Raw genomic sequence first — 72089 nt, 5'->3', positions numbered from 1 at the left:
TTCCTGATACACGATGATTGGTTACCGTACTTATTTATTCTACTAATGTCACCATCGAGTCTTCTAAAACGAAACCTTTCATCGTAGAATATAGTGGCCTCAAACAAAGCACCTCCTGGCTTTGTCTTAATTTGTAGTTGGTAATGTGCTTGGGACTTCATTTTCTCTCCTCTAGCTTCAAGAATACTTTCAGATATTTGAACCCTTGATGCATGATTAATTGCTTCCAAATCTAACACTTCGCATTTATCTCGAACTCTCCTTAACTTCTCATTTAAGCTTCGAACAAGGAATTCACTCAAAATAACAATTACATTGTCTGAGGTATTAACGGCTCTGTGTTCCACGCATGTACACCAGTGTGGGGCGATTCCTGCATCCTTGCAAGTTCTCTGCTTTGAAATCTCCTTAAATAAACTTATTCCTCTATTTTTATACCCCTTTCGGTGGAGAATCCTGTCCTCAAAGTTTAAGACGTCTTTCAGTGTTTCATATACATCAAACGGGGTAGTAAGACGTTTTGTGTTTAGTTCCAAATTTTTCGAGTATAAAGGATACTTTTGTTTAAACCACTTGGGAAAAACCAAATGCATCATTGGCAGTCTTTCTTCCATCATTCCTTCGTAAGTATTTCGATAGTTTCCAAGACGTATTCCATGGTCACTAAAGACGATGAGAAGGGTATTATTTAAGAGCAGATCCTCATGTAATCCTTTTATGAAGTTGAGGATAGGGAGGTCCGCATATTGAGCATAAGAAAATTCGTCATGTGTTAATTTAGTGACAAAGGAAAAAGCAAAATACGGTGAATTTTGTTGCAATCGAACAAAATTAGCTGCATAATCTAATACCATACCAGTTTCTAGTCGATCCATCATACACAAGTTATCTGTGTTCCAAACAGATTCCTCTTCTTTCATAGCCATGAAGAAATGACGATTATAATAGTCTGATGGATATGAATGAAATCCAGCCATCAGGTAATCAAAAGTTCCACTCCTATCCTCAATATACAGACTTCTGTACCCTTTAGCAGAAAACTGCTTCCAGATAAAGTTATGCTCATCAAATGGAACGTGTCTGAAGGATTCATTGTAGGGAATTTCTTCAACAAACTTTCCGAGAGTGAGTGCAACAATGTTCGGAAATGTGTTATCACCCACTTTGTTATACATGGTCAGTTCTGATGCTCCTAGAACATCAAGGAGGTACGAACGAGTACGTTTTAGAGATCTTATAGACTGTAACCTGGATATTGAATCCACTCCTAACAAGACCACATTCAATTTTTCCTTGATTGTTGGATTTTGGGAATGTTGTTTAAACAGTTTGTTACATCGTCTTTCTACATCAGGTTTTTGTACAACAAATTGATGAAAGTTTCTATAAATTACTTTGTTGGTTTTGTCATAACATTGCACACGGATAAATTCGTCGGTGATATTCACAGATGTATTAAACTGTGCACTTTCCGACCCATAGTGAAAGAAGTTATGATTAGGAACTACAGCTGGTCTAACAATAGGTTGGTAAGTACAGCATACAAAAGTAGAAGATACATTAGAGAGTCTAACAGCCGTCCAATTAATTTCAAGTCTGTGTCCATTTTCAAATGTAAAAGATGTTCTGTTCTTACACTTAAGTTCTGATTCGCCAATTTTATATCTGACACCAGGATTGTACACATCTAAATTTGGAATCTTACAAACACTTATAAAGTCTCTTGTTTTGTCCTGGCGTTGGGAAAATATGTGAGTCATTCTTATTTTCAGTGTTTCCGGTATGTTGTCGTACATTGATACATAGATGAGAATGACCAGGCAGAACAGCAGAGATATATCTAAACATAATCGTTTTCTGAAAGAATAAAAAGATATGTTATAAACTTGAAATGCCTGAACTAGAGTAAAAAGATTCATGTTAACTCAGACATGAATGTATATACGTATAATTCGAATAACCTGTCATTTTCTCAACACTTCAACTCATTTCTTAACATAAGGTCGAAGGCATTCATAAGTGCTGAATTTTGACCAATTTTCATATACATGTATATTTATTTCTTGGTATGAAAATTGAGGAATTCCATTCTTTCTTCAAATGAAAGGGACAGTGTTTAAAATTTCAACTGGTCATTATTTATTCACTGATTGTATCAGTAGAGAAGCCTATATAAACATGTATTAATTGACGAAAAAATTCTAGATTACCCCTTTCTATTCGATTCAATTCTTAGAGTTCCAAAATTGGAACTTTAAACTGTCTAAAACATCTATTATTTTGAAATAAAAAAAGAATTGTCAATTTCTTCCAAAGCATCATTATTAAAAGTAATTTTGAAAATGGTTGAAATACCAGATTTTAAATAAAGCATACTGATTTCATACAAAAAAATCAAGTATATGGATTTATGAAAATGTAATGTCAATCTACTTTGGTAAACTAAACAGCCATTGAGATATTATTATAAATTATAAATAAACTTAGTAAACTTCGGTAATTCAACTTAACAGGACTATATCGAAAAATGTCGAGACATCCAGGTTGTCAGGACGTCAATGCTGAGTTCCCACACCCGAGATAACATAGGAAAATAATGATATCTGAGCTTTATTTGGTTTATGCATGTGTATTTCAAACACAGGATAAAAGTCTGCCATTCAGTTAACTGAAAGGTAACTTTAAGTTAAACGAAAAATGACTGAATGGCAGAGCTCTGCCATTCAAGCACCTTTCTAGACCTTTCAGTGACCATTCAGTTGATTGAAATGTGCAGTTTCATTCTGTGAAAAAAATATGCACCTCGTAGTATACGTTGTATTTTCAGTAATTTCTTTTGAAAAGCAAATACCATGGACGCTGTCACAACAGGACATTAAATATACATTATATATGATATAACACTAATAAATGTGATATCATCATCTGTTTAGTGTATCGATACATAAATAAACTGTATTAATGTCCAAAACAGCATTAAATTTGCAATTAGGATTGTAATGCCCCTCTGTTTACATATTAATAACATTGTCTTGTATCTATTGACATGTATTCATACTCCCCAGGGCAATATTTACCCGGTATATGTTGACTTGAGGTCGACGTTACGCTCTGCTAAACATTGACCTTTGTAAGATGGCTGCTCACCATGCACCGCTGTTTACAATTTACACTTTTTCGAAATGCTTCCATATTGATTTGACTTATGTATCATTGTTTTAAAAAAGATTTCTTTTTATTTTTGGCTTATATTATCCAGAGCGAGAGAGGGAGAAAGAAAGAAAGAAAGAGAGAATTGTTTCTATGTCTGTCTACCGATTTATGAAGTTGGGTCCGAGTGCCTATTTCTTTACGTCAATGATTTAAGTAGGGTAACATATTTTAAAAAAATTTCATGATACAAAGACTAAATCTTTCATATTGAAATGAATAAATTCTCTTTGCACATGTGTTGTCATGTCCGGCAACAAGTGTCTTTTCGAAAGAACTCATATTTTTAATAATATATTATTTCGCATGTTAACACAACATAAATTATTTGCATTCTGGTACAACTATCTGGCATATTAACGTTACACGTAACAAAATGACTCGCGGCTTGTTTGCAGATGTATGCTGTAAGAGATAAATATACATCAGACTGCTTATAAGGGAAAAAGCATTATCCTTTTTGATAATATTAGATGCGTGTATATTTGCACATGACAATTTGAGATAAATAACCAAGATATGGATCAATTGATAAGATATTTAATGCCCAAGAATTTAATAAATTAATTCACAATGACTTGGTCTTTTGAACATAGCAATAGGAATAAACGATGGGCAAACATACTACTGGTAACTTGGGGTTTAATGGCACAAATTTCTGAATATTACAGCCATGCATGATGAGCAGCCATCTTACAAAGGTCAAAGTTTAGCAGAGAGTAACATTCACCATATGTCAGCATATACTGGGTAAATATTGCTCTGGGGATTGTAAGTACATTTCAATATATACAGGACAAAGTTATAAATATATAAACAGATGTATATTAAGTATATTACCATCCTTACTGCAAATATCCCTCTCATTAGATTTTTCAGAATACGGAATATTAGCTACTTAGACAAAAATTACTATCAAATGATTTTGTTTAATATTTAAGAGTAAATACCTTATTGCCTTTAAGAGAGAAACATTGTTTAATTAGTATTAGCCTTAAAAAAATAGTGTATTCAAGATATTTTATTCCAAACAAAAAAAATAAAATTAGTAAATGTCCAATCCAATCATATTTTTTTCTGAAAAAGTCCTGTAAATAATATTTCTACAGATTATTCCTTTAATTTATTTTCTACTTAGAAACCCCAATATAATAAAATATTTTTGAGTAAATAACTACATGTATTTCAAAAAATTTTATAAGTCTGTATAAAATTATTATGCAGTTTCATAATTCATATTTCAATTTTGGTAATGTATGTATAAAAAAATTCACAAATTATTTTATATGAATTAGTTTAATGTTCTGAACTACTTAAAAGTTTCATAATGACGTGTCAATGAATCTTATTCATCTGATTTGAATCTGTAGAAATCAGTTAAATCCTAAAAACTAGTCAAGATATGTGGGGTTTTTTTTCAGATCGAAGATTACTTATTCAAATCTTTGGAAAATACACTTAACAACATACGACTGATTTACACATGTACATTAAGGTTTTTTTAGTTGTTGATGAAAGTAAGAAGATCTGGTTCCTTCATTGAAACTTGTCTCTAATGAATTTCTCAGACAAATTTCAATATACGGCCCAATGATTAAATTTGCATATTTGCTAACAAGGTCATTATAATGACGATAGAATTAGCGAAATGCTGTCTTTAAACAAGGTTGTTGAAATCCCTGTAACATCAACTTGTATGTCGGTAGCTTGTCTTGGTTTAAAAATTGATCGTACACAGACCAAGCTCTTGAGCATCGAATACGTTTGGAGACGTAAACACCGTATGCAGGTGACAGATGAATATAACTACAAAAATAAGGAAAGTTAACGATGGATATGTTGAAGTCATCCCAATTGTCATACAGTTTAGTTGTTACTTGCCCCTTAGCTTCTATAGCCAGTAAAGCATACAAATATGAAACGGAAGTTGCAAACTCTGTGGTGTCTTTTATTTCAAGTTCACTGGGATATATCGAGTCGATATATGAGTGGAAGTAACCATTGTGAATTGATAATACGTCGTCGATATATTTGAATGTTGAGTTGATTAACCGATCGTACATTCGCTTTCATAGCAATTCTTAGACCTCTGTCTAGGTGTCTCCTGCAGAGCATAGCGGCACTTAGGGATCACTTAATCTGGCGTCTGTCTGTCTATTGCAGTCTTATATTATACGTCTGTCACACCCTATATCTCGAGAACTGTAAGAGGTATGGATTTGATATTTTGCACATATATTGCTTGGCACTATGGCTTTTGTTAATTACCATGGTTCTTGATCTCGTGACCCTTGACCTTGACCTTCAACCTACTTTTCAAAATAATTCATAGTGTTGATACACAGCATATTTTTGACATTTAAGAGGTACGTCTATGTTATCTAGCATGTGCACTGTTTGTCATAAGACACTATAAAAAATACCAGTATTACAATCCACTTGACCTTTGACCTACTTTGTAAAAATACCCCGGGTCATTTAATTTATAACGTAACTTATGACTTAGAATGTGAGAGGCAGGATTTTGATAATATGCATTTATATTTTTGTTTTTGAGCTCATGATACTGTACTTTGAAAATGTATAATATAATGTATAATACTATGAAAATACACAAAGATTGGTATTCCACAATTGATCATGTACACTGATATTTGTGATATTTGCAGTAAAGAAGAACTGAAATCTTTTTTGAAGGATTGTTGGAAACACGTATAAAAAATGATAAACTTAAGGTTATTTCTAATAATTTCAATATAATTATTCACTTCAGAATTAGTGAACCTTATTTTCTTCGATTATCATATTCTATCGCAGTCTTATGTTATCCATTTTTTCCAGTTTTTTACCATTTTTTCTTTGTAATCAAATGCACGAACTATCATGCTAATAGTAATTAAGAAGCTGACCACTCTAAGATTAGTTTACATCTTTAATGAAGCTACAAAGCAGGCGACACGTGTCCCTTGAAACACTTTAGCTTATACTAAATTTGACTACGGAATGTTCCGTCTACCTAATCAATATAAAGGGCTCTCAGCGGGTGTGACCGGTCGCCGCGGGATGCTTACTCCTCTCGGGCATCTGATCCAACCTCTGGAATTTCTGAGGGTCCATGTTTTATGCCCTGTTCACAGATTTGTATTATTTGTGGTTATTCTGTGATCGATCGCTATTCGTTATCTTTTTTCATATATAAGATACTTTTTAAAATATAACATAAACACAAAGTTAGGTTTCGTCTATCGCCGCGCGTAATAATGTTACTTATGCTTTTTTACCTTACTTTTCGGTACTAAATTTCAGTTCGTCCGCAAATCTTTACAATATCTGACGTGCTTCATTATCTTCATGCTTTTTTATTATCTTTAATGTTGATTTGCTATAAAGGTGTCACGTTGAATTTTTGATCTTTTTTAATTATTGCTTTTCATTATCTGCATATTTCATTGAATTTTACAAAACTCATTTCATATTAATATTATACTGATGTGTGAAGATGTTGTATAATGTCGGATTCAATAGTTAGTTAACCGATCGTACTCTGGCTTTCTTATTCCTCTACTGAAAAAAATGATAACCTGATAATAATAATAAAAAAAAAGATGAGAACGTCAGACATTTGTACTTAAAAGCAGGGAAATATTGAAGACAACGAAAATACCTTCAAAAATGGAAAGTGGAAATCAAAAGATAGATAGACGTGAGAAAGATGAAACTGCATGGATGGTTGGCTAATCTTTTAAGCCACTGACTATTGAAACTGACACTACTCTAGGAAAAATTCGCACAGCGAGATATATGTGGAAATAAACTATAGAACGGTTTAAGTAATTTCAATTAAAAAAAAATCAAGCAAATGCTCTAGCTATCACGAGTTGGTCGTTAGATAAAAGAAAACATGTACATGTGAGTGAGAGAATAAATATATTTAATATGTGGATGGAGTGAAAATGGGCAACGAATTAGGAATATCAAAAACGCGTAGGTAATATTGACCTACTATAGACGAAATCAAATGTTATTTGTATCCGAATATTTTTTAAAATGTATTTTATATATTTGAAATTTTTAGACAACAGCCAAAATGGATAAAGTATTATTCTATAAAATTTTGTTGATATTTTCCACTTATAAAAGATTTTATAGCAATCGTGAAATTACTTTTGGATCAAACGTCGTATATTCATCGGTGTCCGCTACTGTAGAAAAAACAACCCTTTTTACGACCTTTTAATTTGAGATAATTATATTTCCCTATATATATATATATATATATATATATATATATATATATATATATGTATATGTATATATATATATATATATATATATATATATATATATATATATATATATATATATATATATATATATATATATATATATATATATATATATATATATATATATATATATATATATATATATATATATATATATATGAGGCAATGCATTTTAAGATATTCCGTTCCTCGGGTTCTGTAAATCTGCAGTTAAGGTCGTTTAATGCAATTGCAAATTAAACGCATTTAATTGATTTCCGAAAAACACAGGGGGTAGGTCTTTTGACACTTTCCCCCGATTGCCTCGAGTATAAAAGAGGGGCGCACGTGGCGAATTCCTCCTCTCACTCAATAGCTACTCCAGCGTTCTGCACTCGTAATAATTGTTGAATTACTTAAAGCCTCCTCGAACGGTTACATCAAACAACCTTAACCATGCCACCCATAAGATCCAAGAAATCCCAGTCCAGTGCCAATTCTACCAGGGCAAGTAATAGGAACAGAGGAGCCAGACAGCAGAAGGGCAGAGGGGGGAGAAGAAATTTAGCTGTTGTCCGCCAAGCCCAGACTGACACCATGACAGATTCCCGGGCCAGAGAGGAAGTTATTTCAGCCTCCATGGGAATGGCCGAGGAGCCTGGACATGAGCTGCTCGTTAATAAGGATAGGCAATTAGATTTCACTAATTCTTGGCCTGCCCCGGAGGAAGCTGCCGTGACATCGGCAGATAATTTCGGGGCGATGCCAAACATGGAGGTTTGCGCTGGGGACGATATAGGTGCCCATGTGCCACTTTCCTTAAAACAAAAAATTTGGGCTGGGAATTATATCAATTTAGCCCTGTTGACAAAGGGCAGTGCAGAACTGCAGCAGTTTGCTGCTGGGAGTAATTTTGTGTTAAATGAAAAGGGTGAGCTTGAGGCTAAGCCTAAAGTCTTAAACGAAAAAATTACAACCATCGATAGATGGACGGATGCATTTCTTATATATTTACATATTTACATTCAAAGACACCCAGGGAGGGCAGCCGAATTGGTGTAGTATATGTTTGTTATTCGCGATGCGGCGAGGAAATTTCCTGGCATGGGCTGGAGGAATTATGACGAGCAATTTAGAGTGCGTCAAGCAATTTCTTACCGAAATTGGTCAAAATTGAATTCGGATTTATGGTTACGCTTGATCGCTGTCCCGCCCAGGCCAGAATCTAGCCTCGCTGCAGCGCACGCGCCAACCCAAACTGGTGTCTGCTTTAGTTACAATAGGGGTCGTTGCAACACAGCCAATTGCAGATATGCGCATTTATGTTCTATTTGTAAGGGAAAACATCCGAAATCTAGTTGTTCTAAAAATGACACTTTTCGTATCTCAAAGGCTTCAAACAGCACTGCTGCAACCAATAAAACTCAGAAACTTTAAATTAGCAAACTCCCCTATAAACAGTTCAGCTTTAAAAAAATCCCTTACAAATTATCCGAATTTGGAAATAGCGAAAGAACTCATGAATGGTTTTCAATTTGGTTTTCGATTGCATTATCATGGTCCTCGAGAAAAAACAGAGGCACCTAATTTGCCCTCATTTTATAAACATGCAGATGTTGCTAGAGATAATATCAAAAAAGAAATTGATAAAGGACGGATGGCCGGTCCATTTAAATCGCGGCCTATGTCAAATTTGCGAGTTTCGCCACTGGGAGTAGTGCCCAAGAAAGCGGAAGGGGAATTCAGGGTAATTCACCACCTCTCCTACCCTACCCATAACTCTGTCAATGACTTTATTGACGAAGCGCTTTGTTCTGTCAATTACACAAAATTTGGCGAGGCCATTAGCATGGTTCAACGTCTAGGGCGCGGATCATTCTTAGCCAAATCCGATATCAAAAGTGCTTTTAGATTAATGCCCATTTGGCCTGGTGATTTTGAGTTTCTGGGTTTCAAAGTCGATGGCTGTTACTATTTTGACAAATGCTTACCCTTTGGGTGTTCGATATCCTGTTCTACATTTGAGAAATTTTCTTCATTTTTGGAGTGGCTAGTGCGCGAGCGCGCCACCTCTAGAGAAGTCTTACATTATTTAGACGATTTCTTATTCGGTGGTCACACGGCAGACGAGTGTCAAATGAACGTGGATACCTTCATACATGTGTGCAAAGAATTAGGGGTTCCAATAGCATGGGAAAAAAGCGAGGGTCCACAACAAGTTATTACTTTTCTTGGGCTAGAAATTGATACCCAAAAAAAGCAGGTCAGGTTACCGGAAGAAAAAGTTTACGAAATCAGCATGATTATCGAAGGCATATTGAAGAAATCGAAAACCAACTTGAAATCAATTCAATCTTTGATAGGATATTTAAATTTTGCCTGCAGAGCAATTCCTCCTGGTCGCACTTTCTGCAGGCGGCTGTCAAATGCAACGCGTGGGTTATCTCAACCCTATCATCATTTAAGAATAACAAAAGAGATAAAAGCGGATTTGCTTGTATGGCTGGAATTTTTTGACAAATTTAATGGTTTTGTGGTATTTCAAGAAAAGTTTTGGGTGTCTAATATAGATTTAGAACTTTTTACAGATAGCTCGGCGCGTCGAGGAAACGGCCTGGGAATTTATTTTAGCGGTGCATGGACTTACGGCGTATGGCCAGAGTTTTGGTTCAATAAGGGCTATACAAATGATATCACTGTGTTAAAATTTTTCCCCTTGCTTGTTTCAGTATTTTTATGGGGGGAAAAGCTGCGCAACAAAAAAGTTTTATTTAGATCTGATAATCAATCAGTGGTACATATTGTAAATTCGATGACATCAAAATCAGATTTAGTAATGATTTTGTTACGCAAATTCGTTCTAAAATGCTTGCAGTTGAACACTTCATTTAAAGCACAGCACGTCTTGGGTGTTCAGAACTCACTGACGGACAGTTTGTCACGTTTACAATTTCAGCGATTTCACAAGTTGGCTCCGGACGCAGACAGTCATCAGACACCATTTCCAACGGCACTATGGACTATTTTCGAGACGAAATCACTCGATTATTAGATGCAAGCATTTCAGCAAACACCAGGGCTGTATACTTACAAGCTTTAAAGAATTTTAAAGATTTCAGAATACTGACAAAACTAAGTGATAAATGGCCAGTCCCGTCAAACCATATTCTGTTATATATAGCATATCATTCGAGCAAAGGCTCAGCAGCTTCAACAGTTTCATCTTATATTTCGGGTATTAGCTATGTGCACAAACTGAGACAATGGACCGATCCTGCTGATTTATTTATAGTTAGAAAGTCGTTAGAAGGGTTGCGAAGATTAAATAGAACAAAAGACCACAGGGCACCTATTTCGGAAGAACTTCTCGCTAAAATCTGTGGCGCTCTACAGCAGGTGTGTTATTCGGAATATGAAACATTTTTGTTTAGATCAGTTTTTACCTTGGCTTTTTACGGCCTATTTAGGGTGGGGGAATTAGTATATACCTCGGAGCATTGCGTCCATGTACCATTAACTTTTAAGGATATAAACTTTTGGACGTCCAAAAGCGTCCCTTGTGTCTCTATCTCTGTAAGATTCTCTAAAACCGATCAAACAGGAAAGGGAATCTGTATTTTATTACCATCTATTCAGCAAAGAAACATTTGCCCAGTTTATAACTTGAAAAAATTTCTTGCAGTACGACCACATGTTGAGGGTTCATTATTCATGCATAGTAATAAATCTCCGCTAACTAGATTTCAGTTTAACGCAGTCCTGAGAAAAACCCTTTCGACAATTAATCACCCAATTTCCGCTTACAAATCACATTCTTTTAGAATTGGAGGTGCAACGTGCCTTGCGTTAAAAGGGGTATCGCATGACAAAATCCAACTACTAGGGCGCTGGAAATCAAGCGCATTCCTGAAGTATATCAGAATAGATATGATATAAGCGTTGTTGATGAATTGTATTTACCATATTATTTATTAATTCTTTAGAGCACCTTGCATGGATTGTGGGATCTTCGATTGTTTACTGGGCGTGTAGATGGCCAGCTACAAATCTGACTACTAACTTACGTTTGGATAATTTAGGCGTTCAGGTAACCTGGATTGGCAAAAGGGGCATGAAATGGGGGGAGCTTATTGATTGTATCGAGAAAAAATTAGCAAAATGTCCTCCTCCCACATATTTAATAATCCACCTAGGGGGGAATGATATCACATCAATTAAGAGCGAGGAATTGTGTACCAGGATAGAGCACGACATATGTTTAATGAAAAACAGATTTCCAAGTTGCAAAATAATATGGTCTGATATACTCCCACGCCGAAATTGGATAGGGGGTCGTGACATATGCTCCGTCGAACGGAAACGGAAAAGAGTTAATAGAGCTGGTCGTAGGGCGGTCGCATCAGTTAACGGCAGAGTTATTGATCACTCTGATATAGAATTTTCGGAGGAGGGGCTTTACCGCGCTGACGGAGTGCATATGTCGGATGTGGGAAATGCAATTATAACAAACACTTTGCAATCAGCCATAGAAGCTTTTATCTCTTCTTAAAGTTTATTTGTTGGGTGGCAGAGATGTATAAACATCTCTGAGTGGCGGATATGTCAGACAAGCAGAGACATTAGTCATCATTATATTATTGTTTATGTTTGATTATCTATTTTACATGCTTGGTAGAGCATGTGGTGGCTCGCTAAGGCTACCCTAGGAGCCAATACAAGCTTGCTATGGAGTGCACTGGGAGCTTGTGTGAGGGATCTGTTTGGTATAACAGTAACCTCGTACCCCGTTCGGTATAACGGGTGGTTTTATTTTGCCCTACTCGGTATAGTGGGCTTACCTGTTCGGTATAACAGGTAGTAGCCTCGCTAAGGAATCCCCTAGGAGGCAATTACATTGATATCCCAGCTGACTCGCTAAGGGGTACCCTAGGAGTCGATTAATACATATTGTTACGCCTTGCTATGGATTACCCTAGAAGGCGAGGTGCCATAACGCCCGTTACCAATTTAGGTGTGTGGCACCCAATGATTGTTAAATGCTTGTCTGACATTTGTCATTGAAACAATTATTAAAGCTGCGGCCTTTTATCATCCAAAAAACATGTTTTGTTATTTTTTCGGAAAAATATTCTATTAAGTAATTTAGAATGCTCAAAAAATGTCACTAAGTTCACAAAGTTATGTATATTTACCCATTGGCAAGTTATATTCTTCAAAACTCATCATTATAGTTAATAAAATATACCGAAATTTATCTCTATTTTTTGTATGATGACGCAAAATTTTAGTTCTTCTATTAACTTCAGTTTTATAAAGTAAATAATGAAAATTGGAAGAAGAAGAAATCTATCAAAGATCCAATATCATCTCATGCTAATAAGCATTGATTTCTAAGGCAAGATTTGACGAAATTCGATTTCTCTAAAAAGACTAATTTGCACTTTTATGAGATGCAAAGATACACTATCTACAAGACCATTTCTAAACATTAAAGGACCTTGAATCATATTAAGAAGTATTTAATGAAAATTGTTGCGCGCGCGCACACACTCAGAGAGAGAGAGAGAGAGAGAGAGAGAGAGAGAGAATTTCAAGCTTCATTTGGAGACTTATTCAATTAAACAATAATTTGAAGTTATTGTTCCTGACTGAGGAGCGGACATCCTTATTTGACTCTTCATATAAAGAAATTACCCTTAATGTACAAGTGTTTATATTAAGGGTCGGTTCATTAAAGTAAGCAAAAATGTTAATCTAATACTTATGTGCTACCAATTATAACAGCTTATCAATTTTATCAACCCTTTGTATAGCGACATATATACTATACATGTATAAATCAGTTTCTTCTTAAAAGAATTCATTTTTTCTTCTTTTCTGAATTTTGATACAATTTACGCGCAAATTATTCTTATGTGAAGAATATTAAATTCAATTTTTTTTTGAAATCCGATTACACAAATCAGGAAATTAAAAAATTATTAATAGTCTAAACAGAATCAGAAAAAACAAAGAAAAATGCTTTAAAAAAGCAAAGATTTAAAAATAGCCGAACAAACGAAAAAAAAAAGTTTTGATACTGATAAATGTATACTCAGTTTCTTGCCACTATAATCTTGTTTACAAAAATTACCATTGTTACGCTATTAAAGGAAAAAAATAAAAACACAGATCTTTTTTGAAAAAAAAAAAGAAATTCTCAAAAGAAAATAAGACCTACCTCGTAGACATATTTATTTTGAACTCTTGGTTTTTGTATATGCAGACAGATAAAATATATCTCATTAATATGCTGTAAAAAATCAACCCAAGTAACCGTTTTACGTGTAAGTGTAACGAGTTCATTTGCATAAAATGTCAACGTATTCATAGTCATAATTTGACACTTGTTATAACCAAGAAAATGAACAAAACAAATAGTTGTTCCCCAAATGATATTTTTAGTTATGTGTAGATGGGCGTGGCCATAATGGTATTAGGGACATAGCTCCCAAGTTGTCATTATGATTACGACCATCTGGTTTCTGCATCTAATTAACAACAATTTATGGGTAAATCAAGTGTACCATAGTTTACCATAACTGATGATATCTAATTTTAGTTTTCTACATGTGCATGAGGTACAAACTTAATGCACTGATATAACCAACAGACATAATGTCTGAGGGCTTGAGAAAATGAAGTAAAATAGGGAATTAAAAAATATAGGCTGAATATAAGGTGTACTATTCATTTGCATTGACATTCGTTTGAATATTCATTAATCAAGAATCATTTTCCAACAGATTTTTCAATTATGTTTAGCTTTAGTTTTGAACAAACAACTAGTACAGATAATTATTTGATTTAAAATATGAAGCATGATTGTTGAATTTAATTAAATTTTAAATATTTAAAATATATAGACAGATAACCATTTTAGCAAAAGGAAGCACACCTAACTATAATTCAAGACAATACAAATAATACAAAACGCCATTAACTCTAATTTTTATATGCGGAAATCATTACTATACACGAACAGTGAAGTAGAAATACAGTACAGTGAGTTCAAGTAATGCATGTTAAGTAACTCCACTTTCATCAAACATCCCCTGTTGACCGAACACACCCGCTGTGAGCCCTATGTCTTCATCAGATAAATGGAATATTCAGTGGTCAAATTTAATACAAAAACAAAGACTTAACGATTGGTTTGAAATATGGCAGTCAAAATACAACCAAATATTAGGTTGTATTTGCTAATAAGATCATTAGGACGACAATAGAATTTACGAAATGCTGACTTGAAGTGAGTTTGGTGACATCTTTCTAACATCAACCTAGATGTCAGTAGCCTGCTGGTTTAAAACTTGATCGTACTCAGAGGATGTTATAGATGATACAGGAATATAAATACATAAATGAGGAAAGTTGACGATGGAAAAGATGATGTAATCCCTTTTGTCATAAGGTTTAGTTTTTAGTTGGCCCTCCCTAACAAAAAATTACTATAATTAACAATAGTTTACTATAATTAACTATAGTAAATACTTCGATCCTTTAATTTACTATGAAACTTTACTCTAGAACTTTTTTTTGAAAATTTAGAGCCTTAATATTTCTTGAAATACATACCAAGGATGTTTTTTTTTTTTTTAAAGTTTTTTCAAAGTTTTTCACTGTGAATTTCAGATCACCATATTTTATTTTTTTAAATTCCTACAAGCATTTTTTTTTGTATATTAAAAGACATATTATATATATATATATATATATACATATATATATATATATATATATATATATATATATATATATATATATATATATATATATATATATATATATATATATATATATATATATATATATATATATATATATATATATATATATATATATATATATATATATATATATATATATATATATATATATATATATATATATATATATATATATATATATATATATATATATACAAGATATATGTCTTTTATTATAAAAAAAAATGCTTGTAGGAATTTAAAAAAATAAAATATGGTGATCTGAAATTCACAGTGAAAAACTTTGATTTACTATGGCGAAAACTTTGATTTACTACATGTATATTTAACTATAATTAACTATTGTAAACTTTTGTTAACTATAGTACTTTTTTGTTAGGGTCATCATCAATAGTCAGTAAAACATCTAACATAGTAACACAGATGTGGCAAACTCTGTTACAGTGTTGTCTATTCTTTCAAGTTTACAGGGAAGTATTGTATACATGAGAAAAAGAAATCTCTTGGTGTGGTCTTCAACTCGATATATCGACGAGTATTGTCAATTAACGATAGTTATTTCTGTTTCATATTTGGATATTTTACCAGAAAAAGACGTTAAAAACAAAGCTTTATGATAAAGGTGATGACTTTATTTTTCAACTTCCCTTACTTATGCAGCAATATACCTTTATCTCCTGCATATATATGGGGTGTATATCCCTCAGTTGATTCAATATATTCGATATATCGACGACGTATCGTCAATTAACAATGGCTATTTCCATTCATATGTCGACACGATATATCCCGGTGAGCTTGATAAAAGATACCACAGAGTCTGACACTGACACATCTGTTCCATATTTGAATATTTTATTAGAAAAAGACATTAATGGTAGTCTCACAACAAAGCTTTATGATAAACGTGATGATTTTCAATCGTCAACTTCCCTTACTTACGCAGCAATATACCCTAATCACCTGCATACGGGGTTTATATCTCTCAGTTGATTCGATACGCAAGAGCATGTTCTACGTATGAACAATTTCTAAAACGTGGTAAGTTATTGACAAACAATTTGATGAAACAAGAATATCAGCAGTCTCGTTTAAAGTCATCATTTCGTACGTTCTATGGTCGATACAATGACCTTGTCAGCAAATACAATCTTTCATTAAGTCAAATGCTTACTGACTTTTTTCATACTAATTGTTAGGTCATTATTTACACACTGAATTGTCGATGTTTTTTTTTTCGTTATTTCCAAATCATGACAAGGAGCACACGGCGGGTGTGACGGGTCGGCAGGGGATACTAACTCCTCCATGACACCAGATCCCACCTCTGATATCTGAAAGGTCCATGTTTGCTCTGCTCCTATTTTGTAATGTTTAATGGACTTTTGAGCTCGAATACTGTTCGTTATATACACATATTTCACACAAGAGCATGCTCTATAAATGAACAATTTCTAAAACGAGGTAAGTTATTGACAAACAAGTTGATGAAACAAGAATATCAACAGTCTCATTTAAAGTCATTATTTCGTACGTTCTATGGTCGATACAATGACCTTATCAGCAAATACAATCTACACGTATCATTAAGTCATATGCTGACTGACGTTTTTCATATTAATTGTTAGCTCATTATTTACACACTGAATTGTCGACGGAATTTTCCGTTATTTCCCGATCATGACAAGGAGGGTGTGACCGGTCGGCAGGGGATACTCACGCCTCTATGGCACCTGATCTCATCTCTGATGTGTTTGGAGGTCCCTGTTTGCTCCGCTCCAGATTTTTATTGTCTTAATGGACTTTGAGCTTCAATTCTGTTCGTTATCTCCATATTTCATTGAGTCGACATATGAATGGAAGTAACTATTGGTAATTAAAAAAAGTCTTTGAGATATCTGAATGTCAAGTTGAAGACGATAGCAAGTTTTTTTTGTTCTTCTCAATTAGTGCCCATCGGAATTTAAAAGGTTTGTTTAAGATCTGGTCTCTAATGGCAACACGGGTGTCGTTAATGAAAAACTCCAGCAACCTTTAAATATCAACCTCAGAGAACTTTTATGTAGAATAAGAGTGATTCTAATTTAATTGATGACCATTTAGATCTGAAAATGTTCGAGTTTTATTGAAAAAGCGATTATTTTATCTATAATGAATCTATAATGAAAAACGAAGATAATAAACAGCAATCTACAGTGGCTGCAAAGATATTGTTGACAACATACACGAACGATCATTTTACACCAACGATTCCGCACGATTAACGCACGATTAAACCTGTTATATGATCCTTCACGCACATGATTCTACATGTTACACGATCTTTCACGATTGCTAACGCACAACTCTTCGTGCAAAATCAATTAAAAATATTTAGGAGCGGATATTTTCAGAAAGAAATAAGACTTAATATAGTTATTTTAGATTACGAATAATTATTGATGCGATTCGTCGACTTTGGAAAACTGAAAAAAATATATAGAAATGTATATTTTTGAAACTAAAAAAGACTTAATTGTTATTTGAGATTATAACATATATATTATTTATGCAATTCTCTTACTTAGGAAATTGAATTTTTTTATCTTTTCGATACGTAAAGATGTAATTTATGATTTGCTGCATGTTCTATCAGATGATATAGGTGGACCATGAGTTTTGATTCTATTGGATTTTATGGTATACAGTAAGGGGTGATAAAATTTAAGAAAAAAAATGGCATAAAAATGAATTAAAACTATATCTATCTTTCCATTTGTGAATCTCTAAATCTTAAATTTTACAATTAATTCATTTGAAGAAATTATAAAAATACAGTAAGGGATAAACACTGATAAAAGTAGCCACGACAATCATGTTGTGTACATTCGCCAACTAAATACATGTATTTATGGAAGCATTGGGAGTTATTTATTTATTTATTGTAAATATTTACATTTTCGTTGTATTGATATTAAAACTATCTTGAGCACAGTTTGTAGTAAACATAATTAACATCAGAGAAAAAAAAATCGTTAAACATGATATTGTACGACCTACTATATTATTTATTACTTATTTACTAGCTCGTTTAATAGTTCGTTCAATTATGTAAATCGCGCGCTTCATTTCTTTTATTTCAAGTAAAAAAGAACAAACAAACGAAATGCTTCTTTAAAAAATTACATTCAGATAAAAACTTACAAAACGAAATTTGCATGTTTCTTACCGCACGATCACACAGGATTTAAACCGCAAACGATTAAACCTGATACACGCACGATCTCTCAAGTTACACGAACGATCATGCACGTTTCACGAACGATTCTACACGATTGGTTTGTCAACAATAACGTTGCAGCCACTGTAGCTCAAAAGTCCATTGAAACAATACAGATTGGAAGCAGAACAAACAATGACCTCTAAAAAACATTGAAGGTTGCACCAGGTGTCATGGAGGAGCAAGCATCTTCTGCCACACCCACCGTGCGCTCACTGCTACGATAGGGCAAACTAAAAAATCTGCAGTCAATTACATGTATGTGTAAGAATAATGGCCTAACAATGGCCTTACAATGAAGGGCATGTTGACGGACTTTCTTAGGGTTTTAAATACTTTTTTAAAACGTATCTTTTCTATATTATTTTATACAATCTTTACATTGTAGATATCCACAATATTATAATGAGCACGAAACATATATAAGTTTTACATAAAGTCTGAGAATGACTTATCGTGTCCTAAATATGTTTAGATATTCATTTTTATGCAAGTTTGAGAATGAGTTATCTTTCAAATTCTTGATTTTTGTTTTTAATATGCTGCTTTCTTTTTGAAAATATTCTTTTGAGGAGGTTCGTTTTTCAGCATTTTATCAATTTTTTGTCGAAACATTGAGTCTGCCAAATTTGCATTCTCTTCTAATTCTTGCAATAATTTGGACGCTAGGATGCCAATTCAACTATATTAATTAAAAAAGGGCTAAATTCCATAAATAATGCTTTACGTGAGGTACTATGTTTTGCGGAGGACGTTTTTCTAGAAGAAAATTATATTTTTTTTCTATTTCAAAACGTCTTCAGTACTGTTAAGTGTGGTTGCTTTGACTTCGATACATACCACAGTAAGAGTTGTTTTTGAATTGAAATATTGTTTGTTGGTCATGGATTACATATTAGACAGATATTTTTTATGAATTATATAATATAATTTAAACATCATAGAAAAAATCCAAATATTTGCAGATCTAGATATATAGAATAAAACTATATTTGATGCCATGATTCATTTGGATTAGAAATATTTGAAGAAAAACTTCAATTGAATAATTCATGGGTAAGTTGCAATTGTAGTGCAGAAAGGTCATATTAGATTCATCATAGCGCCGAAGGAAGCAAGTTACTCCCCAATTTTGTTTTAATTTTTAATTAACTTATGTTTGTCTGTTTGTTTGCTTGCTCATTGTTTAACGTCCCTCTAGAGAATTTTTAACTCGTATGGAGATGCCACCAATTGCCGGTGGGTGGACAGCTGCAAATTTTGACTTTTATTCGGCACTTAGGGTCATTGATCAGTGAGGGATCTTTTTCGTGCCAGCGCCTACTGCGACACCGGCCTTCGGTTTATACGGTCTCATCCGAAGGACAGGTCTCCACGTCTCATAGTGGGATTCGAACCCGCACCGTAAGGATCAACTCCTTACTCCGCTCTCTAAAGCAAACGCTCTAACCACTGCGCCACTCGGGCGAAAATTAACTTATTTAATATGTAGATTTTGAAAAATGTACATTGCAATAAAACACTCAAAAAGAAGAACAAAACTAAGTAATATAATAATTTCGATAACAGTTAATCATTAAACTTGATATTTAAAAACACAATCCAAATTTGCGGTCAGTACTCACTTCGCGGATTAATAAAAAAAAAAAAAAATACACCATACCTTTTTAACATGTTTTTTGCCTGAACTCTCTAAGTTGTCTGAATCTATAATGAAACTTTTCTCCTTTATAGCTTAATCATTGATAGAAAAAAAAAACCAACAGTTTGATATTAATCTACATTTATCTACAATCATAATGCATTGGTTCACTTGTTCCACAGACCATTAAACATGTTAAACTAATGTATATCGTGTGGAGTTTAATATAAAGTTTGAGATGTGCAAGTGCGTAAGTGTGTTAAAATTCTAGAGTTGAAACACTTCGGTTGTATTAAAACAGTACTTACAACCAAACACATATGTTCTGCTCATTTTTCCTCCAGTAACTACAGAGTCTCACTGTATTCAGCCAATCATTTAAATTTATGAGTAATAGCATAATTGTTACAGCTTGCGCTGTTGGGTACCTGAACAAGGAATAAGACCATCCCGTTCTAAGTCATCCACAATCTTCCAGAAACCCTTCTTTTAAGTGCATATTAAAATATAGATGAAGTGTCTAGGGTTTTTATAACACAGATTCGTCTTTGCATGGGAACCCTTTTCTAAAGGCGTAGGCGAACAATACATAGACAGAACGTTATAATCCATAGATTCCACTGCCAAAAAGTGGAAACGCCGGTCTCCCAAATCTTCAAAAGATTCGTTTCCAGTGGGGGTATTTTTGAGTTAATACACAGTTAAATACCTCATTCATAGCCATTTACAGAGGATGGCACTGTACGAAAATCGAGAATTATCACATGAAAGAATAGTTAATATTATCAGGTTCATGTCAAAATAATAAGAAAATATCTCTTTTTAGCGACAAAATTCATATCGTTATAAGGAGAAAATCTCGAAAATATGATAATTTGTTCCCTGTTTTTGAGATTCTATGTACATTGTAGCACTAACGATAGATTATCGTTATAACAAGGAAAGATCATGTTATATAACGAGAAAACAATCTTGTAAATACAAGAAATGATCTAGATAAAAGAAAAACATTTCTCCCATTTTACAATAACGAAATGATTTCTTAATGGTACAAGGTGATATAATGAGATCCTCGTTATAATGAGATCCTTCCTGGTACGGACCCTAAAATATACTTCTACATCTCAGAAACGAAATGGACAGTGCCGTTCACAATACGAAACGAAACGTACCATTCAAGAAACAAATCAGTAGCGTTCTAGAAACGTACCGCACCGCTCGAGAATTATAAATCGTAATTTTGCAAGCCAGGTCCCTATAGCGTAATTATGGAAGAACTAATACAGATGTTTTAGAGGAATTTCATAAAATATAGTGTCAATTTCTTATTTCCATGGAAACATTAAGGCTATTCTAATACCTTTTCCCTTACTTTTCTGCCTTTAAAGTCATACATGGCATATTTTCAAAACGTTCAGACTAACTAAAGTTAAAAAGATCTTTCTATTTGTTTTATGACTTTATATAAATATAGGACTTTCCTGTGAATAACAATCATTTTTCTGATCACAACGAGATTTTATATTCGTTATTATATATTCTTTATATTCTTGGCTATAAGTCTCCAATTGAGACTCCTCGACCTTCGAACAATCGTGGATATTATTGACATAACGTATGTTATATATAAGTTCTTCTCAATTATTTTTTGACAGGGATTTTTTATTTGTAATTCATAATAACATTACATGTTCAGGTTATTTTTTAAAGTGTGAAATACATGTACAGAAGGTCATCTTTAAATTAAAATAATGTTTGTTTGCCCTCTCCCGACTCAGGGTAAAGAATTTGGTCGGTAAGTAGGTGGGAATTTTTTCCTAAGAAAATTTACATATTGACGGGGGGAGGGGGGGGGGGGATTCAGTAATAAGTCAACCCATTTTAGCCAGTCGGTCGGGAGAGAGCAAACAAACATTTTATTTAAAAGATGGCCTGATTGATTTAAGATGCTTAGCGATGTTTTTTCATGATTTTATACGTCTTTAAAAAAGTCCATTACTGAGTATCATTTTTGCAAATCAAATTCAAGACATAAAGATCATAAGTATTTACAAACATATTTTTTCTCCTTTCTAATAAATATTATAAGAAGAGAGTTAGACTAATAATTTACAGACGCAATATTTTTTCAGTTCATAGTTATTCTTGATACAAGATGACTGGTTTCCATATATATTTATTCTGCTAATGTCGCCTTCTACTCTCCGAATATGCAGCCTTTCATCTTGAAAAATGGTTGCTTCAAATAAAGCATTCCCTGGGTTTGTCTTAATTTTAATCTGATAATGATTTTGAGTTTTTACTTTCCCTGATTTCTTACTCACATAATCCAGAACTCTGTCCGATATTCGTAATCGAGATGCACTTCTAATTTCTGATAAGCCTATAACTTCACATTTGTCTCGAGAATCTTTTAACTTATCGTTAATACTTTTGACAAGAAATTTAGCAACATTAATTATTATGGAATCTGAAGTGCTGACTTCCTTACGTTCTGCGCATGCACACCAGTGAGGAAGGATACCAGCTTCAGCACAAGTTCTCGACTCCGTAATCTCTCGAAATAAACTAACACCTCTGCTTTGATCTTTTCTTTTTAGTATATCGTCATCAAAATTTAAGACGTCTTTGAGAGTTTCATAGATATCAAACGGTGTTGAGAGGCGGTTGGCGTTTTTCCTCAGGTTATTCCAAAGAAAGGAGTACTTTTCTTTAAACCACGGAGGAAATCTTAAGAACATCATCGGTAGCCGTTCCTCCATCATACCAATGTACGTATCACGTACTTTCCCAAACCGCACTCCATGATCACTGAAAATAATCAATAATGTATTATTAAGCAGCTGACCTTCATCCAGATCTTTTATGAAATTAAAAAGAGGCAAATCTGCATATTGAGCATAATAAAAATCATCATGGGTCAATCTTGCTATGAAGGAAAATGCAAAGTATGGCTCGTGTTTGTGAAGGTGTGCAAAACCAAAAGTGTAATCTAATATATAAGCACTTTCCAATCGATTTCCTACACACAGTTCATCAGTATTCCATAATTCTCGTTCTTTATCCATAGCGACAGAGAAATGCCTATTAAAATAATCTGTGGGATATCGGTGAAACCCCTTTTTTGCATAATCAAAAGTACCCATGTTTGGAGCATCTTCGGCAAACAACGTTCGATAACCCTTCATAGAAAATTGTTTCCAAATGAAGTTGTATTTGTCAAACGGTTCATTCGAGCCAACTGATTCATTGTATGGCATCTCTTCGATAAACTTCCCCAATGTCATGGGTACAATATTCACAAAGGTATTATCGGCGACTTTGTTATACAATGTAAGTTCTACAGCACCAAGTACATCAAGCAGATAGGCCCTTGTTCGCTTAAGTGATCTTATAGACTGTAACCTGGAAACAGAGTCAATGCCTAAGAGGATCACATTCATTGTTTCCTTTACTGTTTTGTTGTGTAAGTGTTCCTTAAAAGCTTTGTTGCATCTCATCTCAACTTCCTCTTTTAATAAAACAAACTGATGAAAACTTTGAAATACAACTTCATGGCTGGAATTATAGCATTGGACTCGAATAAATTCATCTGCAACATCAATGGACTCAGTAAATCGGACACTCTCTTGTCCATACTCAAAGTAATTGTGATCAGTTACTACCGCCGGTCTACTTATAGGCTTGTAAGTACAATATGCAAATGTGGAAGATACATTTGAAAGTTTAACAGCAGTCCAATTCACTGAAAGTCTTTGACCATTCTCATATATAATTGACTCATATTTGCATTTGAGTTCTGTTTGTCCGATAATTGGCTTTATGGCAGGGTCATACGGATTCAGATAGGGTAATTTACAAACACCAGATCTGTCATACTCTTCATGAGAGGATGTTTTTCCAGATTGTTCTTTCTGTCGTTTACCATGTACGTTTCCATGTTTGGTTGCTGTGTTTTCAACACTGTGGAACAAATTGTGCATTTCTTCTGTGCTCATTTGTCTTTCTGGTTCGATATGTTTCACTTTTGCTTCAGTTCTTCTTAATTGATGATAAGGACTAAGATCCAGTTTATCCGTACGTGATTTATTTGAAGCAATCATTGTCAGTGGTAAAACTTGCAACTGTTTCAGTCTGTTTAACTGTATACACACGAAGACACATCCCAAACCCAAGATGGCCAAAAGAGAAGTCACATGATAATTTTTCGTTGGTATTCTAAAGAAACAATAAACGTAGTTCAGTGAAAATATATAAAAAACATATTTTAAAATCAGAAGCATAATAACAGATAAAAACAAGCACTTTGAAGTTTTGTATGAGTAATATACTAGTCCCCTACGAACAAGTGTAATCTGGCTCCCTATAAAAACAAGAAAACATTGATGTAACCATCAATTGTCGCCCGGGAAATAAATAAAGTAAACAATGGAAATGAGTCTTGATCATCAAACCGCTTCGATATGTGTGAAAAAGGCATGCGTCTAAATGATGGAGACGATAGTCGAGAATATTTTGAAAACTTATAGTCGGATGAAAATCGAACAAAAACGATACCCTTTTAAACTTTATCAACTCCTCAAGTAAATGGTGGCTGCATAAAATATAATTGAAACCAGACACATGCATCACCTATTTTCAAAAATGTCTTTCACTTAAAGAATATAAAACACGAACTGTGTAAAAGTATTTTTTACGTTTTTATGCGATAAGTAAAATTCGATGTTCTAAAAAAAGGGACCTGTCGTTTTTTCGATAGTAAATGATAAGCAACTTTATATATTAAATATGAAAAACATATATATTTTTACAGATTCACTTTATGGAAGTAAATATATTGTGTATCTCGTAATTTATAAAGGGAAAGAACATTCTGATTAACAATCTTTTTAATGTTTAGAAAACCTTTAATTCTGAATAACTTCTCCCACCTCAATCCCCATATACCAACACTTAAACTTATATGTATAGAGCAGCCCGGTCCTCCGGGCTGCAATTAAAAAAAGGCCACAAAAATCATTAAAGCGATTAATTGATTAATTGTATGTTGTTTTACGACACATTCGAGAATTTTCACTTATATAAAGATCGTCACCATATACCGGTGAAGGGCTTCAAATCTAAACCTATACTCGGCACTCAGTGACATTCACGAAGCGAGCGCCCTACCACTAGGCTACCTTTATCAAAGTGAAACGAAATGTAAACTTGATTTGTACCTCATCAAGCTAGACTCACAATTCGAAATCTGCAAGCGTGTAGAAAAAAAGTTCAGAAAACCAAGAGAAGCAAACTGACAGACAAATCTAGAAGGACGGACAGATGGACAGACGAGGAGGAAACATATAGCCCCCCTCCGATTTCACCTGAAGGTACTAAAAACGATGAAATTTCTTTCAGTCATATATTTATATATAAATATTCTAATTAACTTGCAAAACTTCTTGTATCTGCACACTGCCCTTGAGCAATCCTGACTGAGAAAAAACTTGTATTTTTATGAAACTCGATGAAATTTTACATTATGAAGAAATGAGAGAATGCACGTGATTGCTGAATCACTTGAGTTTCGAAAAATTAGGGGAGAGCGAAGGGTCCAGCTACTGACTGATTTTAGACATAATTTCTGATGCATATTTAATTAGCTGGATATGATATTTCATTTCTTGTCATGGATTGCTAACCACGAATTCATTGAATCATCCAGAAATGGTAGAATTTCTAATTTGAAAAAAAAAAAATACAAGATGTCTTACAGATATTTATAAGTTGCTCATATATATATATATATATATATATATATATATATATATATATATATATATATATATATATATATATATATATATATATATATATATATATATATATTAAAAGTAGGGATTCAATTTGAAACCTTTTAACCGCTTACTCGGTCGGAACAATAGTAATCAGTTAGAAAAGCTGTTAGTCGGGAAAAATGAGATATGTGCAATTCCTGAACATTCAACTTAAAAAATACAAATAAAACTTTCTGAAATGTAAGCATTTTCACTTGTCTGTTTAAGCTGATTCTCTCCGGATTGCCATCGTGGGGGTACATGTAATTGGTCAGGTTTCGAGATATAAATTGCTGTTTAAATACCATGTCTTACTCAGCCTGCCATGTGTTTCTTTCATAATTTTGATAAAATGATAGTCGAGTACTATATCCTTTAAAGTTATCTATAAAATTATGTTGTTAAACACACAATTTTAATTAAGCGATAGTTCACATTTCTGTCTGATTATAGTAACATGGGGACAATGCAGAATGAACTTTTTTCATGTATCTGCTACTTCAGACATGTTCCATGGAGTTCCTAATTTTTTCTATTAAAATTGAAAATAAATCATATAAAGTTTTCTGATCAAATATGTTACTAACACCTTTATAGTCTCCTTGTTTACATGAATAGAGATTACAATTATGATGAAACAATCAATGCTTTTTTATACGATTAACCGATTATTTGGTCGGAAGTCTTGTGGTTAACCGATTGGCAGTTCTGTATTCGATTGCCATCCCTATTAAAAAGTGTACTTAGTTCTATAATTATTGTTAAGAATGACATTGCTGTTGTGCATAATCATGAGGCAATTTTCAAATTTAATTATCACGTAATTTTTCGTCAACTTGAAGGCAAGAAAGATTGAATATTCAAACATAAATGTTTAATGAAGAAATATGAACAGTTAACAAGCTTAAAAGTCCATTGAAACAATACACATTGTGCGTAGAGCAAACACAGACCTCGAGAAACATCAGAGGCGGGATCAGTTTACTGCCTAAGTCTACATGAAATTCATTTTGTAAAAGCTATCAGGTATAATTCTATAATAATTATATAAAATTGCTTAAGACATCTAGAAACTAAGAGTAAAATAATTTAGATGTTTAACGTTAACATGTTCTTAGAATGTTAAGAAATGTCGAACTTTAATGGTATGTTCATTTACTAATTTCTCAAATTCTCCCTTCTAAAGCCTTAAAATCTAAATTCTCTGATTAAATAACTTGAGTCAAGTTCAATAATTATGCAATTTCGTTGATATAAGTAAGGACTTACCTTGCGAACATAATTCATGCACTAAGGCGATTCCTACAATAATAAGATAAACAATTTTGAATATATGCTCGTATATAATTCACCTTTTTTCGGTTAATAGGACAGATTTGCATAGTGATACAGGTATAAATAAATCAGAATACATGTATTCTGTGCTTCTGTACATATCAATTATAAACATTACCTGCATTTGGAACCACAATTTATTTTTCTTTCTTACAAGTTTCGTGACAATTTATCTTTACACCTAAAGAAAAAATATTCATAGCTTGAATATTTTTGAACATTTTATCTAACCATATTTAATAGCTTGAAATATATATATATATATATATATATATATATATATATATATATATATATATATATATATATATATATATATATATATATATATATATATATATATATATATATATATATATATATATATATATATATGTGTGTGTGTGTGTGTGTGTGTGTGTGTGTGTGTGTGTGTGTGTTTTAGAACCAGAGGCCAGGGCTATCCCTTTAATTAATCCTAATTAAAGTCTCCCTCCACTTATCTTACTTTACGTACATTGGTGGTTAGTTAGTTCACCCTACTCCTACATGTAACTAACTCCGCATTTTCTTTCGAGGGGTTGACAGGCAAATCCTTCATCCACGAAGTGGTTAGGGTGATATCTGAGAATGCAAGATAAAGAGAATGCAAACTCCTGTGTATTGTCAGAAATAGTACCTTTTAATTTTCTGAAGGCCTAATATACACATCTCAGCACATTTAAACATACTATCCACAGTATATCACCACTTTCTTCAAACTGACACTGTACAGAAAAAGATATCTTTCTAGAAATCTGTTCACCTTTGATTTAAATTTATAGTGAAATTAATGTGCAATTAATTCTTTTAATGTTGGTAGACGGTGTTGATAGTGTTAGTCTTTTAGTGGTGAGTCTCTTATAGAAACGTTAAATGTGGGAGCGAAAACAGTTCTACATGTAATTGGTTTTTGTTACATTTAGCTATGTTTTCGTTCCTCCGTGGCACCTGATCCCACCTCTCATGTTTTAGAGATCCGTGTTTGTTCTGCTCCTGGTTTGTGTTATTTAGATGGGTTTAATGGGATGTAATACTGTTCGTTATCTCCATAAATTTCATTTCAGAACTAAATGTAGTTAACCATGACTAATACACTACAATTTTTTTGTAAATAAAATGAAAATTAAGCATAAATAGTTGTATGAAATAGTCTTTAGATACATGTACGTAATTGCTGGAGGGGAAAAAAATAGTATAGGTAAAAGTTTTTGTTTTGTATACCTGAATAGTACGTATATACACGTATATGAGGGGACCTTAAAAACTAATCAATTTACTTGCTAAGTTCAAAAAAAAAAAAAAAAAAAAAAAAAAAAAAAAAAAATTCTCGGTCACCTGAAATATGTTAAATTTTCACATTTTGAAAATAAATATTTCTAGAGATTCTATTAATATTCTCTTTTAATATTTTTATATTTAATATGAATCACATTTGTAGATATGTCTTTTTCCCTTAATTCAATTTAGGGCTTTTTTGCAAGTGTGTTGAGATCGCTAAAATTAAGCTTGGCAAAAAATTTATTTCGCATTAGACGTTATCCTTATCTTTCTATACACCATAAAATCGCTAAAATTACTTCTCGCTAAAATTAAATACTGATTTTAAGGGCAAATTGCTAAATTTGTGTCTCGCTAAAAATTCCACTTATACGGTATACAACACAACAGACCATGATATTAAGATCATGTTGGGTGATATGAATGCTAACGCCGAAACAAATAAAAATTTATGCAACAAAGTAATGGGAGAACATGGATGTGAAGCCATGAATGAGAATGGAGGGAAATCCTACAATAATAAGACAAACAATGTTTTGTAACACCATATACGTAATTGGAGGAACAGTACGTTAACCTGGCACTTTCCAAACATGAGAGAAAAAAATCAATTGATCATATCATGCTAAATGGAAAATAGAGACGAACTTTGCTGGGTGTGAGGGTGAAGAGAGGTGCCGATGTTCTTAGCGATCACCACAAGGTAACAACATCTATCAATTAAACTAAAACTGCGTAGCATAGCAAGAAAGAAATTTGATATGAACAAACTCAAAGACAAAGAGGCATGAAAGGAATTCAACATCACGCTCAGGAAAAGTTTGACATATTACCCCATTTGGAACTAGAGAGTAGCATAACATCAATTGAAGAACAGTGGGGAGGGGGATTAGCAACATCTACACTGAAACTAGCGAAAAAGTGTATTGGATATAGGCAAAAATAAAAGGAGTAAAGACTGCATATGCCTGGAACATATATGATTATTGGCTCAAGAAGAAAAGTTAAAAGGAAAGTAAATGAGGCAAAATCTTTGAAACTTAAAGAGAGGTATCAACTAAAATACAGTGAAATACAGAAGGAAGTGAAAAAAGCTCTAGGCACAGATAGGAGAGCACACATAGATGCCCTAGCAATAAAAGAAGAAGAAACAGTTAACAGAGGAAATCAAGAAAACCTTTACAAAATATCAAAGGCAGCGAGTAACAGAAATACACATCCAAATCTACCTCTCAAAGTCAAAAGTGGAAAATTTACTGTCATCAGAGAAAGAGCTAGAGGAACGAATATTTTAAGGAAATCTTAAACAGACCACCTCCAAACAACTAAAAGGTCTGATATCAGTGATCCAGAACTGCAGACCTAAACATCAACATTAAACACCACAAATTCCAGAAATTGTCTCTGTAACACTTTTTTTCATCCAAAGTAAGATCATGGCCAAAATCATCATTAGAAGGATATTCTTAGTTGTAGATGTCAAGCTGCGAGAAAAAAAACAAGCAGGGTTCACACCAAAGCGAGGACGTATTGATCAAATATTTACACTGAGAAACATCAAAGAACACAGAATAGTAACAGCAATTAAATAATATTTTATTGATTTTGAAAAAGCTTTTGACAGCATTCATAGGGACAGTCTATGGAAAATGTAATGGCATCCCACAACATCTAATAGATATCATCAAGAGTTTTTATGTCAACTTCAGATGCAGGGTTGAAAACATCAAACAGGGGTCCTTAAAGGCTTTGTAATGTGATCAACAATCTTCATCGTAGCCATTGGCTGGTCATGAAGAATACAACCTCTGACATTCCAAGAGGCATCAGATGGATCAAAGTGGAAAATCACTATCCTTCCATGTACTAACACTTTTACGAGGGTTGTCCCAGAAAAACGCGAGCTTTATGAATATTTCAGAAACTATTCGACCAAAACTAACCAAAACTAACAATTTTTTGCATGTTGTTGGAAAATAATATTTTCGGTATTTTGACAAAATATTTAAGGCATGTTATTGAATATATAAAACAGCATTTAAAAGGTGTTAAATATCTGTCGGTGCAAGGCAATTTTTTTACTTTTAAAAGTAACCTTGTCAATGAAGTTTTCTTTATTACCAGGCTATACGAAAATATAATGTCATAAAATTTACTTCCATAAATACTATTTGGTCTGGTGTACTCTTGTATAAAAATCCATTAGTTTGATATGCCAAAAAATTTACTCAGATATTGTCAAAAATGGTGACGTTGGGCGATAATGTGGAGCACCAAATTATTAAGCAGTTCTTTGTTGAGCGGGATATGACCCCTGGCCATACGATAAAAGAGATGTTAATGATGAAAAAACAGAAACATAAGTCTCGGACACAGGGTTATCCCTAGATGACGAGGTTTGAAGATGACTTGACTGGTTATCCGATAGAGAGGCGTTTTGTAGACTAACAAAAATCACGACAAACCGAAAGCCAGGAGCTGGACGTCATAGACCTACGTAAAAGGTCAGCTAAACAATGCAAACTGTTAGGATTATTATCGGGATTGAGAAACTGTCTATTTATAAAGAATTAATTCCTCAATTTTGGTAACACTAGTATTTGAGATGTATAACTTGGTAAATAAAAGAAAATTAAATACAGTGCCGAATTTATGCTTAAACGAATTTTATCAGACGCACATTTCCAGAACAAATTCACAAACTCCACGAGCTACATTTTGACGTGGTCAGTGTTGAGCCGACAACTGATTTGTAAAATTCGTTTATCTGAGAGGGAAATGTTAATTACAGAGATATTTCATTGAAATTTTTATGCATTTCTTTATTTAAAAAATGTTGATCATGATGTATGCCAATTTTTAACTTTATAGTATTAGCGAAAAATAAGATATTGTAAATGTTCGCGTGTTACTGGGACAACCCTCGTACATACTTGGGTAGTAAAGTTACAACAGATGAAGGAGCATCGACAGAAGTCAAACAGAGACGATCTAAGACCAGAGCAGCATTTAAGAATCTACAAGCTGTTTTGGAGATCAAGTCAATATACCACCAGGACAAAACTAAAATCGTACAAAAGCTGATTCTACCTATTCTTTTAGATGGATAAGAGTGCAGGAGAATGACAGAGAGCAACCTGAGCAAGATGTCAGCATTCCATACAAAGTCCCTGAGAAGGATCCTAAGAATATTTTGGCCCAATATTATCTCAAATCAGGACCTTCTCAAGAGGTGCTCAGCAACAGGGCATGGCGACAATCATCATCAGAAGAGGTTGGAATAGGCTTGGTCATGTACTTACAAGAGACTCAGACAGCATTATAAGGATGCTCTCTTCTGGACACATTGAGGAAAAACAGAAGAGAGGAATGCCCTAAGCCTCTTGGTGGTGGACAGTGAAAGCCGAATGAAATTAAAAAAGAGAATCTGGGGCACACTCCAGAAGCTAGCCAGCGACAAACAAGGATGAAGAGCCCTTGTTACTGCCCTATACGCCAATGCGTCACAATCGGTCGGTCTGTGGTCAGTCAATCATATATTTCATATTTCATATATTACTATCATATAGTTATTTATAGAATTTTTGCTGCAATAATTTTTTAAATGAAATTACAATATTGAACATTTGTAAAATTTTTACAGATCTTTTCATTTAATAGCAACTGGTTCAATAAATAGTGGAGATAAATCCTGTCATCCGAGTCATGTTTTATATAAGAATTCAAAATAATAGTGAGTCAGGTGAGTTGTATAAGACCCTTCACATCCCTGTATACATGTAGACTCTTTAATACAATATATAATGGTGACATATAATTGATTTTATACCCTTTCTTATTATCATAAATTATACTTTATCTTTATGCTATACATTCAGTTCCACTAAGTATCTAGACATATAAGGTTATGTTGATCTATATTGATCTTAAGGACCAAAAAATTATCAGCCAGATACGTTCGAACGACAAAGTCATTGCCTCTCAATGTCCGCTCTCTCTGTTTCAATACACTTTCCTTGATGATACTACCTTGAGTTAAATAAAACCTGAACCCCATCTTCTTTATATGAATTAACAATTTCATGAGCATAACTTTTGTAATTTGTGGAGAAATTTAGAAAATCGTTTATTATTATATATATTTTTTGATTATTGTAATTTCAATGCGAGTACTAAACATTTAAAGACACGTATAATTTTATAGGTGTAATATTTGATAATAACTGATTCAGGAAAAGATAAAGAGAATTTAGGAAATCCTGTGATAAGATATGTATTAAAATTCAAATTGATAGTGAGTTAAAAATATTAAACTCTGTATATTATCCACGTCTAGATTCCTTGATTTAAAAAATGCTTGATTTAGTGCACTTTTTTACTATCAGGTGTTTTATCTTCATGCTAGCCTAGGTATTTTATTTATTAACTATGTAACTGAAGATGTAGGGAATATATCTATATTGGTCTTAAGGACAAAAAAAAAGTTAATGAACAGATACATTTATCCATTAGATGTACTTGTAATTTTAGAATTATACACAAAATGATCTAATATATTGCATTAGAGTATACTTCTTTTCACCCAGACATACGATGGAAAAAGTTCGATCGATTATTCTTCTGTTTTATGTATATATTGATGATAATATATCATAACTTTCCGAATCAATCATAGAGGTACATAAGGAGGATGAGACTTTTCAGCAACACTTTGAAGACAGTATGGAAGTAATATTTGCTTACTGGATGCCACATACAGATTTACATACAATTCTAAGTCCTTCTGTATTTTCTGTGTATTTCGCCAAATGTTAATTTGACAACCATTGCCACATTTTTTATGCAGTCCGAATGTATTGCTTTCATCCAGAAAGCTCATTCTGTAACAAAAGCAAAAACTTTTACCTGCATTGGAGACCATACTCCATGTATGATTGTGCTAATAGGGGAATATATGCAAATTAATGAATCTGCGTTTTCAGGGATGCATTCATTTCAGCCCAAGAATTTTTTTTTTTTGCCCGTCTTTCGACAGGCCATATTATGGTACGGACTTTCCTATCGTTCCTTCTTTTAAATGTCAGCTGTCTGGGTCATTTCTTTTACAATGTGATGCGTGGGACAATTAATCATGGTCAGTTGATACATCTTGGGGTAAAAACGTGCTGCGACCTGCAAAAGCAATCTTAAGACACACTACCTGGAAGTAAGAGCTAGCAGCGCTGCCTGCATCTTCGCTGGCCAAGGGTGACAATCCGCTCCTCTCCTCTCACTAAGAGTCACCCTTGGCTAGCGAAGATGCGCTGCCTGACGAATATAGGAGTAATCCTTTCATCAATATAGATGGATGTACATGTGCTCCATAACTTTAGTTCATCTCCAACTGAAGAAGAAGGAGCAAGTACATGTAGGTGTCAAACTTAAACAGAATCTGAGCATTTCAAGGGAAGCCATCCTTTACCTGTATCTGTAAAATCAGGACTTGAAAGCAGAACACATTTTCAGAATAACTCACACCGAAACTCAGAAACGGCTGATGTAATAAAATGAAGTTTCAGAAAAATAAATTATGACTCGCATAGATACTAATTGAATTAAAAGATTAATTCTTCCTAAGAACATAAAGAAGATTGATTGATTATTGTTAAACGCCGAGTCGGCAGTATTTCAGCCATATATCGGTGAACATGAAGAAGGTGAAAGATATGAAGACTTGGATTCATCACCAGAGAGATTAAGAACCCTTACATCCAAGGGCACAGGAGACCCATTGAATGGAGAGGGTGGTATGTTTGATCAATTATACCCTCATATTAGAAGGGTACTGAATTAGAAATTGTGTTGTCCATCTGTAGATGTATTGCTTTTAGTGCGTCTAAATCCTGAGGATATTCATCCTGATACTTTTAGTCATCGTATTTCATTGTTAGCTACTCATTGCTACTCGTGGGAGAAGGGTGATCCCCATAGATTTGGGGGTCATAAATCCCATAAGAATAATGCTGTATTGATGTATGATTTTAATTTCACCATTATATGACGAAAGTACATTTATTAACTGATGTAATCGCAGTTGTTCTTAGGTACATTTTACAGATGAGGGTCAAGTTTGAGAGGAACTGGTGGCTATATAGAAGATTGCAATCAGTATGTGCTTGACACTAGAAAAAAAAATATTTGTTTTTGTTGATTTCATTTTTGGTTTAAATGCTTTCTAAACTCATGAAATTTGTAATAATTTTGGAACTCTAGTTTTGGAATGACAGCCTATTTCTTTAATACATGTACTTCATACCAGGATATAGTCAGCACGAGATTATACTATGCATTAATGCAGAGTCTATATTTACTGTGATCTATCAATAAATTTCTTGTTAAAGGTAAAATCGATTAGAGATATATTCATATATCTGATTATAGCTTTATAAGAAGTACAGGTAAGAAAACTGGAGAATGCTGGGAAAGAAATACATGTAAGAAAACTGGAGAATACTGGGAAAGAAATACATGTAAGGAAACTGGAGAATGCTGGGAAAGAAATACACGCAGTATATAATGTGGGAAAAGTTTCTCTCTTCAGTGTTACAGATACTAGCATACATGTACGATCTGTCTGGTGCTAAGTGGATTACTGATGAGCTGTACATAACTTTCTTTTTATAAATTTCTTTCTTTAGCTCTCTCTGAAACGCAAAGAATCAAAGTTTTTCAGGATATTAGACACTCTTATACTAGTTCTTGCAGGTGGTACATGTACATGTACGTGTACATGTTGGTGCTGAAATCGTACATGAAAACAGTTTGATAATATAAACCAAGATGATAATCAGAGGGAGAGAGAGAGAGTGTGTGTGTGTATTCATAATTAATAAGTATAATTTATACCTTTTCAATGAAAAAGGTGAAGATAACGAACAGTGATTGACCCCCCCCCCCTCCCCAACAAAAAAAAAAAAATGAAAGAAAATACAAATTGTTGAACAGAGCATAAAACACTGACCCCCATCAGTTCAGGAGCCTATACGAAGAGTAAGCATCACCTCCAAGTAAGCATCACCTCCGCCAAGAGCCCTATGTATTGATCATGTAGACAGAACATTCTGTAGTCAGATTTATTGTAAAAACAAAGGCCTAACAATTGATTTAAAATTTATCGTAAAATACGACCCATTGATAGATTATATTTGCTAACAAGGTCATTATAATTAGAATATTAATTAATATAAATTATAATTAGAGTATATATTATATTAGAATTTACGAAATGCTGACTTTAAACAAGGTTGTTGAAATCCCTGTAACATCAGCTTACCTATCAGTAGCTTGTCTCGCTTTGTGCTCTTGAAGGTCGTGTGTTCCAATCAGGGCCGCGACTAACCTTTGTCGATAAAAAATAGGCAGCAAATGTTCCTTCTCCAAGCGCTCGGCACTTTGAAGTGAAAGTTGCGGGTCCTTTGGGTGAGACCTTAAAAACCGAGGCCCAGTGTCACGGTAGGCGTTGGCACGATAAAGAACCCTCAATGGCCCTGAGTGCCGAGTAAAGGTCTAAATTTGAAGCCCTTCACCGGGTATATGGTGACGTCCCTATATGAGGGAAAAATTCTCGAATGAGACGTAAAACAGCATACAATCAATCAATCAATCAACTAAGTGTCTAATATTCATACATGTCAAATTCCCAGGTTGTCAGTGTGTTACCTGACGTCAGCGGGCGGGGACTGAATGTAAATTTACATGGAATGCTTCGTGTATTTCATTTCTATTCGATAGCATTTTTGATTAAATTTTACATTTTTATTTTTCATACAAATGTAAATATAAAGAATCACCGTCTATTTTGGGAATGTCAGGGACATTCCCGACAGTTAGAAACGTGAGATAATATATACTTCGCCCGTTAATATTATGCAAATTATCCAATGTTTCCAACTGTCGTTAATTCCCTGACATATCCAACAAACTAAACAGTGTTTCCCAGGTTTAACAGTGATTACTGAGAGGAGGTATAAATATAAATTATTTATATAACGATCTAGAATTTGCATTTGCCTCCACATATAAATTTCAAACTTACAAATTTTATAATTAGGGATGTCAATTTAGTCAATAATTCATATTCGAATATTCAATGAAAGTATTCGAATATATTCGAACATTCGATAAAATTAATAAAATCCGTTTTATTTTAAATATACATCATCCTACTCTCATGAAAGGTTTAGCGTACAGTGTAGGTATACTTATATTGGAAGTAAAATTGTATGAAGACTTTTGTAGGTGTACAATAAGAAATTTATAATATGATACATTTTTTGTACAAAATGTGAAAGTATTAGTTCATTGAACTTTTCTTAAAACACATTTACAATAATTAACGGTTTTACCGCGTTATATATGCATGTATAATGCCTTTCATTTTATGATATTTGCCACTCATCCAGATTTGAAAAATACACCTGCCAATGAATACATGGCTCTGTACATTAGATGGGTATAAACATAAAGGTACTGAGTTTTATCAGTGTAAACTATAATATCCCACTCCATTTTGTATTATTGGTGGGGATTTTTTTATTTTCTATTGATACAAGGTACTTGTATACAAAAGGGATGTCGTCACTATCCGATCCTACATCTACTTACACACGTTTGAGAAGGAAAAAAATCTTTTGTAGCAATTATCTACTAATGTACTCATAAAAAATACTAGCATAAAGCTAACACCTGCTCTCTCGCTCTCTCTCTCTCAAATACGAAATCGACCAACTATCTAGCAACACTTGTTAAGATGATTCACAAAATATATAAATAAATCAGTGGAGGTAAAAAATATCGTAAGCATGATTGGATATATCAGCGCTAAATCCAATAAATAACAAATCATTTGAAATAATTAGTAGCACTTGACAGGGAACTATTAGTTTTGATTTGAAACCTCTAATTTACGCCACATGTGTTTGAAAGTGCAAATAGATACACAATAATAGTCCTTTGGTAGATGTAAAGATCATTAATATGTTACCTGTATTGGCTGTATGAGGACTATACAATTATTTATTGACTTTATCAGTGGCTTTAATGTAACATTCAGGCGCCTATGTTTTCACACATTGTAAACTTGCGATTTTCATCTTTGTGCTTCCGTGGGAATTGAAACATAGTTTTAAAATGTTGTTAATTAACAGAAGTTAATGCAGATGATTGTATCAAGGATGTAGGAGAGATATTTTAAATCGACAATCGAACTCGATATGGAACAACTTATCTATAGGTAATACTGCCCTACCCTTTCGGAACTCTTCAACATTATCCAATGGAATGTTTTCGATGACAACAAACATGGCTACTACTTAAAATACTATCCATCAGAAAAGTCATTTGATTATCATGGAACGTAAAATTACATGATTTACTAGGCCAGATTACGGTAAATATACATTATAGTTTCTATCTATTTGCGTTGAATCAAATAATTTAAATTTAGACTTTACTAAAAGACTAAAATATTTTTATCAGAGCTCTGCATTGTGCAATATTTTCGGATAAATGCATTTTCAACAGATTTAAAATATTATTTCATTTGTAAATTTCTGCATACACTGTACTTGACATACAATTGATTCAAACCACTAATTATATTTTGCTTTAGTTGCTCATGGAATGTCGAACGTACATAATAAATAATGATAAGCTAATATGTTGACGGTGCGACCGTTGAGGCGAGCGCAGTTGTATATTTCTGGATCTTCAAACGGCACGAGACATTTGGAACGTCTAGACTATGACACCACATGACGTGGTGTTAGCTGCATAAACCACAGGCCTCTGAGTTTCTATCACTAAGCCGTTATATGATTGATCAGAATGATATATATATATATATATACCCCCTCTATATACATGATATATAAATACAGGTATGGAACAACTTTTTAACCCCCTGTTGGATTCGGAGCAGAATTTTAGAGGAAAATGAAAGTGTGTGTAACTTAGCATGCAGAAGTATGCCCAGTTCTTGTATTCCACGTACCACTTCAAAAGTGAAAAAAATTTCTGCCACTGGCCATCGCCATGAGCTGACATCACGTAAACAACGGTTCTGCACTGATTAAATCACGCTAAATTAATAGCAATCATTTTCCTACCACAATAATATTTAGCAAAACTATTTCCTTTTAATTCTTTTGTTTTTTTCGAACTTGGTTGGCAGAAATTTTTGAAAAGAGGAAAGTAATGGTTGATTGCGTCTAAACTTCGATGCATTTGAAATTTTGAAGTGGTGGAACACAAGAACGATCAATTCTGGGCATAGTTCTGCATGCTAAAAGTTAGACACTTATTTTCCCCTAAAATCCGGCTCCAAATGGGCAAAGGGTTAAAAAGTTGTTGCATAGCTGGTGTATTTGTATATAGAAGGGCTATATATATCACTCTGATCAATCATATAACCGCTTATTGATAGAAATTCAGAGGCCTGTGCATAAGCGAAGAAAAAAAAGTGGATAATTTTAACAAAGAACATTTTAATGTACTATCTGTATATGTGAATTTTTAGTTGTTGTTACCGCAAGAACGAAGTTAGCATTGAGATGCATTTGCATTGCATTGTGGATCTCTAGGTAACTGTGGAAGAAATTCATTTGAATCAATTTGTAAAGTCTGAATTTTGTCCTCACCCAGGCATTGTAGTTTGAGCTTGCTGCACTCCCTATTATTTTTACTCACCGTTAGAATCTCTTTGGCTGATGAAGTCCATTTATCACACAGTGATAGGGATAAGCACACGCCCTGCGCCATAGTCGCATTAAATTAAATAATATGGTGCATTGCTGTTAAAAACGCTGCACCCTTATGGTGCTTATCATCATCAAACATACTTTTAAACTTTGAGCTTTTCCCCACTGGCTTGCAATCTATTTCGCTACAATGCTTTAACAATTGGCATCATATTTATGCTTGAAAAATTAAAGTAACTGCTGTCCAGCAAAGTGTAACAATGACTTAGATTTCTTCAGTATCTTACCAAAAAGTTAAATGTTTTCTGATTGGTTAATACCGTAAGTTGACATTAATGCGCACAAAATTGAAGATATGCATCTGAAAAAAATCCTTGTCCAGAGAAAGGCCAGACTTTTCTTAATTTTGCATTGAATTCCTCAATATCAAGTCAAAATTTTAACCTGCCATTTTCAATACATGTCCCCCTAAAAAATTCCATGTGGCGCATTGATTTTAGAAATGTCACATTGACACTGACTTGGAACGTGCCATTGTCGCATTTAGCCTTTTTGTTATCCCGATCACTGATCACAAATTCAATAATTTATCAAAAGATAGTAATAAGTTGACGGTATGACTGTTAGGGCGAGCGCAGATACCTATTCAGTTTCAATTTAGATCCGGCTCTTCAAACCGCACATGACATTTGGTATGTCTAGACTCTGATGTCACATGACGTATGTTAGTAGCATTACCATAACGAAGTCTGAAAAGTGCAAATTTTAATTAAAAATAAAGTTTAATCTAGCTGTTTGTCTACAATATCCATTAAATCAAGGTGAGTTTATTTTTTGTTGAACTTTGTTGTTACCACTAGAATGTAGTTTACAGCTAGATGCAATTCGCAAAGGATTGTGGGTCCACTGGTTACTGCAGAAAAAAATTTGTTTGGATCATTGTGCAAATTAGTCTAAATTTGCTTTTCATCTAGGCGTTGCTTTAAGAGCTCGCAGTTTTGAGCACCCCTTCGCACCGCTTGCTATTAAAATAAATGAAATGATAGTATAATCATCAATGAAACCATAGAAATAGACACTCATGTCATGGAGATAGTCTTTATGAGAGGTTATCATTTCCAACCTCTTACCTTCATCTGCAAAAATGTTCAAAAGCTTAATGAACTCAGTCAGTAGATGATTGAACAGTATTACTGTATTGATTTTCTTAGGTGGATTTTTCCAATGAAGTCTGATAAGACACTGCCTCAGGCATCTTAAATTGTGTTGTAATTCTTATGTGTGCTTTTCAATGAATAATAGAAAAGACTACACTGCAGAACTCCAATAAATCAGAATTTCTATCAACCAACATACAACATGAACCCTCTGTTAACTTACTTTTAGGGGCTAATGAGTCAATTTTTCAAAGATAACGTGGTTTTAAAAACTGGAATTTCAAATCCAAAAATTACACAAACAATAATATTGGAATTGATCAACCTTTGAAACATCAATCTAGACAATATTGTGCAAATATTGCAAATTTCTTGCACCTTCCTTAAATACCTGTTGGGTAAAATATGTGCATGAATACACATTATATGATTTTCTTTTTTGACTTCATAACACAAATCTGGAAATTGATACTGATTTTAAATTCTATATGGTTTATACATACTGTAATTCTTATGTATTAAGATATCAGTCTTCACAGTACCTCACTGTTCCTAGCAGGGTAGACACATTCCCTATATGTGTTTTATTGACATAGACCTGTGATTTACCCAATGTATATTGCTATTTAGTATTGATTTCAAGCTCTCCAATTTTTCGACCAAGTAGATTAAATTCTCCTGTAAATTTATTCCCATGCAGTCAAGACAAATTCTAGTGAAGGTTTGATCATTGGTAATTTTTTTCCATAACTTACTTACTATATAGTTGTTTATACATTATTTAACTATACCTAATCATTATATCAAAAATTGACCAAAACTATTTCCTGTTTTGTAAGGATATTCAGAGTGCAGCCATGAAAAGTAAGTAGCTGAAATGTTGGAGTTGGAGTTTGAGCTTTTATGCATTAATGCTTCATCTGCATGATTTTACTTAATTGAAATGCATTTATAGCCATAAAATATTTCATAATTTTTTTTTTTGAAATGCATGCTTATTATTTTTTTGTTGTTTGTTTTTTTATTCATTAAATATTTGTTATATATTTAATTCTACTATTCAAAATATATGTATATTTCCTTATAAAAGTATCTTAATATATATATGATATATTTACTTAATAAATTTTTAGAATAAATATTGCATGGGGAAAAGTTGTGACTATACAGTCAATAAAGATCACACTATTATCAATTAGAAAAAAAATGTTTACCTAATATTTAGTGTACATGTAACAAAGATACATTTATAATCTTAAAATAAGATGATGAACAAAAGTATTTCAACATATACATGTGAATTGCATGAATTACATGAAAGTCCCAGAAGCTTATTCAATCATTCCTGGAAGATTTTATTAAAGTTATGGGCTTATTTATATGATATGCATGTAATACTATTATTAGTCTATAGAAGCACCTCAAACAAAGCCTGATTGTATGCCACTAGAAAGAAAAAAATCACACATAAATATGTACAGGGATATAGGCTAGTGCAATGCTTTTAGTAAAATTTTTTTTACTTTACTTCCCTAAAGCCAAGACACTGTGACACTGTGAGTAAAATTAAGATTTTTTTTTGGGGGGGGGGGGGGGGGCAAGGAAACATTGCTTTTTCTCAACAGATCTTCAAATGTTATTGCATATTTTTAAAAATGTACATCACTTAATTGTAAGCAGTATGAAACAAGGGCAGTAGAAGAAAGGGGGTACAATCATATTTGGTAATGGATATGTGCAAGATCTACAGGTATGAGCTATATAATATATATATCATATCAATGCCAAAGTCCTTTCTTTCAGAGTTTAACAAGAACAGCATGGAACCGGACCCTGATGAAATTTTACACCCTGGGCTAGAGTCCCTGGACTGGTCTAAAGAACTTGAGGAAAAGGCTAAAGGTTTGTCAAGTTCAGAATAAGGCTTATATTTGTACATAAGTCTGTGAAAATCCATTAGTTATGAGGATTCGATCCTTACATAATCAGTGTTCTGCATATACATGTGTGTCTGTTCACTAAATATCATATTTTATCATGACATAATTATTTAACATTTAAAGAAAGCATATTAGTCTTCTTGGTAATTGTGCAGCGTAATGCATATGATGATCTCTAGAAGAGTTTACACATCTGAATAATTACCCTAAGAACTGCAAAGTCTCGTACTATCTATACATGTAAACATCACAGAATTGGGCCAAAATTCTTGCTCATTTAAAGAAAATGAAAAGAAAAAAAAAGATTGAAAATATTACTACAAATATATGATATATATACAAGTTTATTAGTTCATAAAAAAAACTTATTATTTCAAAGTTTCAGTTTAATCAACATTATAATAGACACTTGCATCACTTTGGTTTATATATAGAAGTGAAAAAAATTGTATTGGAACGATGCAATTTATGAGATCAGCAAACTATTAAATATAACCAGTAATGCATCTTTTAATTTAAATAATCAATACTAATGTGCAAGAAAAAGGGAACAGAAAAATGGGTAGTAAATAATTAATTCACATTTAAAATTTTCAAATAGTTTTAATTAAGGCACATAAATGCAGTATCAGTTAAATAAGTGTTACTTTACAATTTTACATGAAAGTTGCAAAGATTAAGATTATGACCATAAAATTTGGACCATAATGTATTAAGCAGAATTAAATTAGACATATATGTATTTGATAGCTAGCCTTAATAAACACCTAGATTAGATTCACCCAGTCCATTTCATACATGAATTCACCTTAGCTGTACTTCAGATACAAAATTAAGAAATTTTTAATTGGAATTAAGAGCCAGCAGCACACTTGTTGAAGTGGGGGAAGGAGGGGTGATTTCAGAAAAATAACATGTTAAATGATAACCATTTTTAAAAGATGCATTATTTTTTTCTAGGCCTTCATCTGATTTTCAGGATAACTTTCTTGAAAAAAGGACAGTTTAGCTGAGAGTGAACCTAAAAGTTTGCTAAAACTATCCTTTGAAAAATTGCATCATCAATTGAGCAATATTCAGTCAATCAATCATATAAATAAAATCATAATTGGCTATGTACAGACCTTTAAAAAAAACCCATATACTTAAATCTCCAACAATAAAAGAAAGTTTAGAAAATGCTTGAAAATGCGAAAAATGAGAAGTGAACACATAACCGAGGTAGAGACAACACTAGACATGGCATAGCTAATGACTGTATGATACATGCATGCTCTTAAAAAAAGGGTAAATCTGTCTTGGACAGTGTGTAGGAATTAATGATTACTTTCATGTTCATTTATACATGATTCAGAAAGACCCTACAATTGTCAAAATCATAAATGGGAAGAAAATGCACTGATTACCTAGGACCTTATATTATCCTTCTGCCTCCCAGCTAAAAAGATACTGGTCTATCTTTATGTTGAAATTCACAGATGAAGTCCGGTCATGCCAACTAAGCATAAAGAAGTATTGAACACTCCCCAGATATTCTTAAAAGAAAATGCTATAAGTTAAAAATATAACTGTGAAATATAAAACAAAAAAGTAATATGCATTGTACAGCTAGTATATAAAATTTATACCACTCAATGTGTTTTAGAATAATAATGGCACAAGTTTAGCCCATCATGATCATGAATATTGAGCAGTCCAAAAACTAGCTTAAGAATGTGCAGTAAAGCTTTCTTGGGGTTGTGTGGAATAACATGCCAATGGGGCATATGTACAAAAATCTGTGTTTGTACATTAAAAATTATTCATGTTCAGTAATTGTTCAGATAATATACCAAACAGTTGCTTTGAGTGCTTTTGCAACTCAAGTTCACAAACTGGCATCTGAATATGAAATTTTTAGATAAACTTCTTCATTTAGCGAAGTTTAGAACTATTAAAATTTGGCCAACCTGGAACCTTTTCAGACTACCAGTGTATCTAAAGTTTCATCCTATAGAAGACATTTGTATGAGAAAAGCTATATTTTGTACAACGTAATTGGGGCATGTCTTGGACTGCTTTTTGACAAGTTGCAGCACTTTTTTCCTCCCTGGTAGAATGAGGTCGCTGTCCCCCAGAAAAATCTTCTCTTTATTAAACTCTGCATTTGTCATCAACAGGATATTCTGTCCCTCCATCGTTTTGAGTTTAGGGCAGGCACAGGGTAGAACAAGGGTGAAGTTTTGCTTGAGGGCAGGTGTGCCCTTTTCTCCATAGATGTTATGTTTCGAGGTGACACTCAGCCAAGTCCACTTAAATGCCATTGGAAGTCCTACTGTATTGAGTTGATGGACTTTGTTGACAACAAATTTCATTGCTGAAAATATAAATATTTGTAGATCAGAACCTTGAAATTATAGAAGGTACGACATGCATTACAAAAAGTAAAACAGTAAAATAAGTATATTAAGTAAAAAAAAAAAGGGGGATAAAGAGGGCTCAAGAGGACTACTATATACGCTCAATTCAATAGAACTCTTAACTTTACGCCTTAAGCTTTGATCAAGTAATGCACATGTAAGTCTGAAGTTTTTTTTCTAAATACCATCCACATTCACCATTGGGAATGTCAGCTAGGAGTATTAACAGAAACTTTCCAAAAATTTTCCTTTCAGTCATGACCCAGTTTTTTGAATGTACAAAAAATCTATAGACCGAATTGAGTCTCTGCTTGTATGTGTCAGCACTCATGAGGTCATCCGAACTGACATATTGCTGAAGTAAGTGTTGACAGATAAACTGACTGAGGAACAAATACATACGAATAGGGCCCAAAGTCTGATACCTTACTGTGATTAGTGTACTTGCCTTTCTGAGTACAGATATTGGTGTCTTTGGAATATATAGAAAGTATGATGGCATTTGGTTTCCACTGAGAAGAGCAAACTCTACACACTCCTTTGGTCCTATCTTCTGATTGTGTGGGTCTTATGGGGCCAGGTTGACCAGGCATTGTTGGAGGGGTTCTGTCATTACTTCCAAAGCATCTATCATATATTGATTCAAAATCAATTTTACCTGTGATTCTTCAATGTAAAGCATAAATTTGCATTTGGTCATGGGTACGAACATAAAGAATATGCCCCTTTAATTCTTACCCTTTAGTTTTGTCCTTGACCATGGAATAGCAGCATGTCTCATTGTGAAGGTGATAAGTTTCAGTCCCTGGGAGACAGCATCTCTTTCCATTCACACGAGCATCTCTGTGGAGCTTATTATTACAACAGAGATCCCTCTGTTTATTGAAAGATATTTTTCCACACGTCTTTGGCCTCTTTGTGGGGACTTGCCGACTGCAGGAACTGTTCAGCCCTGGTCGTCTTGAACAGCAGGAGTTGTGATGTGAAAGAGTCTTGTTGATAATGGTATTGTTGTTGCAGCAGACTTGCTCCAATGAGGAGAATAGCTGCTTTCCACAACATGTAGCATTTTTCGTATTTTTAATGGCTTGAACTGACCCTATAAATAGATTTTTAAATGTTATTTTTGTAAGTGTTTGATTAATATCACTGCTGAATTCAAATTACAACGTACATTGTATATGAGTGAAAAGGTAGAAGCAAAGGAGATTCCTGTTCTAAACTCTAACAGTCTGCGTAGCTTATCAATCAATTTTATTGACCATTTCAATAAAGAAAAATGCATAAATCTATTTATTGTAGGCAATACACATCGGATTACTTACTATAAATAGTCAATAAAATTAATAATGATAAAGTTAGGCAAACTCCTTTGTTTAAAGAGAAGACCAAAAAAAAAAAAAAAAAAAAAAAATCAATGCAACAAAATAAATTGAGGCATATGAGAGACATTTGTACCATTGCAGCATTTCTCTGTGTTCTTTCTGTAAGACCTTCCAAATTTCCCAGCGATACAGCAGTCCTCGTTTGGGTCACTGCTGTTGACTGACCCGTTACCACAGCACTGAAGTACACCATTAGAAACAATTCTGTTTCCTTGACAGCAAATTTCTGTTTTAGAATCATAGAGCCCTACCAACACAATATTCTACAATTAGGTGCATGTACATGTAGAATTTCAAGTTGGTTCGTAAAAGTTTTAGCAATTTTCAATATAACTGAGATTTGGCTACTGAAAGCTTAGAACAATACACTTGCCTTTACCGCAACATTGTCCAGTCAGTGGTTGTACGATCTTCGAGTTGGACCATCGACAGCATTGCTGACTATTTGTATTGATCAGTTTCTCACCACAGCAACGAAACGTCTTGTCAAAGGTGGAGACATTGTGGAGAATTGAATTGCGGCAACACTTATAGTCACGTGTATCATAGGGCTTTCCATCACATACAGCATGTCGCAATGGAACAACCATATCATCGTCACATGTGGACTCGGAGGCATTGTAAGGGGTTTGCCGACCACAACAACTAAGGTTCGAAGAAACGTAGTCGCTTCCACAGCAGTAATGGGCTAAGTAAACAGAGGAATTTAATTTATAAAATGCAGGAACAGAAGACAATGTAGGTGTGGGTTGATATGTAACAAAGACAGTTTGCCTTAATTCCCACTTACACTTCTTGGCAGTCAATAGATTCTTTCCGCAGCAGATTCTTCTTTCTCCTCTATCAGGTCCAGCTTGTATATGACTGTGGTTAACCCTCTGGGCACAGCAGATCTCAGAACTTTTATTGTATATTTTATCTGTAATGTTATTTTTTTTTTATTGTGTTAAGTTAATGTGGGATAGTTATTTCGAAAAAAAAAAGAAAAGAAAAGGAGCTACATATATTTAAAGAAAGCTTAGGTCACCCCAAATCTGACCGAAATGAAAAGGAGAAACCTCTTAGAAGTGGGAGGTGGGTGTTAAATCGGAAAATGGGACTTTATTATTTTTTCCATTAATTACCAGTGTTGCTCCGTAATACATTCATGCACAGTATTTACACAGTTCATACATGTGCAAAAAGGGGATATGTGCAAATATATAGGGGAATGTTTGCTTTTTTCTATTCTTAAGTTGCTTAAATAACGAAATGTGTCTGAAAATTAGAAAACTTTTACTTGTTTATGAATTTTTATTGAAAATCATTGCAACTTCGTAATCATCACCTTTTCACTGACAAGAAATCAATTGAGAAATCCGGTGCAAACCGTACACATGAAAAGATTTCCATCTGCTCGCCTTTCTTCATGTGTGTACTCACGATTAAAATATTAATGTCCAGCCGAAGAAGCTATAGTTAGATTTCAGACTAAGACAGGCAAAAGGACTAGTTACGTTGAAGTCTAAGCTTGGAAATAAATCCGGTAAGTTGATTCATTTTTCCATAGAAATTAAGATACTAACCTCCACAACAACCTACGGGGGACCCGTCCTGTTTGTTCTTGTTGTGTATCCCCGATAACTCGCAGCATATTTGAAATCTCTCGTCGAAAATTTCTGTGAATATTTCAGAATCTCTATACCAAAAGCACGCCTTGCTTGATACTGAAAGTGAATAAGATTTATTTTTTATCTTCTGTTTTCTGTTGTTTCTTCTTTGTATTATTTCTTCATTTTTTAAAAATGTTTGTTTGTAGTGCACACAATATTTGTATTTTTTTTTTCATTACATGTAGCTATGCACGGATCAATTTATGTTCCTACACGCACGATCTATAAAATGGTGCGTATGATATGTACACGAACCACATATATACGTACATTGTACAGATATACATAGACCACCTGTGTAAAAATATTTGATTTTTTTTCTAATTTGATATACATGTACATGTATATACTTGATTCAAAAGTTAAAATTACATTAACAAGAAGCATTTACAGAATTTCCATAGGAGTAATAATGACAGTGTTTTCTGGTTGCAGTATATACTGCATCCAGAAAACAAATCAAACAAACTGCATGTGGCATACAGAGAGAGAAAGGGATAGAGAGAGAGAGAATTGGTGAAGATATCAAATAAGATTATCATACCGTAGCCATTGTTAAAATGTTGAATGCAAATCAGCAGACAGAAGGCACTCAAAAGATCTAACAAATTCATTTTGATGTCTTCCAATTAAAAGTGGCGAACACTTTGAGGTTAACATTTATAATTGCATGTAAATATAGATTGAATCATTGTGCTAAAAAAGGCAGTGGGTATTTGCTAAATTTGCTATTATTTGCAGTGGGTTTTTTTTCGGGGGATTGTTTTTTTTTAATAGTATGGGAAACACCCTGGATTATTTACTAAACACGTGTATTGGAATTTATATTGTTTGAAGGGAAGATAAAGTACAAATAAAGAGAAGTTAACAATTTTTTTAATTAAGACTTTCGTTTTATATTATGTATATATTTGTTATTGCATATTTGTTTTCTGTCACTTGTGCGCATTAACAGTTTCTGTACGACATGCTTTTCAAGTGGAATCCGTTGTTCGTAAAAGGAGCAGATGACACAATTTTGAAATTGCATACATGGACCATTTACCTATAAATAGAATATGTGCATTTAGACAATCAATCTTAGATTGAATATCTAATTATACACATTCAAGTAATTTAATCTACATCAGCCTCTATGCTAGACATGCCATGCAAAGCTTGAATCGCAGGAAAAACACTTAAGTCATAAACTTTTATAATGTTTGTTTACAAGTTTGGAAAAACTGTGTATATTTAGATCGTTGGGTTTTTTTTAAATGTTATTTTTAGCAGCATAGGGACAAATGACTTAGTTGTGTATTAAAATACACCTGTGCAGTATATTTCATTTCAGCTTTGTTATCGTTACATGCTCGTCCAATATAATAATTTATAGTATGTCCAGTGAGTCTTGGTTAAATCTTAAACATATAGTCTTGTTTTGAAGGTGTTTTTATTTATTTTTTTTTTTAACTATCTGCAAATTTATCATTTGTTGCATTAAAATTACAACAACGCATGGATAGCACGTGGATTTAAGATAATTGTATTAAGAACATATTTATAATGTTTAAATACTTTACGTAAGTTACTTATAGTGCACCGGAAAAACAGGAAGTTATTTTTAGATTTAAAAGGGTTGAGGAAAATAAAAGAAGGCATGGAATTTAAAGTAAGATAACACGTAATTTTAGCTGCACACACGCTAACCCATGTACATGTAGGTAAAACGGGTTCATGTAGTCCGTAAACAGGGACAATTTACTACATGTACAGAATCCAATATTTCCTGATATACATGTAAATGACACTGGAGGGCAATATATGTAGACGTAAGCTTTCTATATTTATAATCCTAGGTCCAACTACCTGTGTATTTATGTTAATGAGATATCATTTTTGACGAATGATCAGTTAACTTATTTTTTCTTCAACCCAATCCTTTCACTACATAATTTCCAGTGTGTTTAAGAGTGGCTATATCTTTGTGACTGGGAAACGTGTAGACTGCTGCACCTAATGATTGAACATTCTGTTTATCTTATTTTCACAAAGGTTCCTTTGGTAGAAATATGTTAACATGGTTGACTGATATATATCTATATATCTATATATATATATCTATATCTATATCTATATATATATATATATACACTGTTGACAATAATACACTGTACATAAAAATATAACCTGACCTAATAAGTAAAGAATTATGTTTTGATGAAGAAAAAAAAATAGCATCAAGTGCATGTGTTTAAATTATATATAAAAAAAATTAAGATTGAATTATGCCTTATTGGAGTTCAGGCATGTAGTATCATTTCTGAATGGGGAAAGGGGAGGGGGGTGTAAAGAAAAACATAGATATCCCTTTGTGTGTGGGGGTTGGGTCACGGGTGGGTATTAGGGTTCCAACTTTTTTCACAACCAAATTTTCATAATACATTACAATGTACCATGATTGAACTATTCTGCAACAAAAAGTGAGGGATAGATGGTTGGGAGGGTAGGGGTAACATTTAGAACAGTAAAAAGTTATGTTTGGAAAAAAAAGGAGGACAGTTATGCCCCCCCCCCTCTTGATACTACGTACCTGAAGTTGGCTAAATAACTTTATGAATTTAGGACCCTTCGGTTTTGGGGGAAAAGAAAAAAAAAATACTTAAGAAAGTAAAAATCTGAAGCATTTCCAATGATAGTAGTAATTAAACAATATGACAAATGAGTAAATGAACTAGAGCAGAGCTCGTTGCAAAGCAACGAGTAGGTCTTCCGTTGGAGCTGCGAACAGGAAAAAGTGACCTTGAGTCAAGGTCATGCCACATTCTAAGGTTATAAGCAATCTTGTAAGGGGTATCAACTTGCAATGTCTCACCAGTAGAAAGACAGTTAAGGAATGTTGTTTCTCCGTTGATGACCTTGAACTCGTTCAAATGACCTTGCATCAAACCATGACACACTCTGGTTATAAGCAAACCCCATCTATGTGTTACCGACTCGACAAGTTCACACATATTCTTTCAGACCATTCATCCAGTCAAAACATTCTTTCCTTAGTGACCCTAAATTTAATCAACATGGCCGTAGGAAACGAGGGAGGGGGGGGGGGGCGTGCCCCCCAATAATTTTGCCGATATATAGATTACTATAGTAGACATAGATACTATAGCTTGTGCCACCTCAATAGAAACGTCTGATAACCTTCTTTTTTTTTTTTGCTTGTCAAGGAATTTTTGGTAGTTGGTGACCTTTTTTTTGCTTGTCAGGAAATTTATGGTAGTAGTGCCCCCTCAACTGTCAACTGAAAATGTATGGCTGTGCCCCCCCCCCCAAAAAAAAACCCCCTGAATTTGCTTCCTATGGGCCTGATCAAGGCAATGATACACTCTGTATGATATCAGCGATACCCTTTTGTGTGTTTCGCAGTTGACAAGTTCACAGTTTGCATTTATTGCATGATAGTGAGGGAGACATGAAGATTTCTTCGCCTATAAAAAATCATATTCCCCGAGGGCAACTTGAAGATTTCTTCGCCCATGAAAAATCATACTCCCCGAAGGCAACGCCCGAGAGAAATATGATTTTTCATTTGCGAAGAAATCTTTATGTCTCCCTCACTATTATGCAATAAATTGTTTATAATACCGAATTAACCAAAATGCAGGAATTACAAAGGAGATCCAATGAATAAAGCAAACATGCATTTGATGAGAACGATATGAAAGAGATGTAAGTTACAGGTACACCAATAGCCTCGTTTCATTAAAAAAAAATCCTACGTGACAAGTTTGTGTGATCACACCAGTAACATTCAAACACCATTACATTTTTACACATTTAAATCGACACAATCAATCAACGATAATATGCTGACGGTGCGACCGTTGGGCGAGTGCATTGTTCACTTAATTTTAAGATCCGCCTCTTCAAACAGCACGAGACATTTGGAACGTCTAGACTGTGACGTCTCATGACGTATGTTAGCTGTATTTCCATAAACGAATTTTGAAAAGTGCAAACATTTTAATAAAGAACGTTTAATCTAATATCTGTATGCAATTCCATTAATTAAGGTGATTTTTTGGGGTGAATTTTTAGTTGTTGTTACCGCGCGAACGAAGTTAGCAGCGTCGCTATAAACAATCTAACTCCTCACTCGTTTAATTGTGACGTCACAATCGTGAAACACGACGTTTTGTTGCAGGGCAAACATGATGGACACGTGACTTTCTCGGCCAATCAAATTCTATTTTACTAATGATTTTTCACTTGTAAGCTAGTTTTCACAGAGGTATAATAAACGTTTTTTTAGACCATACATCGAAATAAATTATCATAATTTCTATAGTCGTAATTTATTAGGTTCAACTCACTGCTTTAAAGGATCATTGTAAATGTTTTATGCCCAATTTGGATACTGAACAACATGTGATTTTTGAAACACTGATGCCCCCATATGGCATCTTATGGCAAAAGTTAAAAGTTTCTCAAATGCAAGTCAAACTCCATGGTCAAGATCAAAAGATAAAACAAGAGGCCCATGGGCCACATCGCTCACCTGAGCACATTGGCTAGGCAAAAGCACGAGTTCAGTATTGAAAAGATTACCACCGCGGGGGGGGGGGGGGGGGGGCTTGAATTTTAAACTACCTGATGATGCTTCCATGTCAATATAACAAATGGCTTTCTTGTACTTGAGATGTTCAAAAAAAATTTCCCATATATTCCTTTGTAAAAATTTTATCCCCCATTGTGGCTCCTCCCTATCCCAGGGGTCATCATTTGAACAAATTTGAATCTACACTACCTGAGGATGCTTCCAAGATATTATCCTATATATTTCTATTTAAGACTTTGATCCTCCATTGTGGCCCCACCCTACCCCCGGGGGTCATGATTTGAACAAAATAAAATCTACACTACCTGAGGATGCTTCCACATAAATATGATCAATCAGGGCTTTGCTGTTCCTGAGATTATAAAAATTTTTCCTAAATATTTCTATGTAAAACTTTGATAGTCAATCATGGCCCCGCCCTACCCCCGGGGGGTCATGATTTGAACAAACTTGAATCTACACTATCTGAGGATGCTTCCAAAAAAATATGACTCATCATGGCTTTGCTGTTCTTGAGAAGAAGATTTTTAAAGGTTTTTCCTATATATTTCCATGTAAAACTTTGATCCTCCATTGTGGCCCCACCCTACCCCCGGGGGTCATGATTTGAACAAATTTGAATCTACACTACCTGAGGATGCTTCTATATTAATATGACTCATCATGGCTTTGCTGTTCTTGAGAAGAAGATTTTTAAAGGTTTTTCCTATATATTTCTATGTAAAACTTTGATCCTCCATTGTGGCCCCGCCCTACCCCCGGGGGTCATGATTTGAACAAACTTGAATCTACACTACCTGAGGATGCTTCCATATAAATATGACTGATCATGGCTTTGCTGTTCTTGAGAAGAAGATTTTTAAAGGTTTTTCCTATACATTTCTATGTAAAACTTTGATCCTCCATTGTGGCCCCGCCCTACCCCCGGGGGTCATGATTTGAACAAACTTGAATCTACACTACCTGAGGATGCTTCCATATAAATATGACTCAACATGTCTTTGCTGTTCTTGAGAAGAAGATTTTTAAAGGTTTTTCCTATATATTTCTATGTAAAACTTTGATCCTCCATTGTGGCCCCGCCCTACCCCCGGGGGTCATGATTTGAACAAACTTGAATCTACACTACCTGAGGATGCTTCCCCTTGAGTTTCATCTTTCCTGGCCCTGTGGTTCTTGAGAAGAAGATTTTTAAAAGATGCTATTAATTTTTCACTAAATTCTTTATTATCTCCCCTTGAAAAAGGGCGTGGCCCTTCATTTTAACAAACTTGAATCCCCTTTACCCAAGGATACTTTGTGGCAAGTTTGGTTGAAATTGGCCCAGTGGTTCTTGAGAAGAAGTCGAAAATGTTAAAAGTTTACAGACAGACAGACAGACAGACGGACAGACAGACAGACGGACGCCGGACAAAAAGTGATCAGAAAAGCTCACTTGAGCCTTCGGCTCAGGTGAGCTAAAAAAAAATGTTATTACCCAAATAAAGGTCTTGAACAAAGAATATACTGTGAAATATATACTTGTATGAAAGCCACAGCAGCAACAGTTTAAAAGTTATGGCCAAGGTTAATTTCTTTAAAAGGTCAAACTCCAAGGTCAAGGGAACATAATTGTTTGTACTTGAGGGAAGGTCTTAATTGTTACAAGGAATACACATGTGGTATTAAAAAAGCCTTAGCACCAACTGTTCAAAAGTTAAAACCAAGGTTAAAGTTTTTCAAAAGTAGGACATAATCAAAGGTCAAGGTAAAATGGTCAAAATTAAAGGTATACAATGACAGGCCTTGTCACAAGAAAATTACCTATGTAATATAAAAGCCCTAGTACTAGTCATTCAAAAGTTATTGTCAAGGCTAAAGTTGTTTAAAAGTTGGTCAAACTCCAAGGTCAAGGTCAAATGGTCAAACATATTTATACCCAAGGAGGAGACTTATCACAAGGGATACAGATGTGAAGTATAAAAGCCGTAGCACCAACTGTTCAAAAGTTTTGGCCAAGGTTATAGTTTGGTAAAATTTTGCGAAAGAGGATCAAACTCCAAGTTCAAGGTCAAGAGGTCAAATATGTCGGTACCTGAAGGAAGTCCTTGTTACTAGGAATACACATAAGAAATATGAAAGCAGTAGTTCCAACCAATCAAATTTTATGGGCATAGTTAAAGTTTTTGCGGACAAAGAGGCTAACACAGTCTAACAGACAAATAGACAGGTGGACAGGACAAAAACTGTATGCCCCCCGGATCTTCGATTACAGTAGCATAATAAAATGTCGGCGTCTTTGGGTTTTCGCATTGGCCTTAAATCTGAAAATCCAACGGATTACAAGGTGCATTACGATACGCTTTCACATCATGTTCTATAACCCAGAGCATATTGTCTGCAAAGATAAATATTTAATTCAGTATTTAATTAGCTATGCATAATTATCTATGTTGTTTTAAAAAGGAAATATATAAAAAAAAAAAATATTTGTTTTATATTTTTCGATGTAGAGATATACAGAAAATGTTTTCCAATTTTAAGTCCTATCGCAATACACATTTAAAAAAAAAGTGTGTGTTGGAGGGGGGGGGGGAGGGGTCATTACATTTTTGCTGGGATTCGCCTATGTATGATCGTAGAGAAACAAAGAGTGGGGAGGGTGCAAGCAGCAACTAAATCAAAATTTACATATTAAAACTACAACAAAAGACTATTTTCAGAAGGTCTCCCCCCCCCCCCCCCCCGTACAATCCGTACAACGGACCTGTGAGAAAAATACTGATCCTACATTCAGAGTCCCAGGGCACCAGGAAAGAGTGGCAAAAAGAGAATATGGGTTTATTTCAGTCTATAAGTCGAATCAAAATATCTTTTCCTCAAGAGTCTTCTTTCTTTGAGTTCTTCCCAGTGATCGTGTGATTTATTTCATTTAATTTACGTTCTGTACTGGACTTGGAAAATGAGGACATCTTTAGGTTCCTGAGCTGGCCTTGAAGCCCGCAGAACAGATTTTCAGCTTTATGATAAATTCAAGTGATATGTAATACGGTATTAATTTTGTATTGATTTTATTAATGTTAATTTCATCAAGAAATATGAAAAATTAATGTTTTAACTATACATAGTGAGGCATTTTTTGTGTGGAACGATTATTTTGGGGTTCTCACGATTTTTTCATATGGTACACATGATGAGTAAGTGCAATAAATATAATTTGTGGGGTCTGTCCACAAGTACCTGTTGTCAAGCCCGTAGAAAACAATTTCAGTTTTTTTGGGAAGGGGGGGGGGGGGCAAATAGAAATTTCCACAGGTACTTGTACTCGATTTTTTCCTATGGTACACATGATGAATAAGTGTAATAAATATAATTTGTGGAAAAAAATGTCCAACAAACATTGGGGTTGAATTTGGGGGGGGGGGGGGGGTCCTGTCCACAAGTACCTGTGGAAATTTCTTGATACATAAACAGAATTTAAAAGCATGTATTAGACATCTTTTGAAGGGGAGAGGGCACGGCCGTAATTAAAAGTTATATAGAGACTAGGAAGGAATGAACTGTCATTAAATTTTGGTTAAGAACTATTACCTAAACTCTTCACTTTCACATTTTCAATTACAGATTCTTGTTTTTAAAAAGCTATACATGTACATTTATATGTATCTATTAGATGCATAAATTATGTTATTAATCATTTTATCTTAAAGGAAAAGTAAAAATCTCAATCAAACTTGTTCCGCATATTATGCTCTCTGATTCATTACTCAACAGATGCTTCATATACATGTAAGAAGGGAAGACTGCAGACTGCAGGTGTGATAAATTCACAGCATGCAGCTCCAGCCTTAATTCCAACTTTGTTCCAAAATATTATTATTCAACGCGAAAAATTAGAATTAGCCGATAGAATATTTTGAATCACTTCGGAAATGCTGCCGTAACACCAGACTGAGTTCACAATATCGAGTGATTTTGATTGACAGGTGTAGCGCCGTTGTGCATGGATTTCGTGTAACTATCATGTACTGCAGATTGTGGTTGAAAATAATAAACAAACAGATCTAAAGAAAAGATATTGTATACTGTACAATCATATATTTGTTAAGAACCAGTTCAATCATGAAACGAATTTAGCCGTATTATGTGGGCACATGTTAGATTTGACAGGTTGATTTACTAGTAGAAATTCAATGGACCACCGTCATTTAGGGTATTCCGAATCACCCCGCACATCGCGACTCTCGGTAATTTACCTTACCGCTGTACCTCGCACGACACATGCACAGGTGTGACAACCAAACAGTCATTATTAGTAAGGTCTATACTTATTGCATACAACAAATAAAGAGGTAAACATAATGCGTTAACTAAAAGAATTAATTATTTTAATTCATTAACTTCCTATCCTTTTCGAAGAAAATGCCCGTGTAGAAACGTATTTCTCATCGATGTCGTGGCGTTGTTGGTGGATGAAACATGGCATATAAGGTATCGATAGAACGGCAATTTTATAAGCTTTTGTGAGTATTATTTGTTTTTTATAACACCTCAAAAATATACTAGTTATGGCCGCATTTGTAGCCCCCTACAGTTTCGAACCACGTGTGTACATGCCCCTAGCCAAATAAATTGCACACGCTACATGTATACTTGTTATATGTCAGATTATTATTTTTTTTATAACATTGTTTTTCTTAAATGCAAGGGGTATGAAAGTAAGTTTGACAAAGCAAGAGCTATAATAAGACTATCCCGGGTCCCGGTATACACTTGATCAGTGTTGATCAATGTTCATATGTACGAGTACACGTATGCAAATAATTCGAGAGCTTTTGAAGATTTCAACATACATTTTTGTAACACGCATATTTGTAATAACCACTTTATATACAAAACAAAATTTCATTCTCTTATATGGTAATATGGACGTCGTAATAGATCTGACTGAATGCTTAACATGCCTGTTTCAAAAACGTTTCCTAAGTTATCTTAAGATATGCCTAAGTTATAACTTTAGAAGTTCCTAAGATTTATCACAGCTGTATCGCGAAACAATCTTATCTAAAAAAAAAAAATTATAAGTCATTTCTTAAGTTGTGCCTTTAAGGACTAATAAAATAACATTCCCGCTCTATATACAACACTCAGTATGGTATATATTTTTAGATTCAAAAAGGAAGGGTGCGAGGATTAGGGATTGCCCCCACTTTTAAAGGATTTGGACACAAGTATGCTTAACTTTGCGAAGTGTTTTGCTAGATCTAAGCATTCACAGACACACCCTTTCAAGCCATCTTCCCTTCCGAGCACACGATATTTGTATTTTAATTTTTAAACATTGTTCTAGGCGTTATACATTTACTTTATTTTGTTCTTATAAGGTATCTACATGTAAATAAAATTTTAAAATGAATGCTTCGTAGCGAACACATGCGAGTTTATATTTTTCAAACAATCTTTGCCAATTACTACACTGCATGTACACGCTAGTTGTTTGTGCGGTGTAGAGCAACAATGTATTTCAACATCGAGGTGCCCGCGGCTCTCTGTGGCCACGTGTATGTAAACGAGGACTGGACTACAACACTTAAAGACACAAAGCGACAGAGACGGATGAAACTGTTTGCTATATTACAAAGACTTGAATTATAGTACATGTATATTTGAAGGAATTTTTATTTATGTTAATGTTTATTTAATTCTATAAATAATAAAGGGACATTCACAAGAGTGGTGGTAAAAATAATATGTGCTTAGCATGCGTAGGAATTACAATTATTTACCGAAGCCCCCATTCAATTACAATTGCAGATGAATTAAAATACAACAACACGGGATAGAGCAATACTTTTTTTAAATGTATTGTTGCGTGAACAGACAAAAACAGCGATTAAAATTCAAAATGATTTTTATGCACCAGTGTTTGGAATTAAGATTATAAAAGATCGGTAAAGTAATCTTACTGATTCGATATAATTAAAAACATAACTTTCCATTAATTAATAGCTCTTTGTACAAAATTGACATTATACGCGATCACAAATACTAGCTTTGTTTATGGCCACAGGTGGCTAGTACACTGGTGACCTCGATCAACAGCGTGGGATTCGCGCGTTGGGTTACATAACTAAACATCGAGCTGAACATGGAGACCGTAATATGCATACAGCTAATGATCGTGAATTATTCAATGCATACAGTTTAAAATCACTTACAAAGTTTGTTGTAATAATAAACGTAGAAAGATAGATTTAATATTCTCCGCTTTTGAACACTATTAACCTAATTTAAAAAAGAAGAAAAGAAAGGCTAGTTGTAATAAATAATTTAATAGTGAACCATAAACCACGTTTTAAACCTTATTAAAAAGAAAATTAACATTAAATACCGCAGGGTATATTATTGATAGCAAGTCTGTTTAAGTTATACACATGAAGAGGTCTGATTTCCTTGCCGAATGAAAAACGTTACCTGTTTACCTGGCCTGCTTTCTTATACGTATTACGCAATACCCATGGTATACTCGAACAAAACAACATTTTCATTAGATCAAAAAGGTGTAAAAGAACAATTTTGTTCCCAAGATCCAGATCGAAATATTTACCGTTTTTGAGTTATAAAGCAAAAACTTTTAAGGGCCCAAGATCCCTAATCATAGGGGCCAGCCCCTTTTAAATAGTATAATATGAAAGCCCTTGCAATTATGCACAACTTTTGTTCTACATGTCTTAACAAAATATTTCTAGTTTTCAAGATATAAAGGAAAATATGTCAAATTTTTTGCTGTTTTCCGCGTTCTAACTTTTGACCCCTCTCTAGCGCCATTTTTAATGCAAAAATCAAAAAACAAAAACCGATGTGCACAACTTCAATGCTTCCTCTTTTCAATTTCAAAGGGTTTTGTGCTCCAATTATAACCATTTCTGAGCCTTTGTCTGGAAATAAGAGGCATGCAAAATTCAATCAAAGGAGAATAACTCGTGAACAGAAGGTAATTTCCGAATTGTATTACGGTATTCTGACAGTGTTTTGTAAAGTCTAAAAGCTCTGAAAATTTGAACAAAATCTGTTTAAAAATGAGGAAGATATGAAGCGTCAAAGTTGGCGTCTAGGAAAAAAAAAAAAAAAGAATAATCTTAATCATCACAATCAGTAGAAGGTCTTCCGTTGGAAACGGAAGACCTTAAAAATATAAATTTTATATGTAAAATGGAATTAGAAAAAATTGAAAATATGCATTCTTGAAATAATAATTAAAAAAGAGGGTTTAAAAGAAAACAGTTTATAAAAAAAAAATAAGTAATGAAAGCTGGAAGTATTAATTTGGGTCTGTTTGTTTGTAATATTTTTCTTATTAGGAAGGTATCTCAAAAAGCATTAAGATTTTGGTTATAAAATTTTATATCACAACTCCCCATAAGCTTAAAGAAGAGTTCTTTTGATTTTGAGGTCAAAAAATCAAAGGTCAAGGTTAAAAATTCATACATTCTGTCTGTGTTGAACACTTGTTTCTGGACAATATCTCAAAAAGCCTTTGAGCTTTTCCAATGAAATTTTATATTAAAAATTCCTGTGACTTTATGAAGACCAGTATTGATTTTGAGGTCAGAAAGTCAAAGGTCAGGGTCAGAAATTCATATATTTCAAAATATAATTTCTTGATGATAACTTTACATTTGTAGTTTTCCTTGAGCTTTTGAAATGAAATTTTATAAATCTCAATGGCTTAAAGATGACCCCTAATGATTTTTAGGTCAAAAGGTCAAGGTCAGAAATTCATATTTGTATAACATGGTTTCCTTTTGATAACTTAAGTTATCTTTGAGGTTTTGCATGAAATTGTGTACCATTAGTCAATATACCTTAAAAATCTATTGATTTTGAGGTCAAAAGGACAAAAACCAAAGTCAGAAATTCATATATTTCATACATATATAGTTTTCAGATGAGATCTTAAGATCTTTGTTAACTTTTGCAGTAAATCTTAAGGTCATGAATCTTTTATCTTAAAAAAGACCCCTATTGACAAATAAATTGCAAAAGCTGAAGGAACAAGGTCATTCTTTTTTTTTTAAAATCTCTTCATTTGCATTTTATTTCAGGTCTTTTCCCATTTCTTTTTTCCTTAAGGAGGGGACACAGATTCCTTATTTAATTTAAATGTTTACTTAGTTTTTTTCTTTCTTTTTCAGCTAAACGTCCATCAGCCAGGTATACCAAATTCTCAGAGCACGCCCGATCCATGATCTCAGGGGAGAAACAGTGTGCTCTTTTCTGTGGGGGGAAAAAATGCAAGTATTGTAGGTCAGAGAACTGGACGCCAGACCAAATGCACATAGATGGACTTTACTCAAACTGGTAAAACTCTTTGGCTTTTTTTGTGACTCATTGATTGAGATTGCAATGATGACAACAAATTTTACATGTGAATATATTGGTAACATTTTAAAAAGAGACAGAGAGTTTATATACATGGACAGTTCCTTTACTGAGGATTGAAGAGTTTACAGTTTTTAAGTTTGAGTTTGAAACTATTATTAGTAAATGTAGTTGTAATTCAGGAAATAATCTAAGGTCTATTCTTTTAATTACAGGGTGACAGATAACATTCTTGCAATGGCTAGACCATCAACAAAACAAATTAAAGAACACAATATCATACAGCAGTTTAAAAAGTAAGATACACCAACATCTCTATACTTCCTTCTTACTTACCAAAGTTTACTTCCTTCTTACTTACCAAAGTCTACTTTCTTACCAAAGTTTACTTCCTTCTTACCAGGGTGCTTACCATAGTTTACTTCCTTCTTACTTACTTAAGTTTACTTCCTTCCTTCTTAACAAAGTTTTACTACATTGAGTGGATTCAGCTTTATTATAAACAAGGCTTAGGATTAATTATCTCATTTTCATATAATTTTATACATGTACTAGTATCAAAACATGTATATCAATTTCTTCATGTCAGCATCCCTTCAGGTACACGCAGCAGTCATTTATTACTGTAATAAACTGATAAAAGATGAAATACATGTAGATTATACTTCACTGTGGTCTCTGTATTATGTGTTGTTCTTTAGAAATGACATCAAGAGTGTGTTGAACCTCCAAAAGGCAGGGGAACACGCAGACTGTGGGGAGGGGCTGGAGAAGGCAGGGTTCTCCTATGACCCCCAGCTATTTATGGACAATGGCAGTAAGTTTATATTTCATGTTTTTTAACTTATGATAATTAAAAGTTTCTAAGATAGCTTTATTTTCAGATTATTTTATCTTTGTTATGGGAGATAACTCTGACATACTTATTTTGTGTGTATAAACCTTGATTTTTTTTTTATTTTTCAGTTTTCTTTTACAATTTTGGATGGTAAGATCATATTCTTATCAGAATATTAAAAAGTTTTTAGAATTGTTCGATGCTACACATATTAACTAGAATAAGTGATAGTTGCTTTGCATTAACATTTTAAAGCTGTGATAATGAAGGAAAATGTTTTTGTACTGTATTGCTGGATTAGGCCAAAAAAATAATAGTCTTGTTTCCTGCTACCCTACCTACCCTAGTTTTTTGCACCCGACCCTTAAGTTTTTTTTTTTAGTTTTGGAAGAAAAAATCGGGAATTTCTGGTATTTCATCGTTTTGTCACAGTGACTGTAATCAGTTTTCATGTTAACACAAAACAAGCATTTCATGAAATTCTTGTTTTAAAATATGGACTTTCATAAAATGCCACTTGAGTTGTGCATAAAAAAGACCAGAAATTTAATTTTAAAAGACCATATTGACCTGTGACATGTTTAATTTGATCTTGTATTAGTTCATATCCAAAAAATACCGTCGGAAAAAAATGAAATAAAAAAATAAAATAATTTTCCTACCTACCTACCTACCCTATTTTTTCAGGCTGGTAGCAGGAAACAATACTATTATTTTTTTTGGCCTATAAAGTGAACTCTTTGAAATTTAAATAAATGTTTAAATCTAATTAGAAATCATCATTATGATAATTTAAAATGCAGTAAATTTCATTTATTTTAGTGACCCTTGTGATATGATTAAAGCTAAAAAGTGAGACAATTGCAGCTTTAAAAGTTCAAATATTGTCAATTTAAGTTTATTTTATTACATGTATCAGTGAAAAAATTTTTTGTTTAAGCTTTTGTAGTTTTAAAATTATGTAACATATATGCCTTTTTTTAAATATACATATTCATTGACAAGTGTTTAGTTTTCCAGTTTTTTTGAATATTGATATTGTTCGTGGTTTATTGCTTTTGATATAATACTCATTTACTTCTAAAAATTCAAAACTTAAACTACAGGTTCATGAAAATCAAATGAAGTTAACTAATTTTATTTCATTGTACTCTATAAAAACCTTTGAGAAAAAAAAAATACAAAGTATTTCATGTTAAAGTTAATATCTGCACCCAGGTACTGAAAAAAATGACATGGTTTTAAATGAAATGAGTTTCCTGCTTTATTTTATAGGCCAGACTATGGGGTTGCTGCTCTCAGCACTATACTGGACATGGTCAAGGTCATACAGTTTGGGGTGTCCGAGGGAAAAGTAGCTGTCCACTGCCACGCTGGTTTAGGTGAGTGTGATAAAACACATGATGTGACATAGAGGGAAATTAGAAAAAATTCTAACTAATATCTCAATGGAACAAACTTTTTTCCCTGAAATAAAGTTTATAGTACCATTAATGAATTAATACCACAGAACATTAACTGGCAAGATATGAAATATACAGCTTACACTATTTCCATGTGCTACTAACAGTCAAAACATTTGATGATTAACAATGAAATGGGTGGTACAATTCAACATGGACGTCTGAGAAAACATTGGATTGAATTTCTAGTTTGAAATTCATTTTCAATCAACCTAAGATGTTTTCATTCGCTAAGTGTCAACGTATGATCCAAAAGACAAAAAATTCAATTCCCAAATACATGTACCTACATGTATATAATATAATATTTCTTTCTAATATTTTTTAGGACACACAAAAAATATAGATGATATACTGGTAGATATATTCTTCCAGGTGATGGCCATCTGATGGGTGGGGGGGGAGGGGGGGGGGGGCAAATTTATTTTGTTAAGTCTTGATTATTTTTGTTATATACCTTCACACAAAAGAATAAATTTATTTCTAAGATGACAAGAAATATTATTTATAAACTGTTTGATAAGCAAAAATGGGGAGGGGGAGGGTGTCCAAACTCAAAGCTTTCTTATTTCCAAGATCTTTCAGCCCCCTCCTTCCAAACAGGAATCAAGTGGTCACCTCCTTTTTATTTATATATATATATATATATATCTGGAGCAATTAGTATCACTACATTTATGCTTATGAGCATAGCTGAGATGGATTGAAAATGCATTTCAAAGTAGAATTTAAATCCAATGTTTTGTCAGACATATAGAATTGTACTCACCTATTTTATTGTCCATCATTAAATGTTTTGACTCTAATAGATGGAAATGATGTAAGTAGTTTATTTCCAATTTTGCCAGTTAATATTCTACAGTCTTACTCTAAAAGTCACAATCAAATTTTCTTTTTGAATCAGAGTTCACTTTTAAGAAAACTGATTTCATACTACATGTATTTTTAAATTATGAAATTACTAGTCCATCTGGACATTATACATGTATATAGGTGTATGTTATATATTTTCAAAGTATTTTACATGAATGTAATATACTTAAACCTATAGTCCTTTGTAGCTTTTTGCTTTAATGAATTTGTTGTTCCAATATATATGTGGTTCTTTCTTTTCTAGCTAGTTTTCTTTGTATATGCTTTCAAAATGCAGAAGTGATTTATTGTTCTTGATGACAAATTTTCATGTGAAACTACATGTAGTTCATGAGAGCTAATTAAATTGCCTGCAGAGGAATAATTAAATCAATTTAAATTGAATATAAAGATAAGAACTGTGAACAATAAACAATATGACTGTAAACGTGTTAGGCTGGCAGTCAAGATCAGGTACATGTATTTAATTTCAGGACGGACTGGTGTTATTATTGCCTGTTATTTGGTATACACAAACAGAATGAGTGGCTCAGAAGCTATCCATTATGTTAGAGTTCGAAGGTAATATGGGAATTTATTATTTCAAGAAGGATAATAATGTTATTATCATATACATGTAGGTCCTAGTAAATGTATATTTTCATAGAAAATGCATGTTTTTACTAACTGCTGCAAATTTGTTAGCTCGCTGGTCAAAAAAATGTTGGCATGGACAAGTCATTTTGTCTATCCTATTTCGTAGATCGGCAATCTACAGACATGTAACTAGTTAATACATCTATGTACCATACACTGGAAATAGTCTTTGCCAAGAGAGATAACTCTAACATTTGTTTGTTTTTTTGTTTTTTTTTTTTAAATTTCATCTTCTATAATGACTCTTCTAAAATTTTTGCCTCCTACTTTTAGTTCTTCACTATAATGACATGTATATCTGCTGAATTTTTTTTTCACATCTTTGTCCCCTGTCAGAAATTGTCAAAAGGAGAGTAAAAAATCATTTTAGTTCTTCATTATAAAAGGTATTACAAGATACTGACATTATTCTTTTAGATATAAAACAAGATCTTTTGCTTTGAGAATTAAAGATATATGTATGTGTTTAGGTGTCTTTGACAGCTTGATATATATATTTTTAATTACATTTAGAAAAGGAGCCATCCAGACTCGAGGCCAGATGCAATGTGTACAGGAGTTTGAGCAGTACTTGAAACCATTTCGAGTGGTCTTTGCTTCTAGGTAAATTTTGTCAGACTCAGCATCCCCTATTTGAATAGATGTGTAATAAGGAATGTTGGTGTTTTCTGAGTTTATTAAAATCTCTTTTTATTTGTTTTTTATGGGGATTCTTTAAGGTTTTATAAATTTTGAACCCAAAATACAAAGGTAAAAGTTTTTGTATTTTTCTATGACTTTCTCTAAAGATTGAACTTGAAGGAGAATTTGATATCTAATGGGTATGAATTTCACTAAAATATGCTGTAGTATTTTGTTTTAGTATCCTGTAGTTTGTAATTTACATGAAGTTTAAGATTTCTTCTATTTTCTTTCTTTGCTCTGGTATTTAAACAAAAAAAAAAAAAATCACATGAGGCCTATAGGCCACAACACCCACCTGAGTCATTTTACTTTCCTAGCTAAATGAATCATGAATGTACAGTAATAGAATTTCAAGTCATGTGACTTGAACAAACTTACAAAAAAATAATTCATACAGCATACATGTAGAATACTTATCTATTTATTTAATAGTTATAACCTTGTTCTTTTTAAGTATCACATATATTCCTATGTGAAGTAATGTGGCCTAACCTACATGTACCATATATTGCATGAAAAAAAAAATGAATGTGCACCCATGGAAATGTCTTCATATAATTTGAATAAAAAAGAAAAAAGTTTTAAAATATACATGTTTGTAACCTTAATTTTCATTGTTTCTTGATTATCTCCTCAAATGGGTTACTTCTTTCATTTGAGCCATATCAAATTCCTTACATCAGAGAGTGCAAGTAAATGTAAGGATGGTTGAAATTGGTCCTGTGGTCCTGGAGGGGAAGATGAAAATGTGAAAAATTTAATCCAGATAACCTGACACATTTAATCATTAGACAAACTTTGATCAGAAAAGCTTGCTTCAGAGCTTCTGGCTTAAGTGAATTGATAAGATGCTTGCAAATTTCTGCCACAGTCATTGTGACTCATTTAACTTTGTAAATGGGACGTTTGGGTGAGAAAGCTTACGGGACATGTATTTAAAGTAGATAAATCTGTAAACTTAGTACATTATAAGTGCAAGTTCAGTAACTCTGTAATGCAGAGTATAGTAGTGCTAATAAGTAATGATATTTTAAATGCAATTTTTATAAACATGAAAATCTGATAGTTCAATATAATTTCAATGTAAGTAATTACAGAAAATTGTTTAAAAAATGGTCAGTTGAATTCAGTCTTATTGAAATTTTGCAGATCTCCAGGTTCCCACGAGTTTACTCTCATGCAGTACTTAAATCGCCAAAGGCACATGCTTCATGGATATGAAGGGAGGAAACTTAAACATGTACCAAAGGTGTGTAGCAGAATGATGATTTGTCAATATGTCAGATACATGTATCTTTCACAATCAAGACAAGTAGCTTTGGAAAAGTATATGTGTTTTTTGGGTTTGAATGTTTAGGAAGGGGTGGGGGGAGAGAAAGAGGGAACATTGTGGGTGTTCTGTCCATTACAAAAGTAGTAACACTTAAACATTTGACAAGGATACCAAAAAAAAGAAGAATGGAAACAAAAACACTGAGGACCAAAATCTTTATAATTCATGTATTTGGGTCAGGAGAACTTGTCAAACAGAAATAGAAATGCTAAAGACAATGTGTGTTCCTGTTTTGCAGGTCATATATGTTGTGTGTGAAAAACTTCTTCAGTTGGCTAATTTGGGACAGTCCCTTAGTAAATTTGGCTCGAGTCGACGGACCACACAGGGCAGTATGATATCCATGCAAAGTGAAGACTCAAAAACAGAACAAAGTAAGCGGAGTGGGTCAGATGTTTCTATCAAAGCTTCAGTGCAGAATGGCAAGGACTCCTCACAAATTGCTAAAAGGGAGGACATGCCTAGGGTGGACTCCAAAAAGTCTCTGCAATCCCTGACATCTTCAAAACCACCACTATTAAAACATGGTAGTATAAGTATGGAGGATCTTAGTGATGAAAACTTAAAAACTGTTCTTAAAGTCGGGAAAAATAATGACTCAGACAGTAATTCATCACGTGAGCCATCCTTTACCTCGAGACAGAACAGTGAGATAGCTGAGACATCTTCCACAGATGAATTACTGAGTTGCACCAATGTGGTTTTGTCTGTTAAGGAGGTGGTAGATGCTTTAGGGACATCAGAAATCTCAGAAGAACAGTTCAACCTGGCAGAGAATTTAGAGGTACAATTAACTCAGACAGAGTCTACCAACAGCAGTGCACAAAATTTCTATTTATGAGAGAGTTATTAAAATTCAAAAGAGGAAAAGGTGTATAAAAAGAAGAAATTTTTGTATTTTGTGAATGATCTCTACAAAATTAAATGTGTCTTGCAATAAATTAAGAAATTCCAAAGCACTAATAAATACAGCAACTCACCTTTGTAGTCTTAAGTGTAATACAGTGATAACTATATATAAACATATGCTTAATTTTAATTCCAGACAAAGTTAAATGAGAGTGAGGATGCTTGGCATGACTTGGTCCTGGAAAATGACCCTGTTGTTCTGGCTCAGGTCATGTGGGATTGGCTGGATCATCTTAAGGTATTAGTAAAAATGTATTGGTTTCTATACAACTTGCTGCTTTTAACTGTATCTGAAACCTGGAGCATTTATGCTTCAGTTATACACTTAGTACAAACATTTACAGTAAAATTTGGTTAAAAGAAATTCAACTTTGAAATTTCCTTCCTTATACATATAGCAGAGATTCTTTATATTCATATAAGGAACATAGGAAAGGGGATTTCAAAAAATTCCTTATAAGAGAGATTTTCCTGTAACTGAGTTCTCTCTAACAAAGTTTTACTGTAAATCATTCAAAAAAAGAAGGAAAATGCAGAATTCATTTCTTAAGTTTTTGGAGCAAGGAACATGTTGTTCTCACACCCTAAAAAAATGTCAAGAGAAAGATATTGAAGGGAAGGTAACTTCTGATTTGTTATTGTTTGGTTGTAGGTGCCTGCTCTAAGAGCCCAGGATCTGAATTTGATCTCTCAGTTCTCAGATGACCCAGACACTGGATTACAGAAGTTAGAAAAAGTAGGTAAAAGTCTAAAACGAATGATGCTTATAATATAAGCAATCTAGAGTCTTACAATTGCTTTTTGTGACAATCTTTAATTTCTATTTGACTCTGAATTAATCATCTTTTTAAGACGTAAACCATTAGTTAAATGTTTTTTAATGTCTTAGGGCACAAGATATACTTTGGAGTATCTCATCAAGGTAATTGGAAAACTGAAACCAATGGACAAGCTTACAGAAAACAATGTCATGGAGAAGCTTCTGTCATACATGACACATCAGTGGGTGACATTATCCGACTCCTCCACAGCTGGTAGTATGGATAGCTGGTCAATGTCCACACGAAACAGTGACAGCGTTGATGAAGACCATCACTGGGGGACCATGAAATATGGCATGTCTGCAAAACTTCATGCCTTTGTCAGGAATATCCAGCAAAGTCTTGCCAAGGATGTAAAGAGCTGATCATGACCAACATTTTTACTTATTTTCACTAATCAAGTCACCTGAGTCACTCATGTGACCTATTGCTATCTGTTAATGTTCGTCGTTGTGCGTCATTTAGCATTTGGGTCAGAAGTTCTGGTGTTAGGATGGGACTCTATTGATTATATTGTAAAAATGCATTAATTCCTCGAGAATCTTCTTCTCCGCTCCATGGCATCTAGCAGGGAACCAGAGTACAATACAATAAAAAACAAAAAGTACCTTCATAGTTTTTAATGGTCAGGATTAGGAAAATAAAATTGAGACAAAAATACCGTTTCTTCATTTGTAAATTGAATGCTCATCAAAGACCAAAAGAGGCTTATATGGGAGGGAATGTGATGGGTAAACCATATGATGTTTGTTTAATCTGCATGGTATTGTGACAAATGGCAGTGTACTATCACTGGCAAGTAAATAGAACCACTTTATTACGAGTTACTGAGTAATTGATTAGATATTTTGTTGATTCCTGACCATCCTATTTCTCTTGCCTTAGGGCAATTTATCTTCATCTATCAGTTCATAATGTTTTATACTTCAATGGAACTTGTACAGTGTTGTATTATACTCAGGTGACCATAAAGGCCCTTGGGCTTCTTGGAACTTGCAACAAATTTATAAGGTACACACAGCAATATGAATTCTAGAATAGTGCTTTTAAGGTGTTGTGTTGGTTAAGTGCTTATAAAGGTTCTTTTTTATCTATGGACTTATAATGACCAAAACATGGGGGAAAAAAAGTTGTGAACGCATACAGTAAATTTAGATCCTGGTATGGATGTTACAATATTTCATTTCAGACGTTACTGTAAGGTTATACATGAAACACTTAATTTTGTGAAGACTTGAATTTTTTTTGGAAATTCTAATATTAGTGTGTTTTGTCCAACATGCATGCCAATGTGCAGCAAGTTTTGAGATTCCACTTTTTTCTTAGTTACATTGCACATTGATTTGTTCTTATTCTGTTTTCTTGTTTTGTAACAAAAATGTAATCATTATAAAAAAAAACAAAACCTTGCATTCTCTTGGACAACTGAAATTTTTAGGTCACCTGAGTCACTCAGGTGACCTATTGCTATCCGTTTTTGTCCGTCGGCGTGCGTCGTGCGATGTGCGTTAACATTTGAACATTTTTAGCTTCTTCTCTGAAACCGCTCAACCAATTTCAACTAAATTTGGCATATAGCATCTATGGGTGAAGGGGAACAAAAATTATGAATTTCATGGTCCCTGCCCCCCTGGGGCCTAAGGGGTGGGGCTAAAACCACCAAAATTAATGCAATCTTTAAAAATAATCTTCTTTACTCCTGGACATCAATCAGTCAAACTGTTGGCATCATTGTGATAAGCATTGAGTCCTCTACCAAAATTGTGAAATTCATGGCCCCAGGGGCAGGGGTTCTGGTGCAAGGGCGGGGCTATATAGATCATATAGTGAAAGTGCATTATTTCTTTGAAAATCTTCTTTTTGCTCCTGGGTATTAAATAAACTAACTAAGTATATAGTTATGATGAGTAAGAGTGACTCTTCCAAAATTGTGAATTTCATGGCCCCAGGGGCAGGGGTTCTGGTGTTAGGGTGGGGCTCCATTGATTATATAGTGAAAATGCATTAGTTCTTTGGAAATCTTCTTCTCTGCTCCTGGGTATTAAATAAACTAACTAAGTATATAGTAATGATGAGTAAGAGTACCTCTACCAAAATTGTGAAATTCATGGCCCCAGGGGCAGGGGTTCTGGTGTTAGGGTTGGGCTCTATTGATTATATAGTGAAAATGCATTAATTCATTGAAAATCTTCTTGTCTGCTCCTGGGTATTAAATAAACTAACTAAGTAAATAGTTATAATGAGTAAGAGTGCCTCTTTCAAAATTGTGAAATTCATGGCCCCAGGAGCAGGGGTTCTGGTGTTAGGGCGGGGCTCTATTGATTATATAGTGAAAATGCATTAATTCATTGAAAATCTTCTTCTCTGCTCCTGGGTATTAAATAAACTAACTAAGAACATAGTTATAATGAGCAAGAGTGCCTCTTCCAAAATTGTGAAATTCATGGCCCCTGGGTCAGGGGTTCTGGTGTTAGGGTGGGGCTCTATTGATTATATAGTGAAAATGCATGAATCCTTTGAAAATCTTCTTCTCTGCTCCTGGGTATTAAATTCAGTAACTAAGTACATAGTTATGATGAGCAAGAGTGCCTCTTTCAAAATTGTGAATTTCATGGCCCCTGGGTCAGGGGTTCTGGTGTAGGGTGGGACTCTATTGATTATATAGTGAAAATGCATTAATCCTTTGAAAATCTTCTTCTCTACTCCTGGGTATTATTGAAACATATTAAATACATAGTTATGATAATCAAGGATGCCTCTTTCAAAATTGTGAAATTCGTGGCCCCTGGATCAGGGGTTCTGGTGTTAGGGTGGGGCTCTATTGATTATAAAGTGAAAATGTTTTAATTCTTTAAAAATCTTTTTCTCTGCACCTGGGTATTATTTAAACAAACTAAATACATTGTTATGAGAAGCAAGGATGCCTCTTCCAAAATTGTGAAATTCATGGCCCCGGGGACATGAGTTCTGGTGCTAGGGCGGGGCTATATAGATCCTATAGTGAAGGTGAATTATTTCTTTGAAAATCTTCTTCTCTGCCCCTGGGTATTGCTTAAACAGGCTAAAGTACATTGTTATGATACACAAGGATGCCTCTTCCAAAATTGTGAATTTTATGACCCCAGGTTTAAGGGTTCTGGTGAGAGGGGGGGGGGGGGGGCTTCTATTGATTATAAAGTGAAAAAGCAAAATTTCTTTGAAAATATTCTTTTCTTCTTCTGGTTAAAAAAGCAAAGAACCTAAGTGTATAGTTATGATGAGCAAGTGTGCTTCTTCCAGAGTAGTGAATTTCATGACCCCTGGGTCAGATGTGCTGGTGTGAGGGTGGGGCTCTCGATAATTTGGTGAAAATGCATTAATTCTATTAAATAATCCTGTTTGCTCCTTAGTGTTAAGCAGATAAACAAAGTGATGATGAGCAAACACATGGTCCCCGGGTCAGAAGCTCTGGTGTTTTGGGGGTGGGGGGTTGGGGGGGGTGCTCTATTGATAATATAGTGAATCTGTAGTAAAAATACATTATTTATTTAAAAATCTTCTCCGCACCTAGGCATATCTGAGGCAAACAGAGTAAAAGTTTTTATAAGGAAGGGAATTTTTACCAGATTTTTGAACATCTGGACCATTGGACCATTTGGTCAAGTGTTCTGGTCCTGGCCAGGGCTCTATTAGTTTGTATTCTACTGAGAGGAGTTATTCCCCTTTGC

The 72089-nt window shown here is 33.7% G+C and overlaps 3 protein-coding genes across 3 annotated transcripts; 1 reads left to right on the top strand and 2 right to left on the bottom strand.

Annotated features, from left to right (window-relative positions):
• Positions 1–22241: 22241 nt before the first annotated feature.
• On the bottom strand, positions 22242–24248 carry LOC133187952 (uncharacterized). The gene has a single exon (XM_061323348.1). The coding sequence runs from the start codon at positions 24246–24248 to the stop codon at positions 22242–22244; it is 2007 nt and encodes a 668-aa protein (XP_061179332.1).
• A 13682-nt stretch (positions 24249–37930) lies between these two features.
• On the top strand, positions 37931–68787 carry LOC133187833 (protein tyrosine phosphatase domain-containing protein 1-like). The gene is made up of 15 exons (XM_061323230.1): positions 37931–38025; positions 41331–41355; positions 42295–42393; positions 60639–60804; positions 61041–61121; positions 61527–61642; positions 61792–61813; positions 62939–63045; positions 64473–64560; positions 65149–65238; positions 66469–66568; positions 66891–67436; positions 67698–67799; positions 68214–68297; positions 68451–68787. The coding sequence occupies exons 2-15, from the start codon at positions 41349–41351 to the stop codon at positions 68745–68747; spliced, it is 1905 nt and encodes a 634-aa protein (XP_061179214.1). The 5' UTR covers positions 37931–38025; positions 41331–41348; the 3' UTR covers positions 68748–68787.
• LOC133187951 (uncharacterized) lies at positions 44408–47754 on the bottom strand. Its single transcript, XM_061323347.1, has 7 exons — positions 47712–47754; positions 47006–47134; positions 46782–46903; positions 46289–46478; positions 45569–45929; positions 45261–45457; positions 44408–44787 (listed from the first exon to the last, which is right to left on the bottom strand). The coding sequence occupies exons 1-7, from the start codon at positions 47752–47754 to the stop codon at positions 44417–44419; spliced, it is 1413 nt and encodes a 470-aa protein (XP_061179331.1). The 3' UTR covers positions 44408–44416.
• Positions 68788–72089: the final 3302 nt, after the last annotated feature.

This window comes from Saccostrea echinata, unplaced genomic scaffold (genome assembly GCF_033153115.1).
Source record: "Saccostrea echinata isolate AGI-Se365-2 ecotype Australia unplaced genomic scaffold, CSIRO_AGI_Sech_v1 ptg000015l, whole genome shotgun sequence".
In the NCBI taxonomy this organism is placed as follows: Eukaryota; Metazoa; Mollusca; class Bivalvia; order Ostreida; family Ostreidae; genus Saccostrea; species Saccostrea echinata.
Note: the sequence above shows the minus strand (reverse complement) of the source record. Positions and strands in the feature narration are given on the sequence as shown.

What these genes read in the sequence shown, in the direction of transcription:
- LOC133187952 (XM_061323348.1), bottom strand. Translation starts at nt 24,248, where the DNA reads ATGATTGCTTCAAATAAATCACGTACGGATAAACTGGATCTTAGTCCT.
- LOC133187833 (XM_061323230.1), top strand. An exon ending in ACTTGAGGAAAAGGCTAAAG is followed by an intron (nt 42,394 to 60,638) that starts GTTTGTCAAGTT and finishes TTTCTTTTTCAG; the next exon opens with CTAAACGTCCATCAGCCAGG. An exon ending in CCACTGCCACGCTGGTTTAG is followed by an intron (nt 63,046 to 64,472) that starts GTGAGTGTGATA and finishes ATTTAATTTCAG; the next exon opens with GACGGACTGGTGTTATTATT.
- LOC133187951 (XM_061323347.1), bottom strand. Translation starts at nt 47,754, where the DNA reads ATGAATCAACTTACCGGATTTATTTCCAAGCTTAGACTTCAAC. An exon ending in TCTATTGACTGCCAAGAAGT is followed by an intron (nt 46,904 to 47,005) that starts GTAAGTGGGAAT and finishes CTGTTTACTTAG; the next exon opens with CCCATTACTGCTGTGGAAGC. An exon ending in GTCAAGGACAAAACTAAAGG is followed by an intron (nt 45,458 to 45,568) that starts GTAAGAATTAAA and finishes AATATATGATAG; the next exon opens with ATGCTTTGGAAGTAATGACA.